This window comes from Parasteatoda tepidariorum, chromosome 7 (genome assembly GCF_982258835.1).
Source record: "Parasteatoda tepidariorum strain Cologne lab strain chromosome 7, Ptep-v5.0, whole genome shotgun sequence".
Lineage (NCBI taxonomy): Eukaryota > Metazoa > Arthropoda > Arachnida > Araneae > Theridiidae > Parasteatoda > Parasteatoda tepidariorum.
The window spans coordinates 46,961,268-47,022,215 of NC_141761.1; the positions used below are offsets into that span (position 1 = coordinate 46,961,268).

At 28.9% G+C, this 60,948-nt stretch overlaps 2 protein-coding genes and 1 pseudogene across 3 annotated transcripts; all 3 read left to right on the forward strand.

Moving 5' to 3' along the window:
* The first annotated feature begins 22,189 nt into the window (after positions 1–22,189).
* On the forward strand, positions 22,190–23,344 carry LOC147807120 (uncharacterized). The gene has a single exon (XM_087168773.1). The coding sequence runs from the start codon at positions 22,190–22,192 to the stop codon at positions 23,342–23,344; it is 1,155 nt and encodes a 384-aa protein (XP_087024899.1).
* A 6,928-nt stretch (positions 23,345–30,272) lies between these two features.
* LOC107439807 (alpha-1,3-mannosyl-glycoprotein 2-beta-N-acetylglucosaminyltransferase) lies at positions 30,273–60,710 on the forward strand. 2 transcript variants are annotated; one of them, XM_043042256.3, is made up of 12 exons: positions 30,273–30,386; positions 32,652–32,778; positions 34,716–34,827; positions 35,791–35,929; positions 38,345–38,453; positions 39,741–39,879; positions 44,170–44,304; positions 47,540–47,630; positions 47,834–47,938; positions 51,977–52,067; positions 52,820–52,990; positions 57,342–58,849. In XM_043042256.3, exons 2-12 carry the CDS (start codon positions 32,683–32,685, stop codon positions 57,453–57,455), a joined length of 1,302 nt encoding a protein of 433 aa, XP_042898190.1. In that variant the 5' UTR covers positions 30,273–30,386; positions 32,652–32,682; the 3' UTR covers positions 57,456–58,849. The 2 variants fall into 2 exon arrangements, with proteins under 2 accessions (XP_042898190.1, XP_015908003.1); XM_016052517.5 differs by having other exon boundaries at positions 30,318–30,681; positions 57,342–60,710.
* On the forward strand, positions 53,653–55,549 carry LOC147807121 (uncharacterized; annotated as a pseudogene).
* Positions 60,711–60,948: the final 238 nt, after the last annotated feature.

The following is a 60,948-nucleotide window of genomic DNA, read 5'->3' on the forward strand; positions in this document are numbered from 1 at the left end:
ATTTCAAAAGCGTTTTTGTTTCTTCCTCGCTTGAACATTCGACCCCGATCGGGCATACTTTCCAGCTTTCATTTTTAATGAGGCTTTTTAAATATATTTTAAGGAAGGCAATTAAGGGACACCCTGTATACTTGGTAAAAGTGAGACTGTATACCTTTTAAGCTTTTACCGTGAAGAAAGTAGGCTTTTCACTAGAAGAAATACATAGCATTTATTTTGTAAGTAATAAATTGATGTTTGATATATATATATATATTGTATATTTATAGCAAAATAAATAAATACAAAAAAACACGAAGAAAATTAAGAAAAACAATAAGTTTCAGTTATTACGCATAAGCTGCAAGTAAATAGAACTCATAGAATAAGTTCAAAATGAAGATAAAACAGAGGAAAATTACAGACATATGAAAAAAGGGGAAAAAAGAAAAATAATAATAAAAATAACAAAAAACTGAAGGAAAAAAAATAATAAAAATCCGGGAAAAAAAGGATCATTTTTTTAAAAAAATCCGGAAAATAAAAGATATAATCTTTTCATCAGCCCACACGATTATATCCGCAAAAAAGAGTGCTTTCTAATATTGTATCAATATAGCCAAAGCAAAATATATCAATACAATAGTGGGAGGAGCACTCAAAAAATTTTTATAAAAATTACAACGAATAATTAAAATAGAACACAATAAGTAAAAATAACACGTAAAAACAGAAAATAAAATGTAAAGAAAAAACAGAATAAAACATAAAACGAAATTTATGAAGCGAGCAGCGAATTCAAATGAACTTCCATGAAAGGGAAATTTTTCAAGAATGATTCAAAATATTTTCGTAACAAGATTGCCAGATTGCAAAATATGAAAACAAAAGAGCAAATTGGGAGTTTTGTTTTAAAGTGCGTTCTTACTGAATTACTGAAGTGCATTTGATTTGTTAGTTACCAATGATGGGCCCGAAAATGGATGTGTGCAAGGTAATATTATACTGGATAATTTAGAGAAGTTGACTATAAATAATTTTAGAAAATAAATATTTGTTTAAGAAAAAAATATAAAATAGAAAAGAGAAAGAAACATGAATTGCCTGTTTTGCACATAATTTTAGCCATGGATTTGCCCGAAAATGGATGTGTGCAAGGTAATATTATACTGGATAATTTAGAGAAGTTGACTATAAATAATTTTAGAAAATAAATATTTGTTTAAGAAAAAAATAGAAAATAGAAAATAGAAAGAAACATGAATTGCCTGTTTTGCACATAATTTTAGCCATGGATTTGCACGTGGAAAAATTATATAAATTAACAAAGAAATCTTTTTAGTAAATAATTTTAGCCACGGATTTACCCGAAATGGATTTTATATATACAGTGATACCTCGAGATACGAGTTTAATTCGTTCCGTAACCTTGCTCGTATGTCAATTTGCTCGTATCTCAAAGCAATTTTCCCCATTGAAATTAATTGAAATGCCATTAATCCGTTCCATCCCCAAAAATGCTACCCCCAATTGTTTTTGTTACGTGTTTTTGAATAAGAAAAATGTATTTATAAATGACAAATATTGTATAAAAACATAATAAAAGAAAATGTAAAGCAAAAAAAGAAAAAACTGGTTTTATAAAGTGTGCATACATATTTGTATTTTGATCACTTAAATGCAAGTTGCACACATCTTAAATGCTACTGTATGCTTAATTTTAGTCACTGCTTTTCTCTTCACCGGTCTTTGCTTTTTTAGCTGGATTAAAAAAAAAAAAACTGTCCAAGGAGGTTTGTTTCTTCCTCCTTCTCAGAATGCTGCAGAAATGAGTTAGGCGAGTGTCATGAAATAGTTCCGATGCACGACCAGATGCAACTTTTTCGGGATGTTTCCTTGCACGAACTGTGAAATTCTTGCCCACATTCCCAAGAACACTTTTATCTCACTTGTAGAGATAACCTCCTCCCCCTCTGGCTCTTCCTCGAAACCAATTTCTTGCAGAACCCCCGAATGCTGCTGCGACGGTAACTCTTGTAATTCCTCTGTCGTCAGTTCCTGAGAGTACTCCTCGATGAGCTCGTTCACGTCTCTCTCACCCATCACCAGGTCCATGGATTTTCCCAGAGACCCAATATCCTCCTCCACTGGCACTTTGGGTTCGAATCCTTCGAAGCTATAGACTCAGGTCACAGCACAATTTTCGGCTACAGACTCACTCTGGCCACAGCTTCTTCCATGCAGAGGTCAAGGTCCTCGTTGCAACGCTCAGCCAGGCCTGATCAATAATTCTGAGGCATATCACGATGTTAAAGTTGTCCTCCCAGTACTCTCGAAGGGTGAGGTTTCTGTTTTCTGTCACCTCAAAGCAGCGCCGGAACAGGTGCTTAGTGTACAGCTTTTTAAAATTAGAAATCAGCTGCTGATCCATGGGCTGCAGGATAGGAGTGGTGGTAGATAGAGAACCTTTATAAACTTGAACTCTTCGAGGATGTCATGTTCGAGGTTCGGTGGGTGAGCAGGAGCATTGTCGAGGATGAGAAGGACTTGCCTGGCCGTTCCTCGTATCTCAAATGTCACTCGTATCTCAAAACAAAACTTCGCTCGCTCGACAGCTCGTATCTCAAATAACTCGTATGTTAGGGCACTCGTATCTCGAGGTACCACTGTATATATATATATATATATATATATATATATATATATATATATATATATATATATATATATATATATATATATATATATATATATATATATATATATATATATATATATATATATATATATATATATATATATATATATATATATATATATATATATATATATATATATATATATATATATATATATATATATATTAAATAATGTACATTAATGGATACTGAAAAATTTATTTATTCAATATGATAGATAGTCAAAAATAGAAGTTCGTCTTCCACCCCCCTTCCCAACACGACACCATATTAAATTCCAGAAGGATCATACAAATTGTAGAGAGTATGTAATAACAAAGCTTTTGCGAGAATATTCAAACAAACAAATATTTGTTTCCAGAAAACTGCCTCGAACTATTTTTAAACTATACGCGCTGGCAGTTCTCTTTCATACCTCAAAAGGCAATATGAATTACAGATAATATGAAATATTTCTCGCGTAAAATATTGAATAAAATCTCTCAGACAACTCATAAAATATTTCCTTTCAGAAACACGGTTGAAGAAATACACATCCGTAAATACGTAGGTGAATTGATGAGACAATAAAATGAAAGGAAGTATATATCTCAGTTATTTATTTTGTGAAACATATATATATATTTCCTTAATGACTTTATTTCTATTTTGGTAGTGCAATTTTTGCTTTGGGCGAAATCAAAATCACACAAAATTATGTACATTGTAGAATAATAAGGGGATAAATAAATTCAAATAAAGCTATGTCACAAATTTTGGAATTATTAATACATATGTGGTGCAAATGAAAAAATTAAACACCCTGAATAATTTTTGATCTAATGGTCGTATACTCGAACTTAATGACTCACGGGGTACCCTCAAATATGCAAATTATGGAATCAGGCCTAAAAACGTAATTTCTCTAAATAAACATATCTTTTTTTTCGTCGGATTGTGATTTCTAACTCCCAAAATATAGGTGGTAGCTGCAGTCTGGGAAATATGATCCTTATAGTTTGATTAGGTGAGAGGTGAAAAGTTTCGACTCCTTAATATCAATTTTGCTTTTTTTTTATTTCACCATATCTCGAGAAATTTTTAAAACAAATTGAAAGATTTTCGTCCACAATTATAAAATTTATTTATTCAAAAATCTATGCAAAAAATAATTTTTAATAATTATTTATTATTATTTTTTTTAATTTGATAATAGACAAGAAATTTTAAATTGTGAGTTATAAAAATTTTTACAGAATTTTAAGAATGTTATTTTATATGTCAAAAAGGAAATTTGGCCGAAATCGGCCGAATAGTTCCTAAAAAATCAAATTTTAAACATTTGAAATTTGATTTCTCAGGAACTATTAGATCGATTTTGTTTAAATTTCGTTTTTTGAAACATAAAAATACACCCCTCAAAATATGTAAAAATTTGAATACTTTCCATGAACTTTTTATTAAAAATATTAATAAATAAAGTAGGAAACAACAATAAATAATTATTAAAAATTATTTTTTTTTTGCGCGGAAATATATTTGGATAAATGAATTTTATTATTGCGCGTGAAAATTTTTAATTTTCTTAAAAAGTTCTCGAGATACGTAAAAAGTAAAATTAACAATAAGGTGTCCAAACTAGGGACCATATTTCCCAGATTGCAGCTGACCCCTATATTTTCGGAGTCTGAATTCATAATCGTTCGAAAAAGATGTATGTATATTCGGAGAGAGGCCGACCGGCCTGTGTAGGGGTTAGGGAACTGCCCTTGTATCATCATAAAGGTTCTGAGTTCATATCCCGGGCAAGGCATGAATGTTCTTTCCTTCTCTGTACTATCTGTCCTTACTGTGGGAGCAACGTTGGCCCACCTAAGATGGTGCTCCTGAAAGAGTGACCAACAAATCTGCCCTACAGGTGCCTGTATGACCTAAGGTCATTATCCAGGTGGGCAATGGAAAAAAAAGTATTCAGAGAGAGTACGTTTAAGTGTCTGATTTAGTAATTTAAAATATCGTCTGCATTAAAAATTCGAGGGTGTAATTTGAGATAATATAATTCTAAAATAATAATTCGAGGATTGAGTCTTACTAAAATATTAAGATTGGATTGATTAGGATTATTGAGATATTAAGATTGAGTCTTACTACGTGAAAATCTAAACCAAAGGCAATTCAGCTTTGATGGCGCTGCGTCAACCTATTTTATTCAACTACAATACCTATAAAAATTTTACATCAAAAAATTTAGTTAATAGTGTATGAAAATCGTTTTATGAGGTAAATAATTGTAAAAAGATAAAAGCTTGAAAAAAAGAATGTAATAGCCTCCTTAGTTCTAGCCGACAATTCTAGCTCTCTCATTTTATTAACTAAAATGAAACTAGTTTTCAAAACAAACTAACATAAAATTAAATAAACATAGTAAAACGGAAAATGGGTTGTACTGTTTATAAAGATTTTCAGATTTGTTATAAAATCCAATGTTAAGATGATAATTGCTTTCTTTTATATAGCGTTTGCGGATGGATGAATTCCAGTTATTATTGTATTAGTCGTCACGTGGAGTAACTATTACATTACAATTTCAAAACCACTCACTACACTTTTTTCTAATAATAACCGAAGATATTTTGCCCTTTCTTCAAACATCAATGGAAGAGCCGCGATGGTTCAGGTGATAGAGCGTTCGCCTTCCAATGAGGTGAACCGAGGTTCGATCCCGGCGATGGCTGCTAGTCGATGCAAATTCCGCATCCGGCTTGCACCGACCACAGTGTTGACGTGAAATATCCTCAGTGGTAGACGGATCATGGGTAAGAGTCCCCTTGCCGTCAGGCTAACCGTGGGAGGTTCTCGAAAGGGAGAAATTTTCCTTAGTGGAGGATTTTCTGATGGAACTGCATTTGCATTGAATGGAGAGGAAAACCACGAAGACCTCCCACGGTTAGCCTGACGACAGAGGGAGTCTAACCCATGATCCTTCTACCTCTGAGGATATTTCACATAAGCACTCGTGAAATATCCTCAGTGGTAGTGATCGAGCAAGCCGAATGCGAATTTGTATATACCAACCATCGCGGGATTCGAATCCAGTTCACCTCATTCGAAGGCGAACGTTCGATCCCCTGAGCCATCGTGGCTCTCTCTTGATTAATTAGATTACTTAAAATAATAAACAGAGCTTTTATTGATTGATCATTTGGTGTTTGATTTGGCGAAAAATATATTAACTATCGCCTTCAACAGACGAGAACCATATAATATGGTATACAGTGTGTCTCAAAAAGTTTAAGACACACTTGGACTTTTTTTTACGTCAGCACTGTGGTCGGTGCGAAGCCGGAAGCGGAATTCGTATCGACCATCCATCGCTGGGATTCAAACCCGGTTCGCCTCATTGGAAGGCTAACGCTCTATTCTCTGAGCCACCACGGCTCCCCGTGTAGACACTGTATTGTATTGTATTGTATTTCGTTGTATTGTGTTGTGTTGTGTTGTGTTGTACTGTACTGTACTGTATTGTATTGTATTGTATTGTATTGTATTGTATTGTACTGTATTGTATTGTATTGTATTGTATTGTATTGTATTTTATTGTATCAATGCTCGTAGTTGAACAGCCGACCCAATTTTGGGTTTACGACTACTAATGTTCAACTCCTTAGCCTTGTAATTTTGAACCAATACAGAAGACAAGGAAACTCCTGGACCAATACCTCCAGCGGTAATGATTTGTTATGGGAACATGGAGGACTTTGCGACTCGACAGATTTAACGTGCATCAGTCACCATTTACAACACTGGGAGTAATTGGCCGGCGAGGTCTTACCCACGAATTTTGCACATGGGCCCAGTGCCCTACCAACCAGGCTATCCCGGCCTCCATGCAGACATTGCATTGTAACAATATATATTCCAAGTAAATAAAGATCGACACATTCAAGAAACAATGGTCAGTACATTTTGTTGAGTCAAATGGTTCTTCGCCTATCCAATTAGGCCTAAATAGGTTTAAAAAAAAGGAACATTATGCATTATTTCCTTCAACGCGAAAATCTCTCTGGCAGATGGAAGTTAAGTAAAATTAGTTCACCGCCAAGTAAATAAAAAATTCGCTGTGTCTTTTCGTTTCAGATGTCTGGGTTAGACATGATTTTAAGAAAGATTTGTGAGTTCGTCTTTTCCGACAGTTAGTGTAGAAGAGGGTAATTTATGGTTATATGCATCATTGCAAATTTCTGAATTTTCTAGTGAACTCAAGGCTTTTTAGATTTTCATACAATGAGATAATTTTGTGTGAAAACTCAGAAACTGGTCAGTGAATCAAAAAAAAAGACTCTGCCGGTGTCGTAAATGTTTTATCTGTTCAGACTGTTCTGTTAAATGTCTCAGATTTTTGCCTTTTGTTCAGAGGCAAACACTTTACTTATACTGTAATCTTAAATCTGGTTTTCAAAAAATAACATTATTTAGTTTTGATATGCACACTCATGAGCAATCTCTCTCTCTCCATCTATATCTATCTATCTATCTATCTATTTATCTATCTATATATATATATATATATATATATATATATATATATATATATATATATATATATATATATATATATATATATATATATATATATATATATATATATATATATATATATATATATATATATATATATATATATATATATATATATATATATATATATATATATATAATATATACATATATATATATATATATATATATATATATATATATATATATATATATATATATATATATATATATATATATATATATATATATATATATATATATATATATATATATATATATATACGCACTAAGTAAAGAAGTACCTAAGTGCAATAGAAATTACATAAATAATGTACAGTGTGCCAAAAAAAACGAAAAAAAAATCGGACTAACCTGGATAACTTTTAATCTAATGATCGAACCTTCACGTTCTAGGACTCAATAATAAGGGTTCGAGGGGTGTCATTAAATAAGCTAATTAGTTATTGCAGACAATATTTTAAGTTACTAAATCAGGCACAAAAACGTACTTTCTCTGAATGAACATGCTTTTTTCTTATTTTTTTAACGGATTTGGATTTCTGACCCCTAAGTAATTGTGGCCCTTTGGTCGCCACAATTTGGAAAAAATGGTCCCCCTAGTTTGGTCAGGAGAGCTATTCAAAATTTGGACCCCATAATGCTAATTTTACTTTTTTTAAGTTATTAAGTTTATTTATTATTTTTTATAAATTTATTAAATAATAGTAGAAAAAGTTTGAATTGTAAGGTATACAATTTTTTACGTCATTTTAAAGAATGTAATTTTACGTGGCATAACACACAATTTGAGTAAAAGCGGTTGAATAGTTTCTGGGAAATTGAATTTAAAATTTTAGACTTTTTTGAAATTCATTTTCTCAGGAACTATTCAACTGACTTTGCTCAAATCTTGTATTTTGCTATGTAAAATTATATTTTTCAAAATGATGCAAAAAATTGTACACCTAACAATTCAAATTTTTTTTCCGACCATTCTTAAATAAAATAATAAATATTTACTAAGAGTTATTTTTTTCAATGAATTATCTTTGGATAAACGAATTTTGTAATTGTGTGCAAAATTTTATCAATTTGTTTAAAAGGTTATGGTGAAATACGCAAAAAGTGAAATTAGCATTAAGGGGCCCAAACTTTGGATCGCTCTCCTGATCAAACTAAGGGGACCATATTTACTAGATCACTTATATTTTGGTGGTCAGAAATCGGACGAATCCGTTTAACAAAAACAAAAAAGAAGTTTTTTCTTCAGAGGAAAGATGTTTTTATGTCTGATTCCGTAACTTAAACTATCGTCTGCGCGTATTAATGAGCATATTAGAGGGCATCTCTCCGAGCCATTAAGATTGAGTCCTAAAAGACGAAGATCCGATCATTAGATCAAAAGTTATTCAGGGTAGTCCATTTTTTCTGGCGCATTATACATCTATACATCTTTTTAGATTTTTTCTTTAAAAAAAATGGTATTAATGTCAAAAATTACCCTATTAACACAGAATTATGTAAGTGGTATTACACGCATTTAGTTTTTCAGAGTTTCTTTTATAGGAAACAGAAGTTAGTGTTTGCCTATTTCAAACTTCTAGCAAAAATATCGAGTACTTCTCGATCAGTTAAACAGAAGAAAAGAAATGATTTCTAGAATTGGGTTTGAAAGATCTATATATTGAGTTGAACCATGCTTTCATTGCTTTGTCTTTCGGAAATTTTTTTAAAAGGAAAAAAAACAAAACAAACAAACCTGTTGGTCGAACTTACACCTACCCACAAACCGAGGCAACTTAGGCCACTAAATGTTTTCTATTGCAACCTGCCTTTAAAACAACTTTTTTCTAAGTGAAGCAAGATAGTAAATTGAGTAAAAATATATTTAAGAACAATAATTGAAAACATTTATTTATTATTATTCATCTATTATTTTAATACATTATGTCAATTATAGAAATTCGTTTAACTGCTATATTCTCGTTATAAAATTTTAGTAGCGTGACATACTGTCACGCGCTAAATTATTGATCGCATTATTATATCGTCCCTGCAGTCACTTTCGTAATTTATACGCTTCCCCTTTTCCTCCCTGCATCGGTGCCTTTGATGGTTCCATGTGATATCTCCATTTCTACCTTTTCTTAACCGTAACTACTCTTAATTTTTTAACACTTTAACTTTTACTTTACGTTTTGACCGCTCTCTCAACCGTAACTTTAAAATTTATGTAACTGTAACCTATTTTTAACTGTTTCTATAAATGGTCCTCCATTTTCCCCCATATTTGCATTCGATTTTTGTATGGCATTGCAATCAACATTTCCTGGCTCCGCCATTTTAATTTTTTGTCCACCTACCCCCCTATCCACCTCCCCTCCTTTTGTATACCCGCCTTCCTCAACTAAGATTTATTATATTTCGATGGCGTTTTTTTTTTTTTTATCCTTTTATTATATATTAATTTGCGACCTCCAATGTGTTTATTTTTTTTCTGTCTTCGTTTCTGGCAAGAAATTTGAAGCATTTCAAACCATTAAATATAAATGGTGGTCTATACGGAACAGCCTATATATATTAGATAAAACTTTATAAATTTATTCAAGAATTGCTTTTTAAACTTTATCGCGCATTAATAGGCACTGTTATTGAAAATTTTTATTGTGAGAGGTAGGTGATAGTAATTCTCTTAAATACAAATCGAAATGTACATTTCTTAGATCACGTGGTAAACGAATGTAAAATTCGTAAGTTACGTAACTACCAATCGTGATGTAGGATTTTTAAATCGTGAAAATACAAAACTTTTTCTTCACGTCGATGACTTTTTGACTTTCAAGTAAGTTAAACATAGGTATAAACTTTCAAACGTAAAGATCGACGAACGAGACTCTTAAAAAAAATTTTTTTCTTTTTAATAATAATATTGCTGAAACACGCACATGACGATAAATAAGCTTTGCTTATTATTGAAAAGGCAAATGAATTTTTCCGAATATTTTTTTCTTTTAAATTTAAATATTTATTTTAAACTTCTCGTACTTCAAGTTAGGTTAGTTTCACTAAATACTAGCTACTATTCATATGAGTGATTTGTGCTGTAAAATGCAAAATGGACATAATTTCGTGGGTAAAAAAAATTTAGCTGATTTATTATAGATGAGAAAAATTAAAAAAAAAAGATATAAATTATAATAAGAGATATAAAAAACTAAATAAAAAACAAACAAACTTTGAACTATTAGTTTGATATTCTATGGGTGACTGACCCTAAATATTCCATCTAATCAAATCAAACTATAAATAAAAAGTTTTGGCTTATTGTCAGTACCTCAGGGGATAGAGGCTTAAGGGAGAGTCGATTAAGGGAACGGGTAAAAATTATAATGATTTCAGATTTAAGGCTATATTTGTTTCCCTTTTTATTAAATAAATAAATAAATAATATTTTTAGTGATTTATTAACATAAATTTTGAACGAAATTATGTCAAATGCTTAAATTTCACGTTGCTTATTATTATGAATTTTGAAGACAATTATGTGGATTGTTTCAGCAACCAATTACTAACTGGTCGCTCTTTGGCGCATGTGAAAGAACAAGCGAAAAGATTATGAATATAGTTGTTAACCGTACCCTCTCAATCATAAGTTGTTGTGAAAAAACTTCTAATAATTGACAGATATTCAAACAGCAAACAAATTGATACAACAAACATCAAGCGTTTGAGAGGTTTTCATAGACCCAAAATGTAAGAATTATTGGCAAACCATTTATAGATTTTCATTAACAACTTCATATGGATAGTAGCGATATTGAAAAAAATATTCAAAATAGATTCCTTTCAAGTCAATTTTCGAATTTATTAATTGACAAGTTGGTTTTTCTTACAAAATTTTGGAAAGTTCTGAATATATTCCTTCCCACCAGCTACTTAGACACAGTTAGCATAAAATACTTAAAAAAATTTCTTTTTTTATTATGGTTTCAAAGTGAATTATTACAGATTTAATTTTTTAATAAGTAAAATAATGAAATAAGGAAAAATTAATGAAATTTTTTAAAGATTTTTCTCTTGGAGAAAAATCTTTTGAGAAATTCATCTGACGCACGTGGAAGTGATAATTTAAATAGAAATTTTTTTCAGCACAGTTTTTAAGTCTAACTAAATATTTCCGAAAAGTTTATAGAGCGCAAATTTAATTAATAACTTCTTTTTAGTTCAAATAAATTAAATTCTTTATTTCAGTAATTTAAACGAAAAAGCATTCGTTTAATGAAAATATCTCATTTTAATTGCATGAGTCATTAAAAACGATTAGAGTGGACAATTATTTTATTAATTTTTTTTAATTTTATAATACCTAGAAGGAGCCGCAGCGATAATAATTATATTAAATGTGATTTCTTTACATCTTCTACAGCACAAAATCGCTTATTTTACCTTAGAATCGTCATATATCTCATGAAAATTGTTATCGTCATCATTAAATGCTTAGGAGCTGCACGGTTTGAGAACATTTAGAACCAGTTTATAAAGGGTCCAAATAAAAATTAAAAAAGTTTTATAATATTGAAAATTTGTTTTTCTTAGATGACAAATATAATAAAAATAATTAATTGTAGCAATAGTTATTAGCACGCAAAAAATAATTTTATTTGCAACTTTTTTTTTTCAAATTTAAATTTATTTGCAGAGCTGTTACGAGGTAAAGAAACTGGGAGTGTATGCAAGTTCGCCGTTTCAAGTAAAGAGATGAAATTTGTATTTATTCCAAACAAGCTACGTAAAAGAAATGTTCCGTTTTTGTGTTTTTAAATTCGATATTTTTTCTCCAAAATCTTACTAGGATACCGGTAAGTGACGTCAAGTGGGTATCTCAATCCTGATTGGTTGTTGAAACGTGGCATTTGTTTACGTTAGCAACCGCTTTTTCTATTCTATTTCGAGTAAGTCAAGCCCGTGAAGTATTAATTCTTTTAAGTGGCACATTCTATGTTCTTACACTAAGATTTTTTCACCCAGATTTCAATTCTTTCACTATATATTTCACACTTAACACAAAGACAGGAAAAAATGAAAAGAAAATAACATTGCGCGGCACAACTTTTCAACATTTCTCCTAGTATCGACAATAGATTGTTATTCAGCTTGTTAGTTCGAGTATTGGGGCCATATTTAACAGATTGCAGCTAACTCCCATACTTTGAGAGCAAGAATCCAAATCCACTCTAAAAAGACATATTAATTCAGAGAAAGTGTCTTTTTGTGTCTGTCTCCGTAACTGCTTGCATAGCATGTTTAAGTTAGGCCCTCAGATTTTTCTGATTAAATCCTAGAACGTGAAAACTCGATTATTAGATCAAACGTTATTCAAGGTGTGTGCATTTTTTTTAAATTTAATTTTGTACACTGTAGTTTTCACTACTACTGTAATTTTTACATAAATAGGCAATTTCGTTGCAATATTACAAAATTGTGTCATTGTTAAAAAGCTGAGTAACAAACTATTTTCGATGCGTACTCTATCAGTTGATAAAAGCTAATTTAAAACTTTTAGCTTTGCTTTGAATAAGCAATTAACAGATATCTATTATAAAAAGAAATATTTATTATGTTTTTAAAGAAAGGCTCACCTTGTAAGCGATAGGAAAATAAACAGAAGTTCACTTTGTGAAATATAGAACAAAGTAAGACTGAACTAAATAAATTTTTAACTAGAATTCTATAAGAGATAACAATAATGCAAACGATATGATGATCGATATTAAAAAAATGCTATCCAATGATTATGCTTAAAAATATGCAAGCGTAATTTTTTGATACAGTACTTTACAACAGTGAAATATCTTAAAAACAGATTAATTAAGTTGAAATAAAATAAAATTTAATTGAAAAAAATTTAAATATTTTGATCCTGAGACTGAACTAAATCAATTTTTAACTAGAATTCCTTAAAAGATTAAAAATAATGCAAACGATGTGATAATCGATATAAAAAAAAATGCTATCCAATGATCATGCTTAAAAATATGCAAACGTAATTTTTGGATACAGTACTTTGCAACAGTGAAATATCTTAAAACAGATTAATTAAATTGAAAGAAAATAAAATTTAATTGAAGAAAATTTAAATATTTCGAGCATTCATTAGCATTCACAGCTCTGAAAAGCGTGACGGATACAGAAATGTAACACTATTCATATTACATCTCATCATCGTTTTACACATATTTTTAGTAATTAATAATGTTTAAGGAAATTTTTGCAAACGATTCGTAAATAATTTTTAGTGAATTAAAATATTTTACATCAAAATTTTTCCCATTCAATATTCATTTTACTTTGATAAAAACAGGTATATGTGCAGTCTCAATAGCCCTTTCCCCCAAAAATCAGTAAAATTCCCTAAATAGCTTTTGATCCTAAAGATAAGATTTTCACATATTAGGATTCAATCTTATTGGTTCAAGGACCTAACCCATATTATACTAATTAATTGCTGCAGACGATATTTCAAATCCTGAAATTAGACACAGAAGCGTAACTTCTACAAATAAACTTACCTTTTTTCAGTGGATGCAGATACTTGCTGTAAATTCTAGACTCTTTGAATGGGGGGGAGTCACCGCAATCTGGAAAATATAGCCTCATAAATTCAGCCAGAAGAAGGGTCGAAATTTTGGACTCCTTAGTTATTTCACTTTTGTTTTTCCCATTTCAATTAATTTTTTACTTACCAAAAATTATTCGATTGGGAGTTCTTATATTTTAAAACTTTTCATTTAAATTACGTAGATTAAATTGGTTTAAAAATTTGTATATTTTATAATATATTTTATATTTTTTATTATATAGCACACATATCATTATTTTATCCCGTTTACTCAAACGGTATGTTCTAAACAGGGTCAAAACTTATGTCGGTAAAGTTAATTTATTATCCACCTGTATATAAATACGAGTCTTCACAGATAGTCAGTGGGTCTTCTTTGTACTGATTTCCACATATTTCCTTCTAAATTATGTAAAACATTAGATTCAACAGATGCTAAATCTAAATCGTCTAGTATAGCATCGATAACTAAAAAAAGAGAAATTTTTTATTCATTTATTTAAGTTTGTTTCTCCGATTGTTTTAAAGGGGAAAACAAGACAGCTAAGTCTGTTAACATTATTACACGTGCCATTCATGAAATAATTAGAACATGCTTATTTACTTAGTTTCTCTTCAATAGTCTATTAAAATACCCGTAGTTCAAAAATATTGTCGACAAAAAAATTTGTTTTCCTCCCTTATTAATGACACAGTCATGAAAATCTTTAAGAAATGTTAGCAAAAAAATATTTCCGATTTAAGTTTTCTCAGGTGTGAAAATAAACTGTGACAAATCTTTATTCAATAAAATTTTATTATAATAAATTTAATGTATATTATTCCGAAAATAAATAGATGGTTTTTTAATTGCCTTTAATTTTGTTGATAATTGACATTTCTTTATCTGCAAATTTTTATAAATTTAGTTTTTAACTCTCCTTAATGTAAACTACACTGGTGGACAAAATTAAGAGATGGAAGACATTTTCCCAAATATCTCAAAAAATACTGAATATAAATAAATGAAATTTGGTATGGATATAGCTCATTCCATGATAATAAAGTATACAAAACAAAAATGAAAGTGCCATTCACTGGCAAGACCTATTGCAAATAAATCCAATGTAGTCTGAACTTAAGGATAAAAGATGACAATAAAAGTAAGGTTTGTACAGTGTGTGTTGCCTCTAGTATGGTGTATGATCACCCTTGACAGACAGACAGCATGCACAACGAGTATGCATGCTGTTAATAAGTTAGTTAAGGAGGATTGTGGAAGACCCTCCCATTCTTCCACCAGAGCAATTTTTAACTCCAGAATGGTTCTGGGGGGAGGTTGGCGCATCGCAATAGCTCTTCCAAGAGCATCCCAAGCATGTTCAATAGGATTTAGGTCAGGGGATTTGGCTGGCCAATCCATTCGTTGAATATCCTCGCTTTCCAGATACTCATCAACCATGAGAGCCCTATGTGGTCGCGCATTGTCGCCCATAAAAATGAACTCAGGCCCAACAGCGCCCCTGAAAAGACGCACATAGGGCTCTAGGACCTCCTGCCTGTACCTCTGGGCATTCACGGAACCATCGTCAAACACATGGAGCGGTGTGCGGGTATCTTGCATGTGCAAATGAATGTGCGAAAATGCTTTCCATCTCTTAATTTTGTCCACCAGTGTAGATAACTGCAGAATTGTTAGCTGCAGAAAAAAATGACTTAACTTTCTGATAAAAAGTGGAAATATCCAGAAGTTGATAATTTATAGTAGTAAATCTTTTCATTTTTAACTGGAACCAAAACCTTTATTAAGTGAATATGTTTTTTTATGTTGTCATTGGTATTTAAAAGGTATTTTAATAAAAATGGATTGATTGCTTTTCTGCCGTGATCAATCTATTCATTCCAAGAAGTAAATATGTTCCATAGCCATTGCCTTTAATATTTGTTTTTAGATCCCCGTCGATGTTGGTATCAAAATCAGGTACGATATGAAAGGAAACGAAACATGATTATTTCAAACATTTATCAGATTCAAAAAAATTATTTACAAAAAAAAATTATTAAAAATCCGGGAAAAAAAACATATATAATCTCCTCACCAACTCACACGATTATATCCGCAAAAATTTATTTTCTGTTTTTTACGTGATATTTATTACTTAATGTGTTCTATCTGTTCTTAATCTGTTTCAAAAATTTTTTTCAGTGCTTCTCACACTATTGTATTGATATATTTTGCTTTGGCTATATTGATACAATATTAGAAAGCACTCCTTTTTGCGGATATAATCGTGTAAGCTGATGAAGAGATTATATCTTTTTCTCCGGATTTTTATTATTTTTTTGAAAAAATAACTTTCTTCTTATCTTTTTCCATTATTCTGTAAGGTTTTCCATGTTTTCTCTGCATTTTGGATTTATTTTATGAGCTCTATATACTTGCAGCATATGCGCAGTAAATAAAACTTATTCATTTTCTCAATTTTCTTCGTTTTTCTCTTTTTTCGTTTTGTCCTTCTTGTATTTATTTATTGTGCTATATATATACTTTACAATTTGTTAAATTATTAAATTAATAAACAATTATTAAAAATTACTTTCATATGAAATAATCTTCAGATTAATACGTTTAGATAACATTTCCTTTTCTTCACGTAATTAATTCCAGAAATATGGCAAAAAACGCTTTCAAGAGCTTTTCAGAGAATAAAAGCTATGTTTTCATGATAGCTTCCTACTTTCTTTTTGTTTTGAAGGTCAAAATATACCTTCACCTATATTATACGAGAATGAGTTAAGTTCGTAAGCTGATTTAGTTGTATATTTAAAAGTTCGTCATTTTTTAAAGTTCATAAATTGTATATTTAAATTGATAAATTTTTGTGTATTTGTTTTGTCTCTCAAATGCAATTCAAGTCAAAGGTTTTGTTATTAAAAAAAAAATTAAAATTATTTTAAAAAAATTCAAAGTAAATAAACAGATAATATGAAGAAAAATTCAAGCAGACATATGTAAATAAGACAAAGTAAGAATGTTAATGAAGCCTAAGCTGTTTCACCTATAAACATTGCGATAAATTACAAGAAAATTAAACCAATTCTCAAACGAATGACATCATCATGTTACTACTTTTTATATTATTCATATTAACTTGCATATTTTGCTGTGTAAAATTTTTTCTTTTATCTTGTGAATTATTCTTAGGGCAAATCTAAATCTATAGAGTTAAAACAGCTGCCTGCCTTTAACTGTTCATTTCATGCTTTTAATAGTTTTCTTTTAAGTTTAGTCTAATAGCGGCTTTTATTAATTAAAATCTATTGTCATACTTTTCATCTAATGCGAATAAGTATATAAAATTATCTTCTTCTGGTGTTGAATTCGGAAAGCTTTGGTTTCAGGAATATTGTAGAAATGCATGCGATGTTTTATAGACGCTCCCTAATGCAGGTTTGTTTCTTTCTTTGAGCATAGGGGCATTAAGAGAACCACATAACTTTTTTTTACGTAACATTACTTATTGCTCAAGGGAGCGAGAAAAATGGGAAATTTATTCAGTAAATGCGCATCTTTCATTTGGCAATCAATGAACGATAGAACGGAAACCACCACGTAATTCCATTTCGTATTTCTGTTCAAGTGAATAACAGATGAAAGTACGTGAAGTTATTTTCCATCATAATAGCACCAGTAGGTAAGAAATAAATATTAAGACCATATTGTTTATTATTAATGATATTTATTCCTATTTTTATATAAATATTATTTTTAATTTCAATTATAAATACATTAACAGCTCGATATAACAAGTAACATGTTACGAGAAAACTGCTATTACAACAAATTTCCAAGTCACCGTCAAAATCCTAATATTAAACATTCAAACGGTGTATGTTTATAACGCGTTAAAAATAGCTAAAATCCGCTATAGCGACAAGTTGTTTTTAGGAAAAGGCATTTTCCCTGCTGTTTAACAATATTATGCAATAAAGGAAGACAGTTTTATTTATTTCTGGTATTATAACAGAAATGTGAAAAATAGTGCGTGGAGTCCCTCCGCGCGGAAGAAGTTAAACTTCGCAACCTGCGACGCTAATTGTAGAAGAATCAGCAGTCGTAGAAGGATCACTAGTTCTATTCAACGACTCTTTTTCCTGCTCCGCTCGCTTCCGTGCTCTTTAATAACGGTAAAATTGTGCATTTTTCCCTCGTGGACCTCTTGAACCCCTATCGTCTCGCCCTGGAAAATGTATTTGTATTAATAATGTATGTGAATGCGTCATAATGTAATTTCAAAAGAGAAAACCTAACAATCAATTGATATTCACAAGAGACCTACCTTCACAAATCCGTCGCATTGTCCGTGGGATTGTTTTCACTCATTTTTTACAATTGTTATCCACTAAATTTGAAAATAAAAAATACTATCCTATTAAATTATATGTGTATCAAAACAAACTAAAAAAATATTTATAGAAAAACAATACTTTTATGACTTTTATTATTTTTATGCTAGTGAGAACCAAAACAATATGGAAATGAATGAGGGAAAACTGGATCGTACCACGTGATTTCCCGGCCAATAAAAATGTAGCGTTAACCGTTTAACGCAACCTTGTTGGAAGTCGCATAAGAAGTATAACTTCAAAAACGAACATAGTTTCATTGTGACAATTTTCGCCCTTTATTTTTATAAAGCAATGTGTGACAAAAAACAGGGAAAGTTATCTTCTTCTTAACGAAAGAAAAGCTGTGGTATTGATAGAAATTCTGCCTTGCTTTTCGAAAGGATGGTCTTTTTGTTGACCACATATCTATCATGGACTGGTCCCTTAATTTCCTTTCATGACAACTTACTACTGAAATCAACATTTAATGTTATCAACTACTTCGAAAGGTATCACACTTCACTTCATTTTCTCTTTGCAAAAACTTGTTACGATTTAGAAACTCATTGTTAAAACATTTCTGTTGTAGAAATTTCAGCCGTTTTTCAAGTGCAGAGCTACGGAATCCAGTTTACAATCTTGTAGACAAAGTCTAGATATATATTTAGATCAGAGTAATTGTTCAGAACAACAAAAAAAAAGTAGTAAACATATTTTTTAGCATTGTTATTGCTATTTTAACATTAAATAAGTGTATTTGCTTATAACAACAAGCTCACAACAATGACAATTTCATCTGTTAATATGAATTGTTGTTATAACAGATTTTTACTGCACTTAACTTATCATCTTGATTAATAAACATCTGTCTGTGGATTTATATGTTATTTATTTTACTTTTTTGAGCCCTACTCAGAAGACAATGGAACTCCCGTACAAAATACCAGCCTTGATTCACTAACATTTAGGTCTTTTTGAATGAAATTAACTCGCGTTTGGAAAACTGCCAAAACACTCAAGGGAAGGGAGCTTTAACCTATTTTCCGTCTGCATCCAATCATGTTTCATGTATGCTTGTTTTTCATGCATTTTTCTTTATATCTCAAATTAATCAGCCCTATTCAGGAAAAGATAAACCTTGGACTAAGTTGTTGTACGTTTAAATTCTTTCTGTTTATTCTATTATGCGATGAAACCTAAATAAAAGGTTCTAGATTCTAAAAAATTTCAGAATGTTTTCTAATCTTTCTCATTTGATAATTTTCTCCAGAATATTTATCACACGATAGTAATTGTTAAGAATTCAATTACTTTTCAAATATGTTATTTAAAAAAAAAGAGTATTGCTTGAAAATCTATCCACTAAATATTTAAATAACTAGTTTCGTAGTGTTTTGATGAGGTATAAACAGAGGCGCATCTATGGAAAGATGCGCCTTTATATCTATGGCCTACGGCAAATCGCGTCCTGGCATCTTTCCTGAAATATTTATATTCTCTTTTATTGTTATACAATACTAAATAAAAACATTGTTTGAAGCATTTAACCCTTTTGGCAATATTACAAAAAGATTGCGTTACATTTAAATAAAGATAGATTAATAAATAAATAAAAATGAACTGTAACAATAAAATTATCTCTTTTTAAATGTAATGCATTCAAGTGTATTCATAATCATCATTGATTAGAAACTGAAAGTCTGTTTTATCATATTTATAGAGGATTCTACTGCATTTGTTCAGCTATCAATAAAAATTCTGACAATTTGCTTAGTTAAGCACAATTATATTTTAAAGTTTTACAAACAACAAAACGCACACACAAAAAAAGTAACTCTGGTTTAAAGAAGAATTATAACATAACCGAATGATTATCCAATAATTTTAAAATAAAAACTGAAGGAAATTTTTTTAAAAATAATCATGCTTTGCTAACATCAAGACAATAAAATCATCTCGATATAATAAATTCATTAAAGTAAATAATTACGAATTAAAGTTTAAATAATTACGATTCGTTATGGTAATTACAAATAAAAAAGCTACAATCAAATAATCTATTTTTGATAGTTCATTTACTGTTCAATAAAAAGACCTAAGCTTTTAGTATAATTGAATTTTACAAACATTATATAATAACATATAATAAGAAAAAATATACACATAAAATATCCCCCATACAAAACTCTGGACTTAATAGTGACAAAAAAAAAAAAAACTAAAAAATACATTCTTTAATGAGAAATAAATTAGAGGAAGTTGACGTTTTATTTTAAGAATATCTAGGAATAATTAATTTGCTAACTGTGAAAGAAAGGCACTGAGTAAACCAATAGATCAGAATACATTCTGGTCTATTTAATAAAATCAAATTATGAAAAATCCTCTTCGCATCAGGTTACGAGGGTTGCTATTTATATTTCTGGCCTAATAATGAAAAAACAAATATGTAGGATCGAAATTGGTTTTATTGTTTTTCAAAATATTCTCCATGATGATTAATACACTTTTGCATGCGTTTGAACCAATTTTCAAAGCACTTTTTCCAGTCCGATTGAGGTAACTCCAAAACATGCGTTTTGAATGCATGAACCGCTTCTTCGGGGGTCGAAAATCGTTGTCCACGTAATTTAATTTTGATGTGTGGGAATAAGAAGAAGTCATTGGGTGCCAAATCAGGGCTGTACGCGGATGACCCATCAGTTCGATCTTTCGCTCCGTCAGAAATGCCTTTGTTTGAGTCGATGTGTGAGAGCTCACATTGACATGATGAAGAATGATTCGCTTGTTCTTCTGCTTTTTTCGAACTTCTCCGATGACTTCTGGCAAACAAATGGTCGTGTACCATTCAGAATTGACCGTCCTGCGTTGCTCTAACGCCACTGTTGCCACATGACCGTTAATACCGAAGAAGCAGGCAATCATTTGTTTCGATGTGCTTCTTCCTCGAACAACTTTTGTTGGTTTTGCCTCGTCTTGGAAGACCCATACAGTTGATTGCTGTTTTGCTTCCGGCTCATATGCATAGATCCACGATTCGTCACCTGTGTGGATGTTATACACAGCCCTTGATGTACCTTGAACGTATTTTTCCAACATTTCCTTGCACCAATCGACACGAGCCTTTTTTGAGCATTTGTCAGATTATGCGGGATCCAACGCGAACAAATTTTTTTTACGCTCAAATGTTCATGCAATATTTTATTGATGCTAGTCATACTAATGTCTAAAGACGCCTCTATCTCACGGTATGTCACATGACAATCTTGCTTTATCAGTTCACGCACAGCATCGATCTTTTCTGGCACAACAATGGATTTTGAACGACCTGCACGGGATTCGTCCTGGATCGAACATCGACCACGATTAAATTCGTTATACCAATTTTTTACAGTGCTGTAGGATGGCGCTTTATCGCTGAATAAAGAATTAAGTTCATCGAATCACTCTTGTCTTGACAAATACTTTGTACTTTATACTTTGGCTGGTTTTAATTGATGATATTTTTAATTGTATTGCTACTATGGATTTTACGAAATTTAAAGATTTTAATAGCAATGACGTTTCTTTAATTGCTTTTGCAGATGATATACTTCTTTTAATAAGTGGTTCAATCTTATATCATTTTGACCAACTGGTAACCCATATTCTTTCCTGCATGTCAGACTGGGCCGAGAAGAACAAACTTAACTTCAGCAGAGATAAAACCCAATTAATAACCTTTCCTAAGAGCAATAAAAAAATAGGAAGGCTACCATGCATAAAATTCAGACCTACAGATACTTGTAATATTAAAAATGTAAGAACGATGAAGTATTTAGGCGTCATACTCGACCCAGGTCTGACATGGATACCACATTTAAATGAATTAAAAGATAAACTCACTAACTTTAATTAGGCTATTAAAAGGGTTGCCAGGGCAAAATGGGGCCTCAGACCGCAACTACTTAAAAGAATCTATCTCCAGGCAAGTGAAAGGATAATAATGTATGCCGCCAGTGTCTGGTATAGGAACAACACCAAAATAAACGAAAAGCTAAAAAGCCTACAAAGAATCCCTCTTCTGACTATTACTAAAGCTTATTCTACTGTTAGCACGGAGGCTATCCAGATACTGGCGGGCGTCGTTCCTATTCAACTTAAGATAATTGAAGACATTTACATTAAAAGAGTCAAATGGGGCTGGAGACTAGAGGATATGAATTACGTATTCCCAACTAACTTTGACCATACAATGAACTTCGATAAACCAGCCCCGGAACACCCTTCAAAATATCGATCCTTGCCTTGGGGATATGATTGCCCAAAAGATCAGGACACGGAGATCTATACGGATGGCTCTAGGATGGAGACAGAACAACCTAATCACTATAAGACAGCCTTTGCAATGATTATTAAACAGAATGGTATCACAATACATAAGGTCTCCACCAGAGTCACCGACAACACAAATATCTTTTTAGCAGAACTCATGGCAATTGAAACAGCTCTAGCATGGATCAATCAGCAACATATCGAATATGTAACAATCTATACTGATTCCATGTCCTCCTTACAGGCCCTGGCTGATCCAGAACCCAGTTCAAAAATTATTGAAGAGACAAAAAAACTATGGCATAACAACATTAAATTGAACTGGGTCAAAGCACATGTGGGGATCCAGGGCAATGAGGAGGCAGATGAGGCAGCCAAAAACGCCATTTGTTCTAGCACAATAGATCTCCAGGTACTGAGGACCCCCAAACAGGTTAAAACAAACATTAGAAATATCTTAACTTCAATATGGAAGAATCAATGGGAGAGCAGTAATAAGGGCCGTCAAACATTTAAATTTATTAAGACCCCGTCAGTTAAAAGATTACAAACAAATTTTTATCTGAACCAATATTTGACGGGGCACGGAGTGTTCGGGGTCTACCAAAAAAGGTTTTTTAATAAAAGTGATACCTGCAATAACTGTGAAGATATTCAAACAATTGAGCACCTACTCTTTCACTGCGACAGATTCCGGACACTCAGACAAAACCACTTCCTCGGGAGGAATGAACAACAAATTTTCACGAGTAATACTTGCAAATCCATTATTAAAGAGATCATTAAAATTACTCTCGAGGAGACGCTGGCCCAATTTAACAACTAATTTGCTCTCCTCAATAAATATAGTTAAATACTCCTTGGACCACTTCATTTAATAATTTTACTCGTAGTATTTTAAATTTCAAACTTTTAATATATCATATTTTAAATTTTTGACCTTGTATTTACATTTTTTATGTTTTAGACATCGCTTTCCATTTTACTCAACACTTTTTAATTGTTGCTCGGCTGGTTGTTTTACACTGGTCTGTTATTGATTTTAACTGTTAATTATTCAACTTTTAAATGATTTTCTTTTTAATTTTTATACACAATTAGCTTTTATCCTTGATTTTGCATACCACCATTTTTTAGTATTTTTAAGAACACGCTTTTAAATTTTGATTTGCAAATATTTTAAAATTTTAAATGAATTTTATAACATTTACGTCCCTTTTGGACGAATATATTTTAATGATTTTAATCTTAGGGTATATTTTATCTATACTTGTTATTTTATCAATTTTGTCTTTTTACATCTTTATCCTATCTTTTATCTACAAATAATTTTATATCTTGAAATTTTATGCATGTAAACGGCTTTGTACAGTCGATTTTTATTTTTAAACATAATGTTTTAAAATTGTAACGTTTGTAAAATTTTCATTTTACTGATTTATTCAAATTTTATGTCCCTTAGGACAAGCTAGTACTAATGTGTACTTTTATCTTGTGTGTAATTCTTAACTTTTTCCTTTTACCCAGCAACTAGCTCTAGCTCTCAATTCGATCCTATTGATACCTTTATTCAACTGTAGTATCTAGTAAGTAAAAATGAGTTCTTGATGTTACAAACATTTCGTTAGTATAAGGGTCTGTTGGCCTGAACGGTACAATACCAAGCACGATCAATATTGTTTTAATTTGTTTTTATGTTAAATTGTTGAACGATATGTAAAATTATAAGGGTCTGTTGACCTTCTTTCTGATGTGTTTCAATGTTTTCGAGGCTTGTTGCCATCGCTGCTACTGTAAAATTTTTAACACTTCATTTCTATATAATTGCTGTCAAATTAAAAATTGTGGTTCCACTGCATTCGGCGAATGGGCCTATAGGCCTAGGCCGCTGTAAAATTTCCTATAACTTGTCTTGACAATCCACGTCGACAGTTATGAAAAATAATGGCACAAAAATGTTCACGATTCAATTCCATTTTTTGAAAGAGAAGAACTTTTCAATTTACTGTCAACAACACAAATGAAGCTATAATGGTAAATCGTCTGCTGAATTTATGTTTAAAAATATCAAACTTTCGATTAAAAGCGTCTGTGGTCGCCTAGCAACATTTACTGTTGCCCAGGCCAGAAATATAAATGGCAACCCTCGTACAGATAAAGCAAAAAAAAAAAAAAAATTAAGCAGATTTGAATTATAAATTTTTAGACGTTAAGTGCGCAAAAATAAGTAAATAAACAAAAGGACCACCCTGATACCTTTTGTTCTAATGATCAGATCTTCACGTTCTAGGACTCATTCTTAATGATTCTAAGGGGTGACTTCAAATATGCTAATTAATAAGTGCAGGGGCGATATTTTAAGTTACCAAATCGGACACTAAAACGTACTTTCTCTGAATAAATATGTTACTTTTCTACGGATTCGGATTTTTGAACTCCAAAATCGCAATCTGAGAAATAACTGAAGAGCTTTTCAAGTGGATTGAAAAAATTTTGGCACAATTATAAAAGTCGTATATCATTGCGCAAATTGTCTAAAAATAACATTTTAGTAAATATTTATTATTTTATTGAATACTAGTTGGAAAAAATTTTGAATTATAACGCATACATTTTATATCATTTTAAAAGAAGGTAGTTTAACATATAATACAAAATTAGTAATTGATCGAGTAGTTCCTGAGAAATCAAATTTTAAATATACAACTTTTTCAAAATTCGATTTTTCAGGAATCCGAACTCCTTATTCAAACTATATGAATGTAGACCAACCTGCGTAAGCTTTTTTAAAAATAATTTTTAAAACTAATTAAATTTAATTAGTTTCAAAAGTTGTTTTTAAGGAAAAGGATAAATATAAGTCATTGGAATATTTGGGGAAAAGAACGCTTTTTGTATCTTTATGAAAATACATTATAAGAATGCGCATGCTCTATTTTTTCTATTCATGAGATGCCTGTTATTTTTTTTAATATTCTTAAAATAAAGATAATTATTTAATGAAAAAAATTACTGTTAATGTCACTTTAATAATACTACTCTTTTTTTGAGAAACTAAGCTGATCATTCTCAGGGATGTTTCTCAGAGCGTCGCCAATAGCCCATTGTGCAGCTCTAGTGCGACCTAAATGAACAACAACAATGGTTGATTATAAACTACATACTATAGTCTTAATATTATTTTGCAACCCTTTTATTTTGATTATAAGAAACAAATATAATATATAAATAAAGAACACTTTATGAACCCTTTTAAAAATAGTAAAACAATTTTTTAGAAGTTATAGGATATGTAGTGTTATAAGTGTAATGTAAGTGATATATATTGTAAAATACTTATAAAATTTAAAGAATAGTAATTATTTGATCTAATTTTTTTTTTGTAAAAAAGAAAGAAAATGGCAATCTGAAGTAAGAGAAAAGACATAGGAGAAAGATTAAAAATTTTGTGCCCGGTATGCTATGGAAGAAAGTTCCATTCCTCGAAGTTTTATAAATATTAAATAAATGTAATTTAAAAATATAAAGCAAAAATGTTTTTATAAATTAAAAGAATCGTTTTATTTTCCTACTTGTAAGTGTAAGGATTATTGAAACTTATACTTCAGGCATTAAAATATAATAAAAATAATACTTCTGTGGATTAGAGTACTAAAAAACAATGTCAACAACAGATGATATGTTCCTTAATCCAACCTTTCAAAAAAACAAGGAAAAGAAATCGAACTTTCACAAGTAGATTAACTCAAAATCTATCTATTAATAACTAGAAAGAAAAACATTTTTCGGTTGTTGGCTTAATAAAATATTTCGGAGAAATCTTAGCAGTTGGCATCCCGGCATATGGACATCATTTCTAGAAAATATAATGCTAATTAATAATTTAAGTATAATGCGTTTATTTAAATATTTATGAAATGATTACTTACAATCAACAAAGAAAATCCTTGTTTGTTCACTTAAATAGCTGAATCAACTGTAAATGTAAGAGCCCAGAAGCTGTAACGATCCGATCAAAATAGCTCATAAAAATTAAAAATCAACTTTAAATATATGATTTTTTAAAATTAAATTTTGAAATAAAAATTAAAACGAGCAGAGTTTTTTTTTATATGAGCATAAGCTTGTCTTGTCTTGTCATTCAAACTGGTTATGAGCATGAGCACCTAACAACTTACACTTACTTCTATCTTTATTTTTCAGAACATTAGCATTCGTTGTTAAATGGTTTCATTGGTTCAAATTAGTCGTCGAGCGAGGCAGAGGTGCCTCCTATTTTTAGTATTTCACACATTTGTGGAGGTATTTCTCACCATGGGTGGCAAAATTCTCCTTTTGTGGAAGGATTTATGCTAACCTACAACATGGGTTCTATTTGAAATCTATTCAACTGATTAGGAAAATATTTTTTAAAGCCACTGATGAAACTGATAAAATTGATAATCACTGATAAAATTGAAGATTTACAAGCATTTTACTACAGAATAATTAGTCTAGGTTAGACTGGGACACCCCATGGTTTTCACATTTCTTAGTCCTCTGGTCATCACCAAAGATCTATCTCTGCTTGCAGGGGTTCCATCCATTTCCTTCCAGGATAATTACCCTTTTAGAACGACTACAATCTTGCAGTGTGATATGAAGAGGAGGAACAAATTGTTTAGCCTGTCTCTTTGTTTGTGGTTGTGAAAAAATTAGTTACTTAAAGATTTATTCTGGGATCCTGGATACTTTTTCTTTTAAATGTTGTATGCTTTTTTTTTTTAATTCTGCTCTAACTTCAAAAAAAAAAAAAAAAAATTAATGAAATTCTTAAGTGAAAAAAAAATTGTTGATGTTTATTGATTTTGCACCTTTTTAAAATAATGCACCAATGGCATTCGCCATAATTGCGGTACCCTAGATACACTACTGAGTAAAAATATACGAAATGGAGGAAAAACTCGCCAAATATTTCCTTAATACAAAGTTGGCATAACTTTAAGGTATGTAATTTCCATTAAGGTTTTTGTAGCAAAATCCAGTTAAAATTTTTCAATTAGAATTAAGAAACTTAGCGACGGTTGTGTGGGAGCTTTTAACAAACAAGTTCTATCTTAACTCAGATTTTATGCAATTTACAAAGCTTCCTCCAAAACAATCTTTTAAGTACTTTGATAAATATATCAGAATTATTTCATCGACAAAAGATTAAACTTGAAGATTAGAAAAGGATTCGCTGTCGCAACGAACTATAGGAGGCGTTGTTGTATGAGACGAATACCTGCGATTTCTATATGAACAGTCTTTCAGTTGCTCAGGAGACGTCTTTAATGTAGCGCACATGTAGCACTGTAACGTTCCTACTTTATTGTGGCTTATTAAATTTAAAAAGGAAAAATGTTCGATACTCTTTTTTATACAAGCGAAAACAAAATTGTATCGCTTTTTTTTTTCTAGAGAAGGAATATCCAAAACACATCAGAAAAATATTTGTAAATAAACAGAAAAAAATATGTATCTTCTTATTAGAGTTAAAACCTAATGCCTGAGAAATCGTTTTACGAAATTTAATGATAAAACCTGAAAGGTTTATTCAAACTTTACATTTCCATAGTTTTATGAATCATTTTACTTCAAACATTAAAATATGCAAAAAGTATGCATAAGCCCATAATTTTATATAATTTAATTTTATATAATTTAATTTTACAAAAAAAGTTTTTTGACAACAATTTTTATCAAAAAATTTTAAGTTTCAATAAAAATCATCATTAAACAACTAAAAAAGGCAAGATAAAAAATACTTACGAAAAAAAAAGCGATTCTAAAAATTCTTTACATAAAAATAAAAGAGCTTTCGTGTTTTTTTTTTTTTTTTTCATTCCTAATCGGACATAGAAAACCATTCTATCGAGAACTTTCATCAAATTAGAAAGAAAATTATTTACAAGCAAGTTTTTATTATGAAAATCACAATACTTACCTGATTTATAAATTCGGAGAATTCCAAAGTGATATGTTCTTCGTTTGAAAACTTTATTCTCATATAATATATATATTATTTTTGTTATGTTTTTATATGTTATATGTATATATGTTATTTTTTAATAAGTATTATGTATTATGTATTATATGTTATTTTTTAATAAGTAAAAAATCAGGACGGCACTTGGAAACTATGAACTGAGTTGCTCAGAAAATTTGCAGTCAGATGATTGTCTAAATTTCAAAAGTTGAAGAAATTTAGAGCACGCTCAATGGATTTTATGAGGCCGAACTTTTCCAGACTTACAATGCAATGATATTTCATAAGTTATACAGTTTATTACTTATTCCTTATCCCGAACGAATAATATTTGAAGACGTTCCATTGGGACATTATAATGACACGTTTTTCAGTTTCTTTTCGTCATAGTCAAAAAATATTCCCTGGTTCTTTCCTATTCCTTAACTTAACATCAATTTACTGCCTCAGTTACATTTTTGTTTAGCTCTTTTTCATTTAATTCCGCTTTAAAATAAATACTACTATAAACAGAAAAAAGAAAAATCCATAATTTAAAATTTCTATATATATAGTCTATAATTACAATTGTGATGTCAATTTCAATGGGGAAAAAAATTCAAAGACAACAAAATTGAGAGTAAAGAAATTTTTTTAAGCGAATCATAATAAACTTTAGGGGCTTAGGAAAAACACCCTGCATCCTTAAAGAAAAAGACTCCAAGTCCAAGCATTTTATTGAATTAAAATAAAACAGATAGCCAAACTATTAAAAGGAAAAAGAATTTATTAATTCAAGTAAAAATAATAAAAGAAAATGATAAGCATCATCTAATTAGTAGTAGAGCTTACTACCGCATCATGACATTGTATACGCTAGGGACAAAAAAGTTTACCACGTTATGGTAAAACAAATAAATAAATAAATAAAATAAAATAAGATAAAATAAAATAAGATGAAATAAAATAAGATAAGATTAAATAAAATAAAATACAATATGAAGCTCTTTACAGCTTTACATTAGCATTAGAGTGAAAACTTTTTAAATACATCTCTGTTTATATTTTTGTTCAAAGTATACAAAATTAATTGTTTTATGAGAATAAATAATCAAATTGTTATCACCAAAATATTTATATGTAAAATATATTTACTTTTTTCTTAACTTCAAATGGTTGAGCCATTGACAAATTTACTAAGAAAATGCAAACCCATTCATTTTAAATAATTCGAGAGTCATATTATTAAGAAGGGAAAAAAAAAGTTTTTTACTTATTCATTCTGATTGAAAAATTTAGAGAAATAATATATTTATTTTTTAAGACATTAAAAAAGCAATCCTATTTCGTTTAATATGGATGGTCTCAGTGAATTTGTTGAAGCGAGGGTGCCATTCCCTCAAAATTGTGATGGCATGTCTTCGGATCATCCTCATGGATGTTTCCCAGACCGTCGCCAATAGCTCTAGAGCGACGTAAATGAACTACAACAACTCAGTGAGGTTGCTCAAGTTTTTTAGAAAATGTGCTGAATGGTATGTTACATTCTCATTACATATATTAAAAGATTTAAGAACCATTTTCAACCGAATGCGATTGCCGCATCTCCGATTTACGTTGAGAAAGAAATAAGGAATCTGATTGGTGAGCTCATCGCAGGGAACTATATTTCGCCAATCAAGTTCTCATATTTCCTGAATGGTGATCAGGGCTATCGCGTTCGGAGAAGTGCGATTTCTGCGTCTGATCCAAATTATGCTTGTAACCTCGGTTTTTACTTACTTTATATGTTCAGTTTGGCAACAAAGAAATTGTCACGCAGGTTTTTTTTTCGACTGTTTGCTTCTGCTCTGTTCTCTGCGGGCACTGTTTTCGATGACGGGTACTAATCATGTACTAATGTGAATGAAAAGCTGGATACTAAATGATTTTTCAATAGATAATTTTATTTGTTATAATAAAATATTATTTTGGGAAGTTTAAACGCTATCACAAATCTCTCATAATTTTGAATATATGCCCTATATAAATGTATTTAGATTCATTCTTTGGTTTGTTTAAAACATTTTTCCAGAATATTTAGACTTTTTTTTTTTGTTTCCATGTATTTTTCTTCATAATCATATTCAAAATTGTTTCGAAAGTTTTATTCGAAGAGTAATCAAAGGATAGCATCGGTAATCATGCATTTAATTTTATTTTATTAAACTATTTACATTTGTTGACATTTAACTTAGTCTTGAAAATATCAGATTTAGTATTTACCGATTCAAGTAATGGTCCGTTTTATTGAAAAATTTCTGGTATCCTTAAATCTATAAAATATCTAAAAAAAGTTATTAACCAACTATCTCTTATTTTACGTTTTATTATTCAGATGATCATTCCTGTTTACATCCCCTTTTGTTAAATTCTTTCATACAAAATAATGAAATAGAACAAAAATTTAAAAAATAAATAAACATGTTTTCCAGTGTAGGTAACTTTTATTTATTGTATTTATCATTCTAGATTGTTGATCCTGCTATAAAATTTTACTTAATGAATAAAAGACTAAAATTTTATGCTGATTTTTCTTATCTTTCCATTAGGTATGAGGCTTATCTCATACCTAATGGGAAGATATTTTATTATACAAAATTTGAGCATTAAATTATGCAATATTAAAATATTTATTTTATCTATTTAGTGCTTTATTAACAAGTTCTAAAAAACTTTATTCTTAATAATTGATTATGTTGCAAATAACTTTATATATAAAATATTTTGTAGTTTATTGTATTTATAAGTTGCTGTTATGTGTTAATCTTTACTTTGATGCGGTAAATTAATAGTAATAGCTTCTAATTGTTCTTGTCTTGCTTCTATTTGTTCCTTCTGCATTTGTTGCTTGTAGTTTTAAAATTTTGAGAACGCTTATTTACTTTATCATTACCCAGAGGCAACTAATCCATTTAGAATATAAATATTTTAACTAGCTAAATAGGTTTAATTTAAGCATTTTTCAAAAACCATTTTGCAGTGTAAAGTTATTACTCACAAAAGGATCAGCAGAAATATCAAATAGACAGTTATAATGACGAAAAATAACATAATTTTTTTCATCAGCCTTCAGGAACAGAACTATTTACTGTTCTGCAAAACTTTACTTTACTTTAGAAAGATACTTTAGAAGGTTCCGCAATTATTCTTCATCAACTACCTTCACTGGTTAAATTTTTTTTATAAAACTATTTTTTACTTTGCATATCAAAATCATAATAAAAAAAATAAATATCAATTAGTAAATATCTAATCAATAAATGATTAAAATGTGAATATACTAGGGAAATATTGATGTCTTGTGGTTTTTCCAAATTGGAATATGTGGCGAAATTATACTGGCAAAATAAGCTGTCAATTGCTACAGTTTTGAGAAATTTTTGCTTTATTCCATTAAAGATATATACTCCTATGTTACTATATTAAAGACCTATTCCCATCCAAATAGTACATCATATAATTTCGTTACATATAAAATAACACATTGTAACATGCAAATATTAGAGAATTTTAGTCACCTTCAAGGCTAGATTCATATTTTACAGCCCTTAAAACAAACTTTAATATGGATTTCTTTAATCTTTACACAAAAAATCTTATATTTATATTTTCTAAGATTTATTTCAGAAAATAGAGGCCCTTTTTTAATTGCTTTTTTTAAAGCTAGTTTTCACTTTAATTATGGAAATATCTATTTTCATAAGCATACTAAAATATTAACTTCGAAGTTTTTTTATTGTTGCTTATTTCTTCTCAAAACTATACATTTACTGCTTTATATTATTTATTTTATATGTGCATTTATAGAGACGGAAATTCACTTAAGTTTTTTTAAAAGAATTTTAACCAGGTCCTTGGTCTCTCAAATCTTAATGACAATTGTTCATGTCTTACCCCATTTAGTATAGGCACCTCATACCTCCTTGAACTTATGCACTTCCATAATCTTGTCATACTGTGCGCAATTTTTCCTTTACTCTTAATTAATATGGTTTATTCTTATCCTTTGATTCAATTTTTCATTTCTTCAAAACTTGCATACGTCGTATCTTGGTAGATTGTATCGAATTAAAAAAAGTTTTTAAAAGAAAAATATTCTTTATAGATAATGAATAAAGAGTCGGTGGATCCTGGCAATGCGTAGAAGGACCTTTGTCTTTATTGTATCTTTGGCCTTACTTTCTTGGGCAGCAGTTACTTATCGTTTGTTTTTACAAAGGCCTCAAGGAAAGGTATGCATTTTGGTCTTAGTAAGATTATAAATTCTTTTTATTCTTTCTATATTTTATGAATAACTAAATTAAATAAAACTATAAAGTTTTAAAAGGTCCAATTAAAAAATAAATAAAAATCAATTTTATAATTTCATTGCTATTTTTTCTAACTTTAAGATTGCTCTTTAATGATGCATATGATATAGAGGACTAAATTTTATGAATTATTTAGTTGCAGTGATAATTGTACCACTGTTTGTACAAAATAGAAATCTAACTTTTTTTTATTCTAAAATTTAAAAGTAAAGGTCAAAATACAAATTATTTATTTATTATTATGGAAACATGTCTATTATAGTAAAAATAAATATCGCTAAAAGCGATGGAGTTGTTTTTAAAGAAATGAAATTACAGTTATTAACCTGTTTTTTTATTGATACTTCACTTTTTTAGCTTTCGATTCTTTAACTTTGCATTCATTAAACATTTTGAATATTAGTTTGATTATTTACTATTTTGTAAATATTTGATTTTTACTACAAGGCTATAAACTTATAAAAGTTCTGATATTTTGTTAGATTATAATTAATACATATTTAAATTTTTATGTTACTAAAATGTGGTTAGAGCTAATTCAGATTATGGACTAAAGTTTTAATGACTTAGAAACCTGGTTCTCTGGTAATGATCCTAAGGAGAATTGAGCAAAATTTTTTTTACCATCCTAATATTTTATATCCACAGCACGAAAAGTTGTAGTCTTAAAAATAAATATCAGTTGTAAAATATTTCATTTTTATTTAGCTAAGCATTTTTTGTGAATAATTTTAAAACAAGCATAAATAATGAATAATTATTAATCATTGAAAAATAAATTGAATTAAGCCCAATAACCTTATAGTGAAGCTATAACCAATAATCTCCTTTGTGAAGCTAGAAAAATTGTTTCTTTTACCGTGTTCGAATGAGTTAAAATGTGGCTAATTAATGTCATTTGTATATGTCTTAAAATTTAAAGTGATAAGTCCTATTTCAAGAATGAAAAATACTATTTATGAATGAAAATATCGTAGTAGGATTGATCATATATTACTTGGAATGATTATTGGTAATTTTCTATTTGCTTTTCCTACTAATATTAGAATAGTTTTGTCCCCTCATTTTTTTATAGTGTTGTAGGCAGTGATGGGCATCATTCACGAAAATTTTATTCATGACTAAATTTATTCAGAATAAATTTATTCTGAATGATTATTCATGTGAAATTTTAGTCATTATTCATCATTCATTATGCAAATTTATAAAAATTTTTGAATAATGATTGATGAATAAACTCATTAGTCATGACTAATTTTTCTGAATAAAATTTTGAATAACCAGCAAAAAATGCAATCGATATGTCTTTGTCTATAACGAGAGTTCATTTTAAAATTTTGAATAAACTTTATTCTAAAATCTATAAAACGCAATTTTTTATAGTTTTTGAAAACAAACGATAATACTATTTTAAATTTTTAAATAAAATTTTAACTTAAAAAATTAAACGCTTTTTTGCCATGTAACCATTTCTCAAAAGTATGCATTATGTTAGACAAAAGTAAATTTTCTCAAACATTATATAAATATACTTGAAAAGGATTAACGTTTTATTTGTAGTTGTCATAATCGTAGTCAATTAGAGTATTCCGTGCCCATTTTTGTGGACCAGTGAAATTATTGAGTTATTCTTGACTAATGAATAAAGGATACTGAATAACGAATAATGAATGATTTATTCTTTATTCAAAATATTTCTGACTAATGAATAAATCTTTATTCATCATTCATTATTCAGATTTTGAGTAATTATTCATCATTCTTTATTCATTATTCTGAATGACAAATGCCCATCTCTGGTTGTAGGGCAAATATAATGTTCTAATAATTTTTTAACTAAAAATTACTTTTATCTCAAGGTTCAACGGAGTGTGAAATTTCACCAACAGTTAGAGCAGCTGGAGGTAGAATTAAAAGACCAATTGAAAGTAAACAATGAACTCTTGGGACTTCTTAACAATTTCAAAGAAAGTAAGTCATTATATTGCTCATTCATTTTAATACCATAGCCATATTTTTAGGCTCAAAAGTAATTGTATCTGATATTTTGTGCTGAGTACTTAGAAAAACCTTAAATGAATACGTTTGGAAAATATCCAGTGCATTTTGTATCAGTTCATTTCTAAAGTATAAAGTTTACTAATGAAATGTTTATGAATGTTAATGAAAAGTTTACTAATGAATTCCTAAAAATAAAAAATAATTTTTAAATCTTATTTAAGCTGCTAGATAGTGGCACTGTTTTAAAACCATCTTACATTCATCTTGGAATTATATAATTTTCGGCTAATACTGAGGAGAAGTTGTGCATAATCTACGTGATAATGGCTTATAGAAAATTTCTCACCATTATGCAAATTGTTTTTAATATGACTCATTTTTTTAAAAATATAGGAGCACTCAAAATTTGCATATTAACCCTGTCATCATTTTTAGAAAATTTAGATACAACAACAGAAAATTTGATACGTCAGTAACGAGTTTTATCTTCAAAGAACTACCAAATTTAAAGAAATGTATGTTAAGTATAAAATCAATATAGATTTATATAAAAATTAAAATATTTTTTAAAGAAAATTAGTGATTTTAAACATTCTGACAAAATATGGCAGCAAAAGGTTTGAAACTAGTTACAAAAGTAAATAAATTGCTTGCAGCAAGTTTTTCAAGTGAAATTGCGTGTTTGCAGAGTGGTTTTCATTGTATCCAAGTCTGTAAATGATCCAAGTCAACATCAATTTATAGACTTGGATAATTTTATATCTACTTGTATCATTTCAAAAGTACTAACTTGGATAAAAACTAATATTTCCTAAAGAAATAGTTTTGTCCAAGAAAGTTTACAATGTATTTTATATAAATTGTATTATTATATGCAGTATTAGAATGGTATTTATCATATGAATTTATCGAATTTTATTCATTTCTTCCTAGAATATTCCAATAACATCAAAATTTTTAAAAATGCTACACATGACCTAAGGCATCCAGATTTTAGTAATGTTGTAATTGGTGTTCTAGTCTTCGCTTGCAACAGAGTGACTGTAAAGAGAAATTTAGATCAACTTTTAAAGTAAGATTTAATTATATTTTTGTATTGACTTCGTGCTATCTTTTCAATCGCTTGTATTTATTTTTTTAAAACTTTTATGAAAATGTTATTATATTTTTGTTTTTACTTTTACACAAAATTAATTATTTTCTGAATAAATTTTTGTAAATTATGTTTATTATTTTATAATTACATTTTATGAAGTTCTTTCTACATTAAACTTTTATCAAAAAATAAAGAAATCTTGAAAATAAAAAAATATTAATGACATTTGATATTTTGTATAGCTAGCAGCAATGATTATGAATATCAACTGCAAACTTTTATGCTTTTTTGCAAAAGATTTCTTTTAAGGGAATCAAAATTCATACTTCAGAAATTTTAATTTTAGATATAAAAACAAATAATATTGTATGAAAGGGCTGATAATTATGTGTTGTTTTTAATTGTTGGCAAAGTAGAAACAAAGCCTTAATTGTTAATTTAGGATTTACGGAAAAAAATTTCTTCAAAACATGCAATAGTTTGCTCTAAAATGTCATATTGTTTTTATCTATAAAATAATGTGTATCGGAGTTTAAAATTTGTGTACTCAATATGTTATTGTAATTGTTATAAAAGTAGAGTAAAAACTATTGTGTGCAACTGGTAAAATTTATTGTCTTCTTTTACTATTTTTTATTACATTGTAGTACCATAGCAGTGATTTATCAAATACTTTTACATAGATAGAAAAGTATGCCTAACAAAAGGCAATAGTGTTTGAAAATGGAAATAATACATTTTGATTATGCTTGTAAAGATTAATAATGCTACAAAAACAAACAAAACTTTTTACTAACAGGGACTGACGTAAAAACAGTAAAAATAAAATGCAAGAACTAAGTTTCCAAGATTGTTTCTGAAAAATTAAAAACTTGAGATTCGAGTCGGACAATTTTCAGATAAGCAGTTGCGGAAAAGCAAGAATTTTTGTTTATTTGATGTAATCTTGCTTATGCAAATTAATTTTATATAAATTTAACCTAATCTGTTTTATTGCTACGTTGGTTTATTAGAACATAAAAATTGGTTAGGAATAGTTCATCTATTGGAAATAGGAGTTGGTAAAACTGCTTGATCATCACAATGTCATCCATTGCAAATATTCCACATTGTTTATAAATTTTATCTATTTTTGTTACATTATTATCTGTATTTAAATTCGTAATTTTTGCCTGAAAAGAAGTTTTACAAATTTACTGTTTTTGACAAATTGGTTTCGTAATAATTTGTTAATTGACTGATTGGATATACATGCTTTTTCTGCAATGCCTAAAATGCAATTAGGTAGTTCTGAAATATCAGTTATTTTTTTTATTTTTTTATTTTTTGCAAATCTTTTAATTTTGATGATAATAGTATAATTTATACAAAGTTCAGATTTTCCAGAACAAAAGTTAAATTCCATCAAATTCCTAATTTTCCCTTCGTAATCCAGTCTGAAATGACAATAAATAACAGTCCTGATAAAAACATGCGCTTGTCTAACTCAAGTCTTCACCAAGAAGAAATCAGTTGGATTCCAACCACTTCAACTCAAGCTTTGCTATTGATACAGTCCTTTTTACAACATTTATAAATTTTTGTTGTATACCATAAAGTTATAGAATTTACCATAATTTGTCCATTATAATTTAATCTAGAGACTTATTGAAATCGATAGTGGTCTTACTAAAGGTGTAGCATCATATTCCAGACATTACATTGTTCATTTATATTTCTGAGTATAAACATGTGTTGGACAGTACTAATACGAGTATGAACTCCAGCTTGTTCTGTATTAAGAATGTGTTAAACTTTATTTTTTATTCTATTTACAATAATTTTACCAGGTGCGTTTTTGATGGTGTTAATAATAGGCTAATATCCTGCCGATTCTCACATTTTGTTAAATCTCTAATTTTGGTATTTTCACAATCATTGTCTTCTTCCACTGATCTGGAACCTTATCGGTTTTCCAAATTCTATTGATTGGTTTAAGTAAAACCTGTGATTTTAACTTAGTAGAAAATTATAGAAGAGCAGTTTGCTTTCAAAAAATATCCGTGTAACAAGAAAAGTTTTAAACTGGTTTAAATTCTCATTAGAATACCTTTTAAAAGAGAAGAAAAAGGTAGTATTTTTAAAACTCTGCTAGAAAACAAAGTTTTCTGGAAAGCTATTAAAACATTTTGATTTATTTTATATTTTGTATGTCAGGTCATAAATATATTGAAATATAAAATTTAGTTTCTATGTAAAGAACTTTATTTGTTGATTTCTAGTTTATATCTCGGTATTTTAAATGTAAAATTATATGTATTTTCATTTGTTAAAATGTATGATTACTTTTTATTTTTGTGAATTAATTATGGAAGCTTAATTGATTTACTCATCGAAAATAATTTACTTTAGGTATAGGCCTTCTGCACATCAGTTTCCTATTATTGTTAGTCAAGATTGTGGTCATGAGCCAACAACAAGAGTTATTCAGTCATATGGTGATCAACTCACACTTATACAGGTAAATACATTTTATTCACCATAATACATACATTTTATATACAAAGAATGTAGTTACATGCATTCATATATTATAATTTCACTATACTTGTTGGATGAAAACAAATAATTAATGATAGTATTCAAGTGATAAGCAAATTTTGTTTTGCGGAAATATTTTTTAGATGCAACTAGCTCAACGCTTGAGGTATACAAACACAAAGCAGCAGGTAGTAGGTCTCTAAGAAGCCCTAATGCAGTAATTAAAACAATCAGGGTATTGAACTGGCAACAAGGAGAAACCACATTCAACAATGTTCTAGAGAGGCCCACTCTTTTGGACTGTCGTTCCAATACTGACAATGAAACTTTATTTCAAAGTTAAATACAGTAGAGTGCCGATTATCCGAACTGATCGGGACCAATTGTGGTTCGGTTAATGAAAAGTTTGGATAGTTAGAAAGTTGTTTAAAATCTAGTTTAAATGATTATTATTTATGCACTAACTTCCCTTTTCTCACTTTTTCCAGGCTTAGAACTGGAAGTACTATTCAAAATAGCTCTGTCGCGTTTAAAAGTTTTTTTCTGCAATTTTTAAATCATTTTTATTTTATTTTTTTCATTTTGAAGTTTTTAATCATATTTCAGCTTTTTATAATTTTTTTGTTGTCAATTACTGATTTAAACCTTTTTTTATTTATTTTCCATTGCAAAAGAAATCCAGCTAAGACTTTTGTTTCAAAGAAGACGTTCTTTTTTGAGCAGCGCTTATTTTTTCAAAATAAATCAACTGAACCGGATCACATCATTTTGACGTTCTAGACTGTCAAAATGAAGCTCTCATTCTTTGAAAATAATTTTCCGTTGCAGAGGGCTAAAGGGGTATGTAGGTTTAACTGTATAACAATACATATATGTATGGCTACTATAAGAAAACTGCTAAGAAAGGTTGTAAATTAAATATGATCATTAAATGTAGTGGATATTATTTATTTTTCTAGATTTAGAAAAATTGTCGATAAGTTAAAAAGTATTCTAAACTTGAAAAAAAAAAAGAATTCGGATAATTGGACGTTCGGATAATCGGCGCTCTATTGTAATTTCTAGTAGAATCAACTGAACTGGATTCGATTTTTTAATTTTTAGTCTAAATTTTTTTTCTTTGTTGAAAGCTCTAGATTCAAAAACATTGTCAACATAGACTACACAACATTTCTCACCTAGAATTTAAAGATATTTCCTGAAAATATAACAATTAAGGGATAATGCAATTTTTTATTATGTTAAAAATTTTTTTTTTTCATTTTAGCATCCAGACCAGAGTGACATCCCCTTGTCCGGCAAAGAAAAGAAATTTAAAGGATACTATAAGATAGCACGCCATTATGGTTGGGCTCTCAATGAGACCTTTTTTCGTTTTAATCATAAAAGTGTCATAATTGTTGAAGGTAAATTTAAAGTTTTCTTAGATTGTTTTAGCAGTTAAGGTATATCAACTTAAACAAACTTTTAGAATGAATATAATGTTGAAAGTAAAGAAACTTTCCTGATAAATTTCAATATTGAATTTGTCTAAAAAGAAAGCTTGTGTTGAAATAAGCTTGCAATGGTGATAGTGTCAATGAAGAGTAAATTTTGAATTTTATTGGCATTCTCTATTAATTTATTATTGGTATTCTCTATTCATTATTTATTATTGGCATTCTCTATTCATCTATCCTTTTAAATACTTTGTTGGTTTTTATTAACGATCTTAATTTACTTATGCATTTTTAAAACTTCTTTTTTGTTTATCTAAGTGTAGTATGTTTTCTGTTCTCTTCACATTTAGTAGCGTATAAAGGGTATCCGCGCTCCTGGAAAGTCATAAAAAATCATGGGTTTCGGTATTGAGCAAAATTTGTCATGATTTTAACTATTTTTTAAAAATATCATGAAAAGTCATGGATTTAGGTCGCCGAAAAATCTAATTTTTAAAATGGAATTTACCCCCCATTTCATGGTGTTCCAACTATCTGAATTTGTAACAAAATCCCCACTCACAGTCATATTTGATTAAAATATAAAATGTTTTTATCGTGTTCTTTAAAAATTGTGGTGTTCTTTCAAAAAGTGAAAGAAAACACATAATTTCCAGAGCGAATTATCTTTAAAACTTCTGTGACTTCAGAATTTTTCTTATTATATACTTTTTTAATTTTATCAATTTAAAATTCTCTCTGAAGCAAGCCAGTCATTGGCGAATTTTTTTATTCCGAATTGAGAACGGAAAAATCAGGAGTATTTCTATCCTTTCTGATGAACGAGAAAAGTATCTTTAGAATTTAATTCTGCAGAAAAAAAGAAAAAAAATTGCTCTTGTATTTTTTTGCTTCAACTATTTCTTTACTCCGTTTTTTAAATTTAAAACCTATAAATATGACGATGCAGAGTATAACAGTTTTGGTTATACCTATCATTTCAATGAATGTTATTATATTGCTTTTTTAAATTTATTGTTGTGTTTTTATCGGAGAAAATAGTAACTTGGTTAAATCATGAAAAATTCTTGGAATTAGTCATGGAAAGATATGAATTTGAAAATCTGAAATGTAGCAGATACCCTGTGTATAATTGAATAATACATATATTTGTGTGGTTAAAATTTATAATTTTGCAATGAATTTTACTTGTGAAAATTTATTGGTGTATGTTTTTAAATGGGTAAGCTATTAATACTATTTACTTTTTCATCGAGTTTGAAACACCTTTTTGTAACTTGTAAAATTTTTTTTTTAAATTTTTATTCTTCCTGAATAATTAGATGGTAATAATAGGGTAAATATGTAACATAATTTTCTTGGTCTAAAACATTTTTTTAAAAAGGTTTGCAGATTCTTATGTTCAACAATTTTGAATGCTGCAAAAAGTTTTTTCATATATTTTCAGAAAAATATGTTTGAAACAGAGACATGATTTTTTTTTCTTACACTAGGATTTTTGAATGCTTTAACTTTATTAAAATTTTGAACCAAATGGCTCTGTTTATATTAATAAAAATTTGATTTCAATATAAATTAATGAATCTCAGAAATAAGGTTCCATACCTGCCAACTTTTAATTCCTTCCATTATCATTTTTCCCAGTGGTATTAAAATGGAATTAAAACTTCAATTTTAAGCAAACAAGTACGTTGTATTTGAGAAACTTAAGTTGACAACCATGATAGTAACGCATATTAATATATGTGCTTAATTTTTGTAAGAATAGTGGTGATCAATATCATTTAAAAATTAAGATTATAAAAGAAAAAATAGTATATAATTACTACCACTTTAAATATGAAAATAAAATCTTCCGGAAAATCCGGAAGAGTTGGCAGGTATGAGGTTCGTATTAAGAGTTAATAGAAGTACCTTAAGAAATTCATACATTAAAAATATAGTAATTAGCTACAAAATATCAACAGCAATTTAAAATATATATTTATGTTTTAACACAAATCAAATACAGTGGCTTTTCACTTGCACTTTTTGGGAAAAAACAAAAGCAGTTTATCTGTAAAATGCTGATTCTTAGAATACCAATTCAATAAATTTGTACACAGCTGTGTCGTTGGAGATGGTGCCTGTGTAAAAAAGCATTATGCAGGAGACAGAATACATCCGATCACGTGAACAAGGTTTGGAGGAAATTCAGGCAGCCTTGAAGAAATTTTCGATCTAATTTTTAAAAACAATTGCTTCAAATTTTTTTATGGTAAACAAAAATTTGTCGTTTTACTAAAATATTTATTTTTCCGTAAAACTATGAAAAAAAAAGAAGATTGAAATAGAATTGAATCAAGTTAATAAAATTCAAATATTTTTAATGTAATATTATGACATGGAAATTAGCACTGACTTTATTAATAACTTCTTGGCACGTTTGATTTGTTCTGATACCATCAATTATCCATGCAGAGTTTCGATAATTTGGTTCTTGCAATTATTGCTAGAAATTTTCTTGCTTTTCTTTTAATCCTGATATTTTTTGTATGATAGCTTATTTGACCTTTTAATGTTACAATTATATCATTTTAACCATTGATTTTTTGGTATGGCCATTGTTTTATTTGCTATTGATTTTCAAATGTGTTTTTTAAAATCTGATATTCTTTATATGCATCCATATTTTTAACCTGATATTTTTATTTACATTATTATTATGATTTGTGATATTGCAACAGTGCATTTGATTCTTGACTTTTTGACTTGAAGTTTAATCAAATTTGCAGTAGTTATTGTTACTTTATTCTTTCAAAGATTTTGAAATACCATTATTTTCAATATGATAATATTTATTACGACATGCAAGACTCTAATCACGTGTTTCAGTAATCTCTGTTTGATTCGTCCATTCTGTAAGAGTTTGTCTTTAACTCACATTGTTTTGTAGTTGATCTCTTTCTCAGCATTTATTCTTACATTGCCATAGATTGTATCGACATTATATATTGATGAGAAAAAAATACATACAATGTATTTTTCCTTCCTCCCATTAAATTTAATGAACCCTATTTTTTTGTATAAAAATGAAAGTCTGTTATTTAATGTTCTTTTTTTCTTCATTAAACTGAACAGAAGTAATCATCTATGTATGAAAACAATTCAGAATTAAAAAAAAAAACTACAGACTGAGATAAAAAGTTTCCTTCCATAGCAAAACTATATAACCATTTAGTTTCTAAAAATGTTCAATTAATTTCCTATTACCTTTTTTTTTTGTTCACGTCTGTGTAATTAAAAATATTCAGCTCTACAGATTGTTCCATGAAGTGTCTATCTCATGGAATTTACTTCCAATTCATAAAGTTTCAAATCTTTTAAAGAAGTTCATTAAAAGACTCAAAGAAGACATTAAAATACCATTTTGGTATGTTTTCATCAGCATTCTGTTTAAAAGTATCTAAAACATCTAAGATCATTGATAGCATGCATTAGGAGAAAGGAAGATTGTCATTTATGGTTAGTTAAAGGGATGAAAATGTTTCTTCTGTGTTTTCTTTATTAACTGAAGGAAATTAGGCTACTTGACTTCCTGACTATTTTTAGATTTTGTTTCGTAATTACAAAATAATTAATTGGACAAATAAGCCGTAAGAAAGATGTAAAAGTAAGTCATCATTAAAATATAAATTTATTAAAGTTTATTTTAACATATTTTTGATTCCTTATGCCATATCTATGTAAAAAAGAAGAAAAAGTCTAAAGATAAAAAAAATCTAAAAGAAAAAGAATATTTTAATTTGTTTACTTATTAGTTTAAATTCCTAAAGTTTATTAGTGAGACCTTAAATTTAGTTTTATAATTTCTCATTATTTTCAGTATAATTTGTTTTCCATGCTAGTTTGTTCAAGAATAGTGTAGACTCAAAGGAATTTTTTTCATTGTTTTTGAAGAAACTATCAAAAAATTTTAACAATATGCAAACTTTATTTTCCGAAAATATTTGAAAATAGTTGTTGTAACTAAAAAACACTATAGTTTTGGGGGAAATTTTAAACCAAAAAACTGTTGTGTTGAAATATGAGGCTTTAAGAATTTTCTGCTTGCTTTGTAGTTGCTTTAGAGCCTTAACAAGAAACCTCAGAAAACTTATCGTATTATTTATCGATCTACCTATTATTTTTCTTATTATTATCTTATTAATTTTCAATGTACTCGCTTATATTAATTAGAAAAAATTAATTAGTACTAAATTCATTTTTATCTTATAGATGATTTAGATATTGCTCCAGATTTCTTTGAGTATTTCCTGGCTTCGTATCCTATTTTAAATAATGATCCTACCCTTTGGTGTGTCTCAGCCTGGAATGATAACGGGAAAGATAGTCTGGTGGCTTTTGAACCAGGTTTACTATATTAACAATTTTCTATTAATAATTTTAAAATATTCTATCTATTTCTAGTTAAGTTATAAAAATTGAATAAGTTATTGATATATTTTTGATTTATATGATGACAGTTCACAATAGCAGATTGAATGGTAGAAGTGTGGTCAATAAATGCTGCATTCTTTTGTAGCCTCTTGAGTAGCAGATTTTCTAAGAGCAGCAAAGAAAGTTTTCTTTTGAAGGGAAGAAAATAAATTGGTCCGTGGTTCACCGACATGTATGCTTCATCAGGATTAATTTCTCAATTCGTTAATTTTTGTGTCCTTAAGCAATATTTCTCATTAAAATATATATTCTCATTATTTAAGGGCATATTTTGCTTAAATTACTCACAAGGAGTAAATAAAATATGCTCCAGCTCATTTTGAATTTAAAATAAATTTTTAAATAAATAAAATACGGGCAAAATGTCGTTATTGTCCCATGTTTCTGAATTTTCTAAGTAGTTTTTCTATAGTAAGGTGTTACAGAGACAAATGCATACATATTGTGATACAGTTGGAGTGTCTACTTATATAAATTCTTAAAAGAATTTGTATATTTTGTTCTATACATTATTTTGTATGTGTCCCTTACTTATGTGTAATTACCCTCCCAAATCCGAAAAGTGCCAATACAACACTATAGATGGCTGTAGTTGAATTAAATATAACTTCTAAGCAGAGATGGGCATTTGTCATTCAGAATAATGTATAAAGAATGATGAATAATTATTCAAAATCTTCCTGAATAATGAATAAAGATTTATTCATTTTTGAAGAAATTTACTTATATAATGAATGGTTTACACACTGAGAAAAAAGGGTTTAATTTCTTAAGTTAAAATTATATTTAGGAATTTAAAATAAGATTATCGTTTGATTTCAAAAACGATAAGATATTGAGTTTTATAGATATTTGAATTAAATTTTAAAATGAACATAAATAACTTAACTGTTATAAACTACTTTTTTGTACAACTAAGTATAAGAACTTATAAAATAATAATGTTAAAAATAACATAAAAATAAGTATTCATACTTATCATAGTTTTATAATTAAATTCCTTACATAAGACGTTTAAGAGCAAATGATGTTTTGTATCTCGGTCTTTGAAAAAACATAGAGTTGATAAGTAAAGAGTTTGGCTTACGTACACATAATGTATGTACATACATTGTAAATACATATATTTCTTGTATTTTATTCATTATATGTACTAACGTAGATGGACACATTTATATATTATATGTACTAATGTACATGCATGTAAGAACTATTTTATTCATAAGATATATGTATATATTTATGCATATAAAATCCATGTACAGACATATTGGTTTGTATGTGTATCATATGTTTCTATGTATGTACGCACACATCTATGTACAAAAATGTTTGTATGATGTTGCATTATATATGCATGTACGTTAGTAAATTGTATATACATACTCCTAATTTTTATCTAAGAAATTGCAAACTTGTGAAAAGTTTTGAATTGTGCAAAACGTAAAAATTTATTCTTACAAAATATGGATAGTTTAAACAAATAGTTTGAAACAGTTTGATAGTATAAATAGTTGAATAGTGTGAAATTGTTGTTCAACACAGGCTTGGTTTCATGTGAATTGTTTGAAATTTATTAAGCAAGAAGATTGGTCCCCTTCTTCACCAGATCTTAATCCTTTAGACTATTGTGTTTAGGGTATTCTGGAATCTAAAGTTAATGCTAAGCAGCACAGAAGTTTGGACACTCTCGGAGCTTTTTGATTGGCTTGGTTTCATGTGAATTGTTCGAAATTTATTAAGCAAGAAGATTGGTCCCCTTCTTCACCAGATCTTAATCCTTTAGACTATTGTGTTTAGGGTATTCTGGAATCTAAAGTTAATGCTAAGCAGCACAGAAGTTTGGACACTCTCGGAGCTTTTTGATTGCGTGAATGGGACAAATTACCTCTTAAAATGGTTTGTGCCGTTGTTGGACAATGACGTAAGAAATAATCTTTAGTAATCGATAAATATGGTGGTTGATTTGAATATTTTTTTTTTAAGGTAAACATCCATTTATAGCGTTCATCATAATCATATTGTGTATTTATCATTTTCTATTTAATATCTGTATAACAAAATGATTCAATATTCAGGGGTCGCATTCCCCCTAAAATTCATCAAATTCCTAAAAGTATGTGCAAACCCTAAAATTCCTAAAAATCTGATAAAATTTTGTTGGTGTTCCTAAAAAATTAGAGTTATAGGCTAAATATAAATAAAAAAGCAATAATCAAAAATATAAGAATTTAACTACATTAATTAAAACTGTTTTAATTTTGCCACATGGGAATTCTGATCCTGAGAGAGGTTTTTCGATAAATAAAGCAATGCTTAATGTGAGTCACCATGAGAATACTATTATGTCTCTTAGACTAATCAAAGATACCATTCGAAATTATGGAGGAGTGTTGAAGATCACCACAACACTATTGAGGGCAGTAAAAGAATCTCACAAGCATGATTAATTTGTTTTTCTCTAACTTCTAGTTTTGATTAAGAAGGTAAAAATTAAATAAAAATCCAAGTTGGTGTTAATTTATTTTTTCTCTTGATTTATTCTCACTTTTGCCTGTTCCTGAATTATGCACTTAATTTCTGATAGGTAATATGTAAAGTTGAAATTTCATTTTTACACTTTAGAGATTTCATTCTTGACTTAATAAATTTCAGAGCTTTATTTTATGGCTTGAAATTATTTATGATATGTGTGGATGAATTGTAATAATCTTCTGTTATGTAATAAACTACCATGTGATCTGTGTTTATCCTAGCAAAATCATATATTACCCCTAAAATTTACCTAAAATTTTTTGAAAAAAGTTCCTCAAATTACCCTAAAATTTTAAAAAACTTTGCTGCTACCCCTGAATATTTGTAACAGTATTTTGTAGATGCTTCTTTTAGGGAAAGTTCATCAGTTTTTTTCTTCTCTATATTTATTTTTACCACATTAAGCAGATACTGGATTTCAAACTTTGTATGAAATATTTATTATACTGCTGTCTCACCTTTTTTACATAATAAAGTATTGAAGATATTGCTTTTAAACCTTAAGATAGTACATATAGAACTTGAATATTTTTATTTATAATGTAATTTTATTTGTTTGCTATTTTTTCTTTATGCTCATTCAGATTTTCAAAGACGCTCCATTTTCTTTCAGAATTATTGTACAGATCAGACTTTTTTCCTGGATTAGGATGGATGTTAACAAAATCCCTTTGGGCGGAGCTGGCTCCTAAGTGGCCTAAAGCGTTAGTACTCAGTTTTGTATATCATACACACTTCTTGAATATTTCTATTAATTCCTTTTGAATCTAGCTATAATAAAACTGTAATTCTTTACTCTTTATAGCAAAAGATTATAGTTTAATGATTTTGTCACAACATTTAACCTTTGCAAATTTTATTCAAATATATATTTAATGATATGTGTTCTCTTTCTTTTTTGAAACAGATTTTGGGATGATTGGATTCGTCAGCCTGCACAAAGACGAGAACGAGCTTGTATCCGCCCAGAGATTTCACGCACTAAAACATTTGGGAAAGTGGGTGTTAGCAAGTATGAAAATCTTATGGATTTCTATACATTCATTATTTATCTGTTAAAAACGAGCCTAATTGAATGGGAGGGAAAAAACTGCCATTTAAGGCAAAAGTTTGTCAAATTTTAATCTCATAAAATTTTACTGGCTATCAAAAATTAGGGTTAAAAAAAATCTCTGCACCCGATGGACCTTTTTGTTAAGCTTACTGTAGAAGGTTTTCATGGTTTTCCTCTCCATGTCACACAAATGAGAGTTAGTTCCATCAAAAATTCCTCCACGAAGGCGAATTTCTCTCAATACTTTGTTCAATTATTCATACTGCATCTCTTGTCTTCTGGATTGGGTTAAAAAATACAAGGATACGAGGTTGAACATTGGTTGTCGTAAACTCTAAATTGGGTCAGCTGTTCAAGAGCGATTATAAAATAAGAGGAATCTACCACATGCCTGAATTTTTTCATCCTTTCATTATTAGTAATGTTAAATTAGATTTCATGTCCCACATTTAAATTTGTTGTCTGAAATTTAGTTTAGTTATAAATTTGTTTTTTGTCTATATGCATAATCTGAAAATGATTAAAATAAGCAGAGTTATGGTTTTTCACAAAAAAATCTAAAAAGAACTATGTTATCATTACAAATAGTAATTAAAAAGACATTTTTCTTTATTAACAAATTTAGTTATTTTATTTTGAATTGAAAAGTGCAATTGAAAATACTAATGCAATTTTTTATAAATGCATATCCTTTTTAATACAATGCTGTTAAAAAGATTTTAAAAAAAAATTCTCATTTCTTACCCATTGGCATTTTATTTCATAAATATAATTTCTAGTCAACCAAAATATTAAATAAAAAATCGATTATTGTTTAAATCTAAGTAAAATTTCAGATTTCAAAATTATTAAAAAAAAAAAAAGAAATTGGTTATAAATCCTAATTCTCTAACTTAAACTTTTCCAAATGATATTCCACGAACCCCTTAAGTTCTGTGGAACTGCTGGAACCTTAGAGTTCTGTGGTGTACATTTGGAAACTTCTGCTTGAGTTAACTGTTTGGGCAAGAAACAATGAACAATTTTCTGTCATCTTTAATTTTTCATATTCTTTGCAAAATGAATATTTTTTAATATTCTATAAAAATGTATGAAAGTGTTTTTTTCTCCCTTTAAAAATTAATTTGTTCCTTGTAAAATAAAATTAATTATTTTTGTCAAAATGTAAAATACTATTTTGACTCGGAATATATTTAAATTAGATTGGTCTGACAAGTAACAGAAATATTATTTCATATTTTTCCTTTTAGCAGCACAATCTTTTGATAAACTTCATAACTAATTTTTTATGAGAATGAATTTCCCTGTTTTTCTATCCTTTGATTTTTCAATTATCGATTATTTTTGGGACACCCAGAGGATTTTTTTTTACTCTTTGAGGAGCAGGAAGTTTTTTCTTCTCACCATTTTCTAATGCCTGTAAAGTTTTCTTTGAATTGAGTTGATTATATTTTTGTTGTCAGTGTTTTATATAAAAATTATTTTAAATGGCATGCAACATGTTCTTGATAGGGATGTAACGAATAGTGATTTGGACGAATACAGAATATTCGGTAACCGGATAGCATAATTTTTTGTTTTAAAAAATCATTAATGAATATTATAATGATTTTATGTATATATAAATAGTTGAAGATAGTTTTACATTTATATAAGCTTAGTCATTATTGAGAAATAATCCAAACTTAGCTATGTTATTGGTATGAGGTAAAGATAAAAAAATATAGTAAAATTATTTAAAATAATTAAATACTAAGATACTTAGAGATATTTAGATAAATAAAAATCTGAGTAACCGCTATTAAAACAATTTAAAAAGTGGTAAAGTTGAAAAAAAGGTAAAGGGAAATAGAAAGAAAAAAAAATCCCCAAATTATTCTTAAAACAAAACTTCAATGCCAAAAATAATATTTTCTGGAAAAAAAAAATGTACATAAAGCATTAAGAAAGATATACTCTATAAAAATACCCATAAAAAAGATTGCATACAAAAGCAAAACAGAAAAAATAAAAATTGGTCTTAATTTTCGAAAGAAACATCTCATAAATATCTTAGCTAACATCTAAATATTTCAGTTTTCTAATTAACCGGATTTTAAAAAAAGTGCAGAATAAATTTTAATTGAAACCCTCTTAATTGCTGCATCATAATAAAAACGTGTTTAAAAACTAATGTTTTTGAAAAAGAAAAAGCTAGAAAGAAACCAAAACAAAAATAATTTTTAATTTTTGAACCAAAAAAAAAATAAATTAAACATTAAAAATTTCTATTTAACTTTTACAAATTGCTGTACTTGTTCTTACGGGATATTACATAAAAGAATATTGTTCTTCTATTCATATTCTCAACACCCCCCCCCCCCAACTTTTCCAAGTAGATTTGCGCAAAATTCTAGTTTTTTTAAATTGAACAAAATTTATATTTAATTACAATGTAAATAAGAATCATAAATAAATCACAGCTCTAAAAAAAAATTAATAAATTATTTTTATTTAAAAAGAAATCAAGTGATTTTAACTATTCCAACTCTGATTGGAAGGAATAAATTGTCAGTACAATAAACATGACTGAAAGTGATAATAAATCAAAGGGAATTTACTGGATGATATTTTGAAGAAAAAATCAATTCCTCAAATAGTATGAAGTTCTTTTGAAAAAGTTATGATCTGTGTATAATCGAAGTACATTGCATTTAATTAACGTAAGAAAATTTTAAAAAAAATTAAAACACAATGAACAATTAAAACCCAAACATTAGCATTGATGAAAAAAAAAATTATAATTATGGAAAAGAAAGCACCAATAAGATTGCAAAAATTTATTGAGTGATACCAGTTTAAAAAGAAAAACAAAATGAAAGGATGACGAAAATTGATTGATAAGCAAAAGTGGATTAGAAAAAAATAAAGGCCTAGCATGTTAATACTCTCTAGGCAGAAGTTTCTAGTTATTCAAGTCGAACATCCAATTGACATCACTCCAGAAATGCTTAAGAATAATAGAATCTTGAGGATACACTTAATAATGGTCGATCGGGGAAAAAAATCTGATTTTTTTTTAAATCCTCCATTGTGCAAGAGTAAATTATGGCTAAAAACAGAATGGTGAAATCTCACAATTTGATAGCGTATCAAATTCTCGATTTTGGAGCAAAATTACGTTTTTCCCCGACAATTCCTTGTTTTTTTTTTTTTAATGTCTTGTTTTCCCTGACAATTCCCGATATTCCCAGTGCATATGAAGCCTGGATTTATTATAAACACTCTTTAAAAAATGCTGTGTCGTAGTAAAAACGCTGAGAAAAGGAAAAAAAAAAAAATCTCACTTCTGAACATAACTTTAACATTGAAAAGCACACTTTTCTAGGTTACCTGTTATTTGTCTTTCCGTACAGGAAAAAAAAATTACAGTAAAAAATAAAGTCTATACGAAACGTTCCATTAGAATGATGCACTATAATTAGAACAGAAAAACAAAACAAACCAAAAAGAAGTTACTGGTTCACGAAGAAAAAAAAAGTTTTGAAAAATGATGAATAGATTCGTTTGAACATAATTTTTAAAAAATCATCGGTGCATAACTTATGGTTCAGTATAAAATAATCTAGTTTGAATTTTTTCAAACTTTACGTTTCCATATGTCTTTCAGAACATAAATTAACTAGTTGTAGAACTTAACAAACATGTGTAAAAACTTTCTAATAATGTGTTGTACAAAATAGGATTTTAAATTATTAAAAAAAATTATTCTTTATTAAATCTTTTCAAACTCTCCCCCTCCTCTCGAAAAAAACTGTCAAAAAATATGTTTCCAAAAAATACTTTTCTGAACATTTGGCTGAATATTCGGCAGAAGGGCCAAATTCTGAATAGTGGCCGAATATTCGTTACATCTCTAGTTCTTGACAGTTAAATTGTTGAAAAATATGTATATGTCAGTACTTTTAAAGTTTTAAAAGATGTTTTTTCTGAAAAAGATTTTGCTTTTTTTTTCAGTGGTTTATTTTATGAGAAGCACTTGAAGTTTATTAGATTAAATGAAAAATTTGTGCCTTTTTCAAAAATGGATCTCTCATACTTAAAGAAAGTAAGAAAATTTGTCTTCAAGTACTGTGTTTGATTTTTTTTCTCATAGATAGGTAGATTAAAGTGTAATGAGAAAAATTTGCATATTGATTTACAAAATATGCATAGTAACATTGCAATTAGAACATTTTTAATGTTGTTCTAAATAAAGGGTCAGGGATGTGTAATATGCAAATTCTATTCATAGAAAATTTATCATTATTACTCATTATTTAAAAAAAGAAAGCATTTGAAATTGTATTTGACTTTAAGGCATCTAAAACTAAATGGACAGAAATGATTGTTATAAAAATATTTATATATTGTTTGCCTTGAAATCTTTCTAATTGACTTAGATTTTACATATTCAAAGAAAGCCAAGCATAAGATAAAACAAGGTAAGTCAACCAGTTTTAGATTATCAAAAAACTGCTCAATTTAAAAAAAATATCTATGCTGGTATGTACAATAATCAATATAGAGTTAGAAAACAAAGACACTTAAAATTAGTGATTTTTTCAAACAAATTTCGTCTAAGTTAGGTGGCGACAAAACGGTTGAAATTAGTTACAAGAGTTAATTAATTTGTAGCAGAAAGTTTTTTAACGACTTTGTGTTCAGAGTTTTTTTATTTTGTTTAAGTATGCTAATAGTTTGTTCTCTTAAAATATGCTCGCAATTTTGATACATAAAAGTTCTCACGTCTATTGCAATGTAAGAAAATTCTGTTTTTATGCACAGTAATGATTTCAAATTTTTTTTTGTCTCCTGTAGGATAATTATGATGTTGCTTTTGTTAAAGAAATTTATGGTGCCCCATCAGTAACATTGTCGCAGCTGCAAAGGGGTAGCATAGATCATTCAGAACCAGTACGAATAACTTATGAAAATAAAGATGTTTTTAAGAAAACTGCGAAAGCTCTTGGCCTTATGGATGATTTTAAGGTAATTGTTAGATTTGAGTAAATCTTACATTTTCACAATTGTTGTTTAAGTGCTATAGCGATTCCAATTTTGATTTTTTTAAATGAGGCATTTCAGAGGACATTTTACATTATATTTTGCAATTTTATTGCCCTTTATGCATTTTCTGTATTAAGTATGTTTCACTTTATACTGTTTTATAATAATTTTTAATGCTAGCTGTTTTGTTATTTAGATAGGAGAATTTAGTGGGCATTCTATTTTTCACAAATTCCATTTTGACTATAAGTTGATCCTTTTCTCAATTCCTCTTAAAAATCATATCTTTTTCTTTTCTTTTGTAGCATGAAAATATTTAAATAAAAAGAAAAAAAAAGTGTAAAGTACTTTAAAAAAAAAACTTTAAAAAGTTTGAGTTAACTAAAATTAAAAAATTTCACAGAATATATAGAAATATTTTTATTTTATAATCATTATTTTTTCATAAAAAATACTTTAATATCTCTTCCGTCCTTAGTTTTTTCAGGTGTGTTAATTATATGCTTATACTGTTTTATCATTAGCAAATAAAGTATTTTTTTTTATTATGTAACTTATAGCAATATTAATTATATCAGTTATTATATTAGATTACGTTAATAATCTAATATCCTTTGTAATACCCTTTTTTTTGTTAATATCTAATAATATTTACTAATCTTGTCCTTGTTTACTAATCCTTGTAATTATTAAAAATTCAGTTCACCTCAGTCAGGGTGTACCCCAGGGAACTGTCCTCAGTCCAATTCTATTCACTCTGTACATGGCCGGAATTGAGAAAACTGTTTCTCTCGGGACTCGCATCGGAATGTTTGCTGATGATATTGCTCTTTGGGGTAGCGGTGACGACGTTGCCGAGATTGAGTCGAGACTCAACAACTCATTAGAAGCCCTATCCAAGTACGCAGATGAATTCAAATTGAGCTTCAACCCAACCAAATCGATAACCACCTTCTTCACTACTAATAAACGACTTTATAAATATGAACCATCCTTGTTTCTCAAACACCAGAAGCTCTCCTACGAGAAACACCCAAAATACCTGGGATACATTCTCGATCCCGAATTTACAAGTAACAAACATATTGATTATATTGTCTCGAAGGCTAGGAAGTGCCTAAATATTATTAAGTGTATCGCTGGTAGGGATTGGGGAGCAGATGCAACTACTCTTAGGACTTCCTACCAGGCTCTTGTTAGACCAATTCTTGAATATGGCTATCCTGTCTACTGCTGTGCTTCTCAATCTAACTTAAACAAATTGGAAAAGGTTCAACTGAGCGCCGCTTGCATCATCACTGGACTGAAACGTAGCTGCCCTTCAGAGATCGTTCTTTACGAAGCAGATCTGCAACCTCTTAACTTCAGAAGGCAAGCTAATTTAGTGAAATATTACAATAAACTTTCCAGTTTAGACCAAGGCAATTTAACTGCTATTTACCTAAATAATTGGACCTGCAATCAAAGGCTAAAGAAAAACAGTCCTTTTAGTCATGTTAAATCACATCTGTTAATCGCTGAAAATATTGAACCTCTTTATCTTCATAGCAATCTTAGTACTTGCTTGGATCTTTCCAATGTTAGTTTCCATGAAAGCCTCCCTACCATGCTTGACAAGAAAGACTGTGTGCCTGACTTCCTCAGACAATTGTCCCTGGAAATCATCAATAAAATCCCTCCAAACGACATCAAAATATTCTCTGATGGCAGTAAAATAGATAGACAGACTGGCAGTGGGGTATTTATTGAAACACCTCGAGAGAACTACACTCTTCATCAACGAAACCCCGATTTCTGCTCCGTCTTTCGAAGCGAACTAATTGCAATCGACAGGGGACTAGAGAAAATCTTGAGTGAAGGGCACCTTGGCAATACTTGGATACTATCTGACAGCCGTAGTTCAATTCAACATCTCAAAAATTGGGCCCTCATTGGAGATAAAACCAGTTTTTCGATCTTACAAAAAGTAAAGCTCATTTCCCAACAGCATGAGGTCCACTTTCAATGGATCCCGTCCCTCGTCGATATCCACGGCAACGAGTTGGCTGACACTCTTGCAAAGAAGGGACTAGACCATCCAGTCCCCTCCACCTCAGAGCTTACATACCTTGAACTGTTTGCAAGGCAAAAGGCCCAGAACAAACAAAAGTGGCTGCTTCCACCTATTCACTACTGGTATAAAGCAAAAAGACCAGGACTCTCTTTATCTCTCCCTGGTGACAGGCGAACCAACACCTGCTTATCCCGACTGGCCAGTGGACACCTGAAATGTCTCACATTTTCTGCAAATCAAAAAGTCTTTCCTCTTGCCCTAAATGCCAACAAAACCAGGCATCACCTGAGCACATCTTGAACTGTTTAGGGCTGGACTGGAATGACATTCATTCCTCTCCCATTCTGGTTTCGGATTTTCTGAATATCAACGGATTCATTGATCTGGTCTGACCCCGTCAGACCAGATGGGAATTAGCAACAACAACAACTAATCTTGTATCGAAGTTAACCATTTTATTTTCATGGTACCGTGTGGTTTTTGGCATTGATGTGCAATAATGCTTAAATTGAATGAAATAGCTAAGTTCTGTTGCTGGTAAATGTCTAAGCTGCAAATATTTTTGTCTTCTTATTTTCAATTTTATGTTATTATTAAATACAATGACATTGTTACAGTCTCAATTCTATCCAAAATGTATTTAATACATTGGAAAGATTGGATACAAATTAATCTGCGATTTTTTTTAACCATCAAATTGCAACAGAAAAATATTTCATATTAAGCAACAAAAAAAAAGCTCTTTTCTCTAAGTTCAAGCAAATGGCTTACAAATTATCAAGTTTCCATTCAATGTTTACCTAATTCAAGGTGTATTTTAATAAAATAAGTGCAAGTCTTTAACTAAGAGCAGATTGGTTATCTAATTCGCAAACATTTGTATAAGAAAGTTCAATCTGGCACATGAGCAATTGAAGCAGTAAGAGGTAACTAAGTTATTCCAATAAGGTTAGTCGCTATTTGTGATTATCTTTAAAATTATTGCCCTGGTTATTTATATATTAAAGGTATTACAAACAAACTTCTAATTCAATTATTTCCACTGTACAACTCCATGATGCATGACAAGATAGATGCATGACTTCCCAATGAACTCTTCATTGTTAATACACATATATATTTGAGCACTTTGAATTAAGTAGGGTTTTCAAAACACTTTTGAAGGCAAAGAAATTTTCCGAAACTTTAGTAAAATTATTTTCCGAAAGTTTATAGAAAGTTCTTTACTAAATCCAAATTATGTGTTTTTTTGGTTGACTTTTTAATATTGAACTAACCATATTTGTAACTATTTCCTCATTAAAAATGGGATGCAATTAAATCTGGACTTGCTATTGCTGAGTTCGATTGTACTGTTATTCCATTTTGTTTTATTTTACCATCAATATACTGCCAGTATCTCAGTATAATGGGTTTGAAATAGACTATAAAGTCCAATTCAGAAGTTGAAAAGCCCATAAAAAAGTATTGTTGCAAACTTGTCATTTTGAGGAACATTTTAACTAACAGAAATCAGAAATTACTAAACTGTCTACTTATTTTATATCATTTATGTTTTCTAAATCTAAACAGGTATATTAAACCACCCCTATAGTTGAAAGAAGTAACGAAAATATGTTTTAACTTAACAAAAAGGTGCTTTTAGAAGAAGTCTGAATAAAAGTACCTACCTAATTGTACCCAAAATAAGCTACCAGGATTTAAATCTGTTTTTTTTTTTTTTTTTTTGCGTCGTATTTAAGCTTTATTTAATTGTGAATTATAGATAATGTAGCAGATGTGAAATCTATTGTAAATTAATATTCTGTACTTCAGAGAAATTTCCATACATCATTTGTCCAACAATTTTCTTTATTTTTTGTTTTTGTTTATATGCATTAAAAAACTAGAACTAGTATTTTTGGTAGAAGTTATGGTTTAAATTTTTTTAATTACTGTTTTGAGTGAATTCGTTTAAATGAAATGCATACTTATCTCCAATATTTAGAATAACTATTCTCTATGTAATAACGTAAGGTATGAATCAGTTATATTTACTCTGATAAAATTATTTGACCTTGAGATAGAATAAAATTAGAGTTCCACAATGTAAAGAACATATTTTTTTTTAATAGAAAAAAATGAAATTGTTGTAAAAGTCAACCTTTTAGACGGAAAAAATTAATTAATTATCGCGCATGACCAAAGGAAGGATAAGAAAAACTATTATTAAGGGAACTGATTTTTTACTGCAGTTTTATTTTTATGATTTTGTAACATTTTTTTTTCCAATTTTTTCAGTCTGGAGTTCCTCGAACTGGTTACAGAGGTGTTGTCAGCTTCCTTTACAAAGGTCGTCGAGTTTATTTAGCACCACCTGCAGAATGGAAAGGTTACGATCCCACTTGGAGCTAGCAGTTTATAAAAAGAATTTAAATTAAGGAAATAAATCTCATATCATTGCTGCAGAATTTACAAATGACCCTCTTGAATAAAGAAAGGGAACTGTTGTATGTTTTGACGCAGCATTGGAATGATAAAACTTAAGCTACTGTGATCTTCTTTGAGGCATTCCTATTGGCCCAAATTGAATTTGAAGCTGAAAAAAACAAAATAAAAATTAACTGCTGTACCTGTAGAGTAACAATCATCTTCCAACTCATCAGCCACTATTCATGATATTCTTTGTTTTGTAAAGGCATTAGAATTAAACTTATAAAAGAATAATAAGAATGCAGGGTTGTTCTTATAGAAAGAATTATTTTTCTCTCTGAACTTAAAATAACATTTGTTCTAAAATAGTACATATCAGTAATATTTTGCCCTTGAGTGTATCTTTTTTGCTTTGACCCTTAAAGTGTTGAACTCCTGTATAAAATTGTCTTGAATAGGGAGCTGGAGCACTCCAGAGCTTCCAGGGAGCTGTAGCTCTGAATTTTTCTGTTCTCCAGAAAAAATTTAGATTTCCTCTTTTTAATATTCATTTAAATCTTCTTTTTTTTTTTTTTAAGTAAAATAATGAAAGATTTTTGTACTTTTAATTTCTGGATGATATATTTTATATTGATATGTTTTTTTCTGGCAGTATTTATTTTCATTCTGATTAATATCTAATAATTATGAGATACTAATCATACTGTTTATCTAAAATTTATTCTCATGACTGAAATACTAAGTTCCTTCTAATAATAACTAATGCTCTTTTCTATTTTGATAATTTCAAATTAAAATCCGAAAATCAAAAGCGTGTATAAATATATAGAATTACCAGAGCCTTAGTGAAAGTGGAGTTTTAGCTTATTATCTGGAAGTGGAGCATTGAAAATTTTTTGGCTATGGATCCCTGGTCATGAAACTTCCTTGCAACACAGAACTTTTCCATTGGGAAAAACCAGTTTTTTCAAAGCATGAAAGCAACCAGCTGAAAATTTTGAAAATACTGGGACCAATGCTCAAAGGGATAAGTTATTTTGTGTAGTTATTCCCTATTGAGCTTGAAAGCTTTTATTTATTTTTGTTGGTTTCATAGTTCAGTTAGTTTACCTTCAACTTAGAAATTCCATTTTTACAATTGAAATGAACTATATTTATTTATTAGTGTTTAATTAGAATATCATATTCAGTTGTATTCTTAATGAATTTCAAATTTACTTTTTTTATAAAAAGTAAATTGTGCTTTTGAACATACGTTGGTCTCGTACACATATGCATTGATAAGTTATAAAGATATATTTTTGTTTTATTTTGTGAAAAATTGGTATCAAAAAATGTATTAATAATCATAGGTATTTTTCTTTGCACTTGAAAAATTTTATTTGTTTACTTGTACTAAATTAAAGAAAAAAAATATTTGAAGAGCTTAGTCAGAGAATATTAAACAGTTGTGTTTTGAAGAGATTCAATTTTCAAGCTTAAGAGCCCTCTTCCCTAAAAGTTTTGGATTTTAAGTTTACTTTTTGTTTTCACATCGTTTTTTGTTTTTGACAATCTTTAATATCATTTGTTTTGGTTTATTTAATTGAGAGAAGAACCACTTTATAACTTTTAGAACATTATTTAATTTTTTTTTCAAGAATTTTATATTATATAACAATACACTTATTTTAAAATTAGTTTCAGATAGGCAATTTAATACTGTTCATTTGTGCGCTTTTCAAATTTATTTTTGTTTAAACTGAGGAGAGCTAATTAAAAATCGAATCAAATGTATTTTTCAAAATTCTAAAAAAAAAAGCTAAATTTACTTTTTTGAAAAGGGTTGTAGCAGAATTGTATTCTTATAGCTTGTGTTGAAAAATTCTCACGAAATTCTGAAATAAATCCAGGAATGACCTTGCATTTAATATATTTTGTAAGATACTGCAGTTTAGAGTAATTATCAATCAACAGTTATTTGGGAAATTGAATGAAGATGATTTAAGTTACATTTAACCTCTTCAAGAATGATGAAAGGAGAAAAGACGGTTCCCTGTACCTTCATGCTCTGCGAGTTCGTACCAGGTGAATTTCCCCATTATTGAAACTTCATTGCTGCACTTAAATACGATAAAATTTACAGTTTATTATCATTGATAGTAACTGAATATACTGTAATAAAACATTGGTGAAATTTAAAAAAAACAAACTCAAAATGAACCAAAACATACAAAATAGCCAACAAGTTCCGAACTACAAACAACAATAAGCATTCCATCTCCTTCCCAATTCGTCAAAATATAATCAAAAACCTAAAGCACAGTAATTCAGGTGCCTAATCTTCTCTAAAAGGCCAGTCATGCATAGTTGTTTGCATGTTTAAATACTCTGTATCAAATAAAAATAAATAAATACTCGAAGCCGAAAGCACATGTTGAAGATCAGCACGCTTTAAAGCATTATTTGAAATTGTAAGGAATTTAAACTGCCATCTAATTTATTTAAAAATTTAAATAAAATGCTTGAAATTGGAATTATGTTCATGTCATCATAGGCTGCTGGTGTTCTAAAACCTGATCGAACATGATATCATTAACTGACAGCTGTGAAGGGGGGATGTGATCATGCAATAAAGATCCACCCTTTTCTTATTCGTCTACATTCCCCCCCCCTCCATTGTTTATATCTCTCCGACAGTTTAATAAAATTTTAAAGGAAGGGGCCTCTTAAGAACGTGTTATAGTCTGCTGTAAGTGTAAAATAGTAATTTATTGTGCCAAGTTAATAAGACTTTTTTTTTTTAATGGAGAAATTTTTTTTTTTTTTTGTATTTCTACATGTTTTAAAAGTAATTTTCTTAAATTTATAAAATTGTTTCTTTTGTTTTTATTTGTGTTTGATACAGTATTTTTCTTAAATTTAAAGCTAACATGTTGCACTTATTTATGTAAATATTATTTTTTTTTGTATTAAAAAATGCTTAATTATAAATACACATTCATTTTAGTTAGGTAAAACTTGATTCGTTGTTTAGTAATATGTTATTATTTATATTGATGTATCTTTATATTAAAGCATGATAATGCTTAGCACATTTTATTGTCATTTATGCCTTGAATGACATTATAATGTTGTAATATAATCTATGATGTCTTATTATAAAAAAAATGTTATTAAGTAATAATTTTTTTTTTTACTTATGAAGAAATAATAGATGCAAATCCAACATTTTCTTCCTAAGGTCATAATGAAAAACGAATGTAAAATTAGGTTTTAACTAGAAATAAGACAATTTTTCAAACTTTAATTTATTCCCTGAGAGTTTTACTTTGTTTCATTTTTAATAATTTAAGACCAATTGCAATTTAAAAAAAAAAAAAAAAGGATTTCGGAAATCTAATTCTTTAAACCTAACTATTTGAAATGATTTTGACACATTTTTATTTTTATTAATGCTTTTAATATTGGTTGCTATTATTTCTTTACAAATTGT

What these genes read in the sequence shown, in the direction of transcription:
- LOC147807120 (XM_087168773.1), top strand. Translation starts at nt 22,190, where the DNA reads ATGTATGCCGCCAGTGTCTGGTATAGGAACAACACCAAAATAAACGAA.
- LOC107439807 (XM_043042256.3), top strand. Translation starts at nt 32,683, where the DNA reads ATGCGTAGAAGGACCTTTGTCTTTATTGTATCTTTGGCCTTACTTTCT. An exon ending in TACAAAGGCCTCAAGGAAAG is followed by an intron (nt 32,779 to 34,715) that starts GTATGCATTTTG and finishes TTTTATCTCAAG; the next exon opens with GTTCAACGGAGTGTGAAATT. An exon ending in ATCTCTCATACTTAAAGAAA is followed by an intron (nt 52,068 to 52,819) that starts GTAAGAAAATTT and finishes TGTCTCCTGTAG; the next exon opens with GATAATTATGATGTTGCTTT.